Below are 72089 nucleotides of genomic sequence, written 5' to 3' on the forward strand. Positions count from 1 at the left end.
ATTCAAATTTGATTTTCAATTAATTTTAGATTTAAAAGTTCTCAACTTTGAATCCAATTTTAAAATCTTCAATTTCATGCTTTCAATTCAAGTTTTAACCTTTCAATTCAAAATTGATTTTTGAACTTCAAAGTTTACTTCTTAAAAGAATGTTTTTAAATACATTTCAAAATCAGTTGAAAAAATCCAAGTTTCTGAAACATTTTCAAAGAGCATACACATTTTCCAAGTTCAAAATCATAGCACAAGCCTGATTCCATGTGCATTAAGAACTTAGAATAATTACTTAGACCAATTTACGCAAAGCAAAAGGCATGAATTTTATCCTTGGTTTGATTACCTTTGGTAAAGGCGCTAGAAACGGTTGAACCTCGTACCGACGAACGAATCGTGTCTCTTCATTTTCTCATAAATTTCAAAATGGAGGTGAGTAATTTCAAAATATCTCTACAAAAGGTCAAGTGAGACCTTGCGAGAGTTTTTCTCTTTTTTTCCTAAAAAGGAAGAAAAGAAAAAAATTTGCAATGATCACAAAAACCCATAAAATTTTGATACTTTTAAGAAGAATAAAGGCAAATTTAATGTTAAAATATTATTTGAACTTAAGATATGATTAAATTGTAATTCAAGCTTTAATCTAGATTTAGAAGAAATTTCAAATTAGGAATTTATTTTGAATCGGGTTTTAATTTTTAATTAGATTTAATCTAGATTTAATTTGAATCTAATTTTGGAGTTTATTGTGAATAGAATTTTGAGTTTTGATCTAGTTCAAATTTGACTTAATCGTCAATTTGAATTTAAATGTAACACCTTTGACTTTTTAGAGCATTTTTAATGAATAAAATAATATTAATAAGGATTTTTATATGAAAGAAACATAAAAATGAAAATTAGTCTAAGTTGAATTTTAAAAGATATTTTATAAAGAATCAAAGTTGATTTTATTAAAGTTTTCATTCAAAATTGAATTTATAAAAAGTTAGAATTTTAATAAAATAATTGGCAAATTGTGTCGAAATAAAGTCAAATACGATTTTAGATGAATTTAGGTTTAATTTGATGTGTAAGTGATGTAATTTTATTAAGTTAAAATTTGGTTTGTATGGATTTGAAATCCATTCTAAAATAGCATAAAATAATAAATATATATTTTATAGAATGAAAAACTTGAATTAAAAAAGTTTAATAGAATGATAGAGGTCCACATGTGGGGTGTCCCCTTATGTGGGCCCATCTTATGTGGCAGCTCATGTTGGAATTAAATTTAAAAGTTGTAAGTTAGAATCCGTGAAAATTGATATTTCAAAAGTTTTCTAAAAATAAAACAAACAAAGAGAGAAAAATATATATGTAAGTTAAAACTTAACAAATAAGTGATGTGTGTTAGGCTAAGTTGTTTTGAAATTTAGAAAGTTTGGGCTGAAAATTTAGGAATTAGAAAGTTTTGTAAAGCAGAAAAAAACTATATAAAGAGCCAAGAAGGGCTCACGCCGCCCCTCGTTATTGGTATGTTTAGAATTTTTAGCTTTCTCTCTCTGCTCTTCTCTTTTCTCTCTTATTTTCTCTCTTTTTTAACTTTCTTTCTTGCTTCTATCCTTCCATTATTAAGTGTAGGAGGTCTGAACCTCCGTTGAAGTTAGGTTGATCAAGGAGTTGCAGCCACACAATCGAAAGAGTTTTAAAAATAGTTTATTTGAACAAATGTTTTTGAAATCATGTAAGTATTTTGCAAAACTTTATCCTTGTTGTACATATTTAAGTGGTGGAACTAATATGCTTATAAGTAAGTATACATTCAGTTTGTCATGGCTAATAAAAAAATATATATGAGAAAGAACACTTATGTTTGTTTTTACTAGGCAAACCGGTTTTCAAAAGAACATAAATATGATTTTTGTTTCAAAACCAACGGTGACCTTGAATAAATCAAAATTTGGGGTTTGGTTTAAACTGAACCCAAAAAAAGAAAAGAAAATAAAAAAATTGCTTTCATGAATCAGTGAAAAGAAAATATGGAACATGTGTTAGTCATTTCACTCGAATGTCTATTCTCGACTGTGTGAAAGATATGACATATGTTGGTTAAATAGATCAAATCTACCTCATTCAAAGGAGATTTTATGAACGGTTTATAGTGTTGGAAAGCTGAGGAAATTTCATATATTTTAAAAAACAATTAAACTTTGTTCTTGAAATATGCACAGAACAGTGACAATTAGAACAATCAAGTATACATGAGCCTAAATCGATCATATCTCCTTAATCCAAAGGAGTTTTTATTAACGGTTTGCGGTATTGGAAAGCTGGTAAAATTTCTTACATTTTGTAAAAATTTAAACTTTGTTCTTAGACTATGAATAGAGTTGTCACAGTCAAAACAACATAGCAGATATGGGCCTAAGCGGATCTCGAACCAGGTATGAATCGGTTAAGCAATACATGCAGTGAATGTATGATTTGAGTCTATGTTTTTAAATGATAAATAAGCATGCAGATGCAACCTATAATGTTGTGTTTATGCAGGTACTAAGTGCCTAAAGGAACATGACATGAAAAGAGAAACTTTTGCATGTGCATGATTGAATGCACACTGCTATTGAAGTGCATGTGTTATGCATTACGTGTTTATATGATTGTGTAAGAATACATATAGTTAATCATGATCAATGCCTATAAGTGAATGCATAAATGAGTTTGATATGTTATAATTGCATGTGTTGCATGATAGTATCTTTGGCATTGAATTTTGCATTCTTGAACCCAAATTAAAGGTCTAAAATTATATTCATTTTGTATATGCATGGATAAATAATAGACTTAATCATGTAAACATTGATTCTATTGAGCTTATAATGAGAGGGTAAGTAGTACTTTTGACTTCATGGAACTTGTTTTGAGCATGGAAGGTTGCTCCTTCTCAGCCACGAAAATAGGAAAATGCCTCCACATTAGTCGTGGGGTGGTAGGTCGCGAAACACTTGAGTATAAGTTTGATGCATCGGGAAAGAGGTGTTGGGAGCTCTCACCCAGGACAAGTGAAAGGTGTTCGTCTAGACCATAACCATAAATTGTTTGAATGTACCTCCTATGTCATGGTCATGATCTTAATCTAGGTACTGTTTGTGTAATACCCACAGGGTTAAGAAATGATCACCTTAATTGTTTGTGCATTTAGTTAAGCATGGCATGCATCACGTAAAACAATAACCTAAATAAAAACAATTAAAGTCACTTATGCATGAAGGATCTTATGTCCTTGAATGGTCAGTGCATTTACGTTTATCTAATCATGCATAAGATTATAACTATTTATAAATGATATTATTGTGATGCATTGTGATGATATATATATTTGAATGAATAATTGACTGCATCATTACGTGAGTTTGTTGAAATATGATAATGTATACTAGTTTTGGTTTATCTGTGTCGTTATTTCCAATCAGGCTTTCACGAGTCTGACCCATTTTATGGATTTTCATGTGAGGTATGATGTATAGCTGCGGAGCGAATATGGAATGCTCCGACGTTGTTGAGAGCCAATCTTTTTCTTTTTTTATGATAGTTTTGAAAAAATATTTATTGTTATTTTAGATTGAAAATACTCTAATATGATTTTTTAATTATTGAGACTGAATTAAATTTTAATAGTGAATGTTATTCATATTTTAGTTCAGTTATGATGATTGTTCCTACTGTAGCCCACCCAGAATATTTAATCAAAAGAAAAAGGTTGTTTTCGCTAGTTTTAAAAGAAAAAAAATCACAAAAATTTTTTGGTTAAAATTTTGGTGCGTTACAATTGCTCCATTGGGTTCACTATATCGGACCTGAATAGAGTCTTAATCTTGTGACAACTCTGATAGATTTCTTGTTCTCATCAAAGTCATTAGGAGGGCTACCAAAGTCCATAGTAAGTTTACTGTTATTTATTTTTATTTTATTTATTGGGGTGTGTTTAATCTCTAATTTCTATATTTTTGTTTGTTTTCTATATTTTCAAGTGTTGGTGTTGACATATACCATGAACCACATTTTTATTTTTAGAAAAGCAAATCAAGGTATGTTGGATCGTATGACAGAGGAATCAAAAGATGAAAAGTTGCATCGTTGATTCATCTGATCCTTGCTCACAGAAGGAAGAAACGCTTGAATTCTTGTAGAACGAAACCCATAACTTTCAAGAATCTAATCCCAAATCTATATTTTTAGATATTTATTTAAAACTCATTTTCAAAATCTTTCCAAAAATAAGGATCAAGATAACCCTATGGAATCCCATAAATATTTTAAAAAAGCCGATGGGAAAGCCATCGACCCCTAGGGCTTTCAATTGGGCTAAGTGCCAGACCACTTGTTTAATTTCAGAGAGTGAGAAAGGCCATTGTAGTACCTTTAAAACTACAAGCTTTTATCCGATATTGACCTTGTCATGTATGCGTTATGATTAAAATCTTAGAATTATAAGATGATGCACCACATATTTTCTTGTCCCGTCCTTGGTTTCAAAAAATATTTGGATTGCCATGGTGGGGTTTTTAGTCTAATTTGAAGCTCTATGTACTCAATTAGAGATCTCATATCGACTTAAATTTAGCGCCAAAAGGAAAGAAGAGGCAGATTATTTGGAGTTGGTGGATTAATCTTTTGTAGTGCTTGTTTTGGTAGGGACGAAACCCAAGGACTTTTAAGAGTAATGTTGCAATACATTGAAGAATTTAGTTTTTATTGAAAAATCCTTGAAAATTATTGATATATACTTATAAGTCAAAAAAATTTAAAAAATTATTATATTAATATCAGGTTTTTACAATAGCAATTCTTTAAAATATCAAGTTAAAATTTTCACTTTCTTGAAATATATATTTTAGATCCGGATTCAGATATGATTCTGATTTTCACCCAGATATGGATTTGCTATTAGCATTTCAGGTTGAAATTAGGATCTCCATGATAATGCAGAGTGCAAGGAGAGTGGCATAGTGTGATCATCGCGATATTTTTCCTCTCTTGTGGTTTCTCTCTCTTCCTTCTCTTTTCCTTTCCAACCTCTATTTTCCTCCTTTTTGAAGGGAGAAAAGTAAAAGAGAGAAAAGAAGAGGGAAGAGAAAAGAAAAAAAGAGGAACTCTTTTGTGGGGTCTCACTTGACCTTAATTTTGAAGATATTTAAGAAAATAACTCGCCTCCGTTTTGAAATATTTGCGGGAAAACTGGGAGACAGGATTCGCTCATTGGTACGAGGTTCGACCGTTCCTGGCGCCTTTACCAGGGGTAATCGAACCAAGGGTCGAATTCATGCCTTTTGCTTTGCTAAAAGATTATCTAAGAATTTATTCTAAGTCTAAATGCACAAAGAATCATGCTTGTGCAAATGCAAGGATGTATGCTCTTTCAAAAAATGATTTTGGAAATCTCCAAGTGTTTCTGAGATGAATCTGATAATAGAATGAGGAAATGGTTTCTAACTTTAGAACTTTAAGATTTAAGTTTTTGGAATAATCAGAACTTGGGAAAATAAATTTGAACTTCGAAAGGAATGGTTTTGAAGTTGAGATGAAAGGAGAAGAAAGGAAAATTCAAAGTCATAAATGGACTTTGAATTTAGGATTTTGAATCAGGATAGAGATGGAATGTGATTTGAATTTCAGCTTTAAAGTTTGAAATCAGAGTAAGATTTGAGAAATCCAAATAGAATTGATAGATGGATTTGGTTTTTGGATTTTTGGGAATCAAAACTTGGATTTTGAAATCTGGGATGAAATGGAATTGGATTTAAGAATTGGAATTGAGAATTGAAGTTGATTTGAAATCTGGAATTCAAGATGGATTTTGAATCCAAAGTTTGGGCTCTAAATAGAGTTGAGATTCAAAATTGAATTCTGGGTTTAGAATCCTAAATGGGAATTGGATCGGAGTTTTGGAATGGAGTTTGGATTTGAAGTCTGAGATCCGTGGTAGAAATGAATTCTGGATCCTAAATGGAATTTGGATCTGAAGTCTGAGATCCAATATGGAATTGGATTTTGGATCCTAAAATGGAATTTGGATCTGAAGTCTGAGATTCAATATGGAATTGGATTCTGGATCCTAAATGGAATTTGGATCTGAAGTCTGAAATCCAATATGGAATTGGATTCTGGATCCTAAATGAATTTGGATCTGAAATTTGAGATCCAATATAGAATTGGATTCTGGATCCTAAATGAATTTGGATCTGAAATTTGAGATCCAATATGGAATTGGGTTCTGGATCCTAAAATGGATGTGGATCTGAAATCTGAGATCCAAAGTGGAGATTGTACTTGAAAATCTGGATCCAAGTTGGGATTAGGATCTAACTTTGGATTTGGATTCTAAAAGTCCATATAGGATTTTTGAAAATGGATTTGGGTTTTGAAAACCCAAATTGAATTTAAATTTTAAGAGGGGTCAAGTTTTAAGATTCAGAATCAATCTCAAACTGTGATTGAAGATAAGAATATAAACTTGTTGAAAAATGAATCAGAAACTTCAAAGTTAAATTGAACTTTGAATTTTTTGAATCTTTGAATTGAATTGGAATTTTGAATACAAAATGATTTTGAAATTTCAAAGTCAAATTGGACTTTGAAATTGAGATAGAATTGAAATAGAAATTTGAGAAAAGATGTTCAAAAATCACTTGGGTTTTTAAAAGAATTTTTTGAAAATATGATGCAATTCTATCCTAAATGATGAATGAATTTAAAGAATTTGAAATTGGATTTTTTAAAGCTATTTCATGAGGTTGAAGATATAATATATCCCTGACTATGGTCATTGAATATATTATATAATAACCACATTTAAATTCAAGTGAAGAATAAAATACATTTTTGGTGCTTTTATAGAATTTAAAATGAAATTAACTCTCAACATACCCTGACTATGGCCATTGGTATATATATTGAATTAATTTTAAATTAAATTCTGATAAAAGAGGAAAATATTTACAGAAGATATGATGATTTTTTAAAAGGATCCAGTGTAGATCTAGTGTTATTTTGTAAAAGATAAAAATACTAAGTTTTGTTTACATCCCGACTATGGCCGTTGATGTAAATCATCAACTTATCATTAATTTACCTCTTACGAAATGGTGCGCATGCCATTCGTGTTTCACCATTGTGAGACTTTGAGAAATAAAAGCGAAAAGCAAGAAAATAAGCAATTTTAGGATATTTATAATGCTTATTCATTCTATCTAAAACAGGAAATATAAATTCTCATTAAGATCTAACTATTACAACGCATAAAGTTGAATTTACAACTCCCAATGATGATATCTTCCATATATTTCCTACAAAACACTTGGTTAGCATGAAAATAGAAGAAAGTTGCACATATCATATGAATATCAATGGTAGAAATGCTCATATACCAAGATGTTTATGATGGAAAGAAGGAAAATGACCAATATGTCTTCATATATATGTATATATTTGTATATGGTAATAAATATGAGATATGTGAAAACCTTGCAGCTAAAACACCTAAAACTTCCTAAATCTGGAATTGTAGAATTCTTTCCAAAATTTTGCAGGTAGGATCAAAACCACTTCAGCATAGTTTATATCATTGTGAAGAATAATCTCAACTCCATTAGTAAATTAGAAATCATCACTGAAACTAAAAGGAGCAGCTCTAACGATTAAGGTCATGGAGAAATCCTTATGACAGTATATGCGAAGGTGCAAGTTGTGGCAGCAGACAAATACAGTGAAGGGATTTGTATACAGAGGAATATATGAAATGGATATCAACAGGGTGCGGATGGTGCAGGAATAGTGTGCAGGGAGGTGTATAGATGTTATGGGGAAGTTCCAGGATAGTAAATCTGCAGCAGACATAACAGTAAGAGAATCCTAACTGGTGGTTGGGCTGCAAGTATATGTAGGTGAGAGAAGCTTGGTGCCTAGAGACTATGGACACTGAATAATTGTGGTGCATGCAGGCCACTGAATATATGAACTCGGTAAGTCCTTGAGGGCCTTAAGAGAGTGCTCTGCTTGGCAGGACACCTCAAGATAATGGGAATCAGAATTTTATTGCAAGTAGTCATGCCAACTCCTGACAGGATAACCGATATCCACAATGCATGGGCCTGGATGGGAGTTGGACTTATGAACGGACCTCTGAAGAATATGACTGCTGCTTGGAGAGTATGAAGACAACACAGGTAGATACAGATGGACTATAGATATAAACAGTACTGCTGCTTATGAATCAAGAGACACACATGGGTTTTGTGAACTAGTAACTCATAATGTTGTGAAACTTTTAGGAGTATTAATAATGTCAAACAGTGCAATAGAAAAACTAATTTCTAGGACAAGATGCTTGGTTCTTTCAGTTCTCAGAGACTACAAACCAGAACAAGATGAATCTGAATTCAAAATTCACCAGCAGAACAACTCTCACAGGTGCTTCACTCAACTCACAACGACTAAGTTCAAACAAAAAGCTTTCCAAAAACCTTTAACAATCTAGTTAAGAGATTTATTTTTTTTTTTTGAATCTAGGAGATCTAAGTGGTTGACCTACATAAAAAAGTTAAGCCTTGAAGCCTTGAATGTGGTTTTAAACTTTCTGATGGGTGGAAGGTAGTGAAATCGTATTGGGAGGTGATGCTGTTGGAAATGAATGGAGCTGGAATATGTGTACAGGCGCAAAAGTGTGGTGGGGTATATGCTGTGAAGAAGGGTGAACAGAAAAAAGCATGGAGTTATTATCCACGAATTCTATCAAACTGCCTCCATCTTTGGCAAAACTCTGCATCCTGAAAACTCAATCAATGCTACTTTAAATCACATGACCTAAACCAGAAATGCTCATGAACATAATTTTTTTTTTTGAGGACATAAAGAAAAAGAGACAAAAGTTGGAGAGAAGGCTTTATCATATAAGGTCGGCAACCATCGATGGTAAATTAGTTGTAGCAGAATTGGTTTCTGCTATGAAGACAAGATTTTCCTGGGAGATCCCAGATATCGAACTTGTGGATATCCAGCTTTGAAATAACATTGTGTTGAATCTGTCCCCACAGATGTTCCCTTTTAAGTAAAATAGCACAACTCTACACCTGTTGGATGAAATCGAAATCCTGGAAGGAATGCTAATTCCACCATTTAGAATTAAAACATCCTTTTCTTGCAGCTCAATCCAATGTTTATGTACAAACCTCTGGCACCAAGTTCTTGCTGAAATTATGCATAACTCATGATAGTTTAACCACGTAACTGCCTGTTTTGTCTAAAATTGTTGCCAACATTATTGTGTTGAAATGTCAAATTGTTGGATTTCAAGAAACAAGTTGCATTAAAGGCAAAATGACTTGGAGGCCACCATCTGTTGAGGCCAATGTTGTAAGCACATATTTACTCTGTTTAAAGCAAGCTCCATATTATTCAACCAGGGCCCATATTGGTTGTCAAGAGGCCCTTTAGTAAAGATATATCATATGAAGTGCAGAAATGGGTCCAAGTTCTAAACACAATCACTCCAGAAATTGAATTATTTACAGTACAGATAATGTGCTAATACCAGAATAAAAAAAATTGAAACAGGAGAAGATGAAATCAGCAGGTTACCAGTAGATTAAAAATGTAATTAACTATCGAATGAGAACAGGAATTCAAAATTCACATGACAGATAAAACGCAGATTAAACATAAAAGCAAATGGGATTAAAGATTGGATGTAGAAGAAAATAAAATAAAAGGTGTGAATTATAACGGTGACCTGTATGACAACAATGGAGTTATCGAACTCGCAGGATCGTGTGTGGTGATCGGTTAAGGCTTAAAAACAAGATCATAAATAAATAAAAAATGCAGGGCAATCATCCATAATGCAAAGGATTCCATGTCGTCAATGCCATGGGGCATGATACAAACGTGGGTCTGAAGCTAACAAGCTTGCAGATCAACGACAGTATTGACTCAAGTACAAAATCCATAGTGTCAGACAGAAATTAGGAAAATGACCAGAAGGAACGAAAATCGAAATGCATGAAACAATGATAAGAGAGATGTAACCCAGCAGAGGGGGGCAAATTTTTATTGCAAAAACGCGAATCGGGGCTGCTATAGGCAGACCGATGTTGCAATATTGCTACAATATTAAAGAAAAAGAAAGCCCAAAAGAAGAGATTCTAGGAGAAAAAAAATGGAAGGGGCAAATTTACAGAGGAAGCAGAAGGAGGAAAGGAGCTTTACCTGATCTTTGCAGGGATTCTGTATTCGTAGTTCTTCAGAAGGAAGATCGTATGGTCGATGATGGATGCTTCAGCAGAAAAACCAATGCTCGATGATGATGGATTGTAAATCGATTCCCGCCACTCGAAGATTTGCTAGAGCTTCAGACTAGTGGACTCTTTTCACCCAGGAAATGAGAAGAAAGACAAAGGGGAAATGAAGAGGATTACTGGAGCTTCGGGAATTATTGCGTGAGACAAAGTTGTTGTATGGAATGTTCAGAAAGAAAATGGATGGGTGAATGTAGATGGCCGATACCAGAAAAAAATGGATGATCCTCAACAGAGGAGGATTGATGTCTCTTCTTAAAGAGATCATCGAAGCTTTGGAAGAGGAAATGGTTGAAGATTAAGGGTGGAGAGAAGAGGGTTTGTTGAGGATCGGATGATGGAGAAAGGAGGAGAGAGGCGCAGGAAGGAGTCATTGGAATTCTCCACTTTATCATAAAGGAGGTCCACTTTTTAAGAATTTTTTATAAAGTGGTTAAAAGTGAGGTTTTTGGCAAAATGGCTTCAAAAAGCTTAAAAATCATTCGTTTTTCTTGTAGCTTTTCCCATTTTTTTTGGTTTTTTATGTTATTTTTCCATTTTTTTTGCATTTTTAGAATAAAATCCTAAAATTTTACGAGAAACCAAAGATTAAAACTATTTTTTTTTTTTGTTTTTGTAAAATATTTACAAAAGGGAGTTTTCTGAGAACTCAAGGCGACTTTTGAGAAAATTTCTTCAGAAAGTGGATTTATGTCCGGATTTTTAGGAAATATTCGGAGTTTACAACCTCGAATTGAGAAATATAGGGTTGGGGATTCAACAGAGTGTCAGATGAATTGCTTGAGCCATTTAGAGCCATTTTTGGTATTTTTGTAATTTTAATTTGGAAATCGGACAACGGGGCTCAGATTTGGATTTAAAACACTGGGTTTGGATTCAGAATTGAATTTTGAGTATATCAATATGGAATTCATTCCGAAAATCTGAAGAATGACTGAAATTTAGCTTCGAAATCGCTTTGATTTTCTCAGAAAATGGAACCTGGGGCAAAAAGGTCACTTTTGCAAATCTTTGAAAAATTTGGGGTGTTCACACATAGCAAAACTCACACACACACCGAAATGCCCACACCAGCACAGTGATGTAGCCCATTCACTGTCTCAAATGAAGCTTGTCCCTCGTGGCGGCCTGCAATGGGTTTCGGCTACTCTCAAGATTTGTCATAGTTAATTAAGTTCAAAATTGCTTGTATTGCCTAAGAATCATTGCACTGATTGGATCCTTTTGCATATATTTTTGTTATTTGAATTTTAAATTGGATTTCAGTTTTTTTTATTAGGCTTTAGGTTGATTTTGGATTCATAAACTTTTGCCTTTTTCTATAAACAATCATTGTTCAAACAAATTTGGGACAATTAGAGATTTATTTTTTATTCTTTTAACCTTCCAAAATTTTTGTTTTATCTTCAGTCGATTTTTAGTGTTTTGATAGTTTAGTATGCAATAGCATAGATCGTGGTGTAGTTTTTACTATCCCACTCTGGACCCTTGCATCATATTCATTAATCATTTGGAAGAAAATCACTATTTGAGGGAGCTTTAATCCCATAAACCATCCACACAGGCACTTGTGTGTGCATAAGTAAAGCAAAGATATAATCCAACCAAAAGAAGGTCCAAAATCTATAACCAATGATTATCAGGCAGCTCTCCTTCTCCAATATTTGAGTGTTTCATCAACTGAATCTAATATATTTATTATTTATAATTTATTTAACAAGATATATGTTTTGTGAAGATTTTATTTTTTGAGAAGAAAGGCAAATATTCTCATTTTGTAGAAATTAATTCATGACATATACAAATATAATTAAAAACACAGTGATTGAGGCAGCTGAATTCGAGATGAGCTATCAAAAGAGGTCCCAATTCTAGAACCGCTAAACATGAGCATGTTGAACCAACATGTCCGGAAGCAAGACGTTGCTCCTGTTTTTTGCTTTCTTCAACATCATCCATTCTCTACACTCGTTGGTGGTTCTAACCTGTAATAACTTTATGCTTGGGGTTGCCCTCTAAAAAACAATCTCATTCTTGTGTAACCAAATCAGCTGCCATTGAAATCAAAACCCAGCTACTCCACTCGTAGTCCCTTTTGCCCGATCCTTTTGGGAGAGCGAGGAACACATCTCACAGACTGCAAAAACTATCAGTCGTAACCTCTTTCCAGAAGAACTCCTGCAGCTTTCTAAACCATATGCACCCAGCGAAGAGGTGCTCATTAGATTCCACAACACACTCACAAAAATAGCACGGACTAACCAGTTGAAACCCCATCAATTGGATATTGTCATCAGTTTTTGCCATGCTGTGGAGAACGAGTCACCCTTGGAGGAAGGTCCCCCCCTCCCCCGTGATAGCGATCTGGCAGCCAGGTCGCAAAAAGGGTGGCCGGTATCTAGTAACAAGAGGTCATATTTTACTCTCCATCTTTCTCGTATTTTCACCTTATTTTGTCATTATTGTTCCTAATCCTCATTCCTGCCAATGATCACAGCAAATCCTGAAGCTGATGGCTAAACTATGTTGTCTAGCTACATTAATTTGCCATTGTCCCTCAACCGACCAACTGTTGTGAAGTTTTTACATCTCAACATGTTTTTCAAAAAGTGGAAAGGGATGGCTCACAATGAATTTAAAACTTTACAATACAAAGTATTATAATCCGTTAATATTTAGAATCAAAAACATACTTTTTACTTCCTTAAAAGAATATTAATTAAAAAATAAAAAATAAAAACAATATGTATTGTCTGATTGAAGAAAAACTCAACTGTTGGAGAATATATAAACACCATATGATAATCCATGATTGTAGAGGGTGTTCAAGTTCAGCTCATTTATTGATTGAACTGAGCCATGGTTGAGTTCGTGAAAAGCCTGAGCCAAACAAGCAAAGTACAAGCTGGTTCATTTACAATATATATATATATATATATATATATACTTGTTCATAGTTGAAAATAATAGAATTTACAACATAAACCTACTAAGCCAAACCCAAACTCGGCTCATTTACAAAATAAATTATTGTTTCAAACTTATAACGAATAGGATTTGAACTCTAAACTTATTGCGTGCAGGCTAAACACTTCAACCATGCATCGTTTCATTTCCAAGCGCAAGCTTTAAGATTTGAATATGAAGCATTTAGGAAACTTAAGTAGAAAGTAATAATTGAAGAGAGAAAAAAGTAACATTAAAAAGGGTAGATAAAGCCTGCATTTTTGCTCATCCTTGAGCCTCTTCTCCAAAATAAGTCATAAATAAGTTTTACATGAAAAAATAATTACTAAAAGAACAATTCTTCTTATAAAGTAAAAGTGTAATTTCAATATCATGAAAGTTTGACATTTTACATGTGGGTGATTCCTTGGAATGGAGCCAATTGATATACAACGATGGGACTTCTGACTTTATGTTTTGAATCATCCCAAACAAGTGAAGCTGATGCCATAGGATTGGCGCCAAGAGGATCACCATTCACCTCTACCTTAAAGGATAGACGTTTTCCCCGTCTGCTAAATAAGAGAGTTTCTAGTGTGACACTGATCTTAAGCCCACTTGGGACATTGACCATTGCTTTGTAGACTGAAGTTGTTGCACCAACATTGGTCACTGTGCGATAGAACACGGCATGGATCGGGTCGGATCCATTGTTAACTTGGACCTGCATCGATGGGTAGTTGAGACCATCATAGCCTTGGCCGGCAGGTATGGCGGAGCAGTTGTTATATTGACCACCAGTCACGATTCCCAAGGCAGCACCGTCTATGTGATCTTTACAGAGAAATTGGGCGTATGACAATTGGTCCATGTCATACACTAGGCCTGGGTGAACAGCATGTCTTGGATCAAATAGACCCGAAGCGTAGGCAAATTTTGCGTCCTCATTCAGCCTTGGGTCCATCATCTTTGCTGGAAATGAGAAAGAAAAATGGTTAAAGATATGGTATAGGCACCTTTGAATCTTCAGACATAATGGGCAATCTGGGTTAGCAAGGTTAGGCACATCTAGAGTAGTTACGGTCATGGGTTGTATTCAATCCATCTTGTACATCTCACTTGGAAACCATGAGAATGTTAAAGCGGGGGGCCATACATAGATAGCTCCATCAAGTGAGATGTGCAGTTGCGATGGAATATAACATCATATCAAATAGCATGACAACTGCCCTCGTTGCAACTATTTGTAAGCACCTGCAATGGGTTTTTTTTTTTCCCTTATATTGGCAAAAGTAGGCACCTACCATGTTGAGAATTGAGTATTCATTTCAATGGAGAGAGCAGAGACATTTTGCAGATTATTTTTATGAATTGCAATATAGAACTATTGGCATGTTATTTGGCGAATCTCTAATTATATTTTTGTTTGCAAAAGGCAAATCAATGGATTTCCAAATTCACACATTTACAGACCGAAGCAAATTAAAAAAAAAATAGAGAACAACACCACTATTTTGATGCAATCTACCAACTATAGAATTCTTTGAGTGAAGTAAAAGATCAAACTTACGAAACCACAAAGACAGATCTATACATCTACAATCAGATACTAGTGTGTATTTTATTTGTTTTAAGCCATCATTGTCAATGCAAAGCAAATATTATAGAGGAAAAATATCAAATAAAACAAAATAGAAAACAAATTTACCTGTGGTCATGAGAGCAGACTTGATTGCAGCAGGAGACCAACGAGGGTGGAAAGACTTGACGTATGCAACCGCACCACTCACATGAGGACATGACATTGAAGTTCCAGACATTATATTATAGTTAACCATTTGTTCGTCATCCTTCTTCCCAGTCATTGAAGATAATGGTGTATATGCGGCAGAATATCTAGCCCAGGGGCAGTGATATCAGGCTGTAATCAAGGGTATGGTTATTAGATCAAGCAACAATGATTAGCACTATTCGATCATTTAGAGGACAGAAGGGGATGCATGGCATCCATTCATTGGGCAGAGTACCTACTCAGCCAATGACCCGATTTGCTCTCCCTTTTAAGCATGTAAAATACTGCATTACCTTGAGGATTCTTGGTGAGAGTGTATTCGGGCCACGAGATGAGAAAGATGCAATTTGTGGAATGCTCACATTAACTGTATAAGACTTGTATATAACTGCATAAGGCGACCTTCAAGAAAAATAGAGGAAAAAATCAATTTTAATGGATGATGTTTGGAACAATCTTTGTGCAACAAGTATATACGTGATGTAATATAGCAATTCATAGAGCTTTGGAGAATAATTAAGATGGCAAAATCAGGTTTTTGGAAGGTCTGTTGGCTTCAGTCTCCCATTGCAGACAACATTGTCAAGAGTTGGCAGTCTTATTGATGTGGCCAAATATCGTGGGTGGGCTTTAATTAGAGTTCCAGATATGACTACTCCATTGCTTAACTTTATATTGACATCGAATTGCTTCCCAAATACGAATTCAGGTTATATTCAAGGATGGGTTTGTGTCACAAATAACCCTATCCTCCTCTGGAATTAGCTAGATGAACAAGGTTAGGGGCCCAACCGAGAAGGAAGGAGCTGTAGGCTGACAGAGAAGGATCGTCACCTACGATACACGCCACTGCGCAACAACAACAACAACAACAACAACAACAACTACGCAATTGTGCAAAAAGGGAGTGAAGATGATTGTATAGTGGTGGTCAATGCATGGAAGCCTCTCACTTCAAGGTTTCATTGTAACCGTTACCCATGTCAGGAATTTAAGTGAGGAGATCGAGTTTCAATTTACTTACCTAGTGGAATTGATGTAATCATTTATTGTCATTGATTTGTTGGTATCCACTAAAACTGCTGGTAGAGCAAAAGGGAAAGCTGCGTCTTGGCTTTTGTAACTCTAAAAGATGATTCCAGCCCCTCCAATGTCCCTAACACTGGAGTCAAGGTCTCCTTTTACCAAATCACAAAGAACAATCTTCTCTTTCACCTTGTTGGGATCTAGAGTCTGATCACAAAAACTGCAAACAAATTGTTAAGCAATCATGAGTACAAGCTATAATCCTATTGCAGACATTTTATAGGGTGCGAATCTTCAACCCACTTTTGAAAAATATTTTTTGACAAATATAACCGTACGGATCGGATCTCTATGGTCAAAAACCTAAGGATTGCCTCTTGTAGCGAATTCTTTTAAGAAGTACGTGAGATTTTATATATATATATATATATATATATATATATATATATATATATATATATATATATACATATATATATATATACACTACACGCGCAAACGATCCCCAAGAATTTCTAAAAATTATCTTGAACTTTCCCGAGGAACGCAAAGACTATATATACAAGTATGCAGTTGTTCTTACGTTGGATATGGCCCGTAGCCACCTGAACTGCTTCCTGCCTGGGCCCCAGTGATGAGTGGGTAATATTTCTTATTCGGGGAATAAGTATTTAATGATATGCCCTGTCATTTTAAAAAGAAGAACCAAATTAACAAACTTAATATATAAGCTAAAACAAGCGACCTAGCTAGAAAAAAAGATTGTGAAGAAAATTTTTAGTGAAGAGCCAAAGGTATACTGTAATCTGCATGCCATTGCCCAGTGCAAGTTTGGTTCTGAACTGCCGATCAATGGAACTCGCCGCCACCGTAAGGATCCATGGTGACACATTCTCCACCATGCCAGGGTCAGGGCCATCGTTCCCGGCCGACGCCACCGTGATAATTCCCTTACTCATGGCATGAAACGACCCGATCGATATTGCATCCTTGAGGTATCCATTGTTCATGCCGCCTATGGAGATTGAGATCACATCAACACCATCGGCGATGGCATCATCAAAGGCAGCAAGAATGTCGATGTCGGAGCAGCCAGTGTCTTCCCAGCATACCTTGTATGCAGCAAGGCGAGCTGCAGGGACTGCACCCCGCGCAGTGCCATTAGCAAGCCCATACATGCTTGCGTTTGGAACTTGGACACCAGCTGCAGTTGATGCTGTGTGGGTGCCATGACCCTTAGTGTCAACTGTAGATAGTATATCAGAGGGTTGAAGTTGCGTGAAGGGTCCGTCTATTCTATAATAGTTGGCTCCGATGAGTTTGCTGTGTCAATTTAATTATTGAAGGTTGGGAGTGTAAATCTTTGATTGAATCAGAGAGAGAGAGAGAGAGAGAGAGAGAGAGAGCATACTTGTTACACCCACTAAAATGCTCAGATCTTTCACATGTGCCCTTCCATTTAGCAGGAGGAGGTCCAAGATCCTTGTCGTCAAAGCTCTGTGAATGGGGGCTGATACCTATGTTTATATGAGGAAAGATGGCATCATTTTCTTGAAAAGAATCAATTTTATGAAAAAAAGAAGAAGAAGAGCTCCTTCAAAATAAAATAAAATAAAAAGAGCAACAAATGTGACTGGGTCATGTTGGCTAGAAAACCAAGGAACAACTTATTCATATCTAATCAAACCATTGCTTACATTCATAATACCCTTTAATGCTTACCTGTGTCCAAATAGTACTATAGCAGGTGATGAGATATCACTTGCTGCAACAGAGGATAGAGAATAGAAAAAACACAGTTACAGTCCACTGATCCCAATACACCTGCTACAAAAAACATTAGCAGATGCAGAAAACATAGATAAGCAACCACATTAGACTACACTAGAGTCAAACTATGAGTCCATACAACTTCCATTTGACTGCAGATCATCTAGCTGATTGAAAAAACACAGTTACAGCCCACTGAGCCAATCCCTTGTATATATAGGAGTTGTTTGCACACTTTTGTTCTCATTGCTTTTACTAAGCATCTCTTCAATAAAAGCTTTATTTTTTATATTTTGTTCTCTTGTATTAGCCCTTGTAGGCTTCTTGTATTGTCCTTAAAGGACTCGTGGTTGAGCACATAGTGAATCTGCTATTGTATGCCTTTAGTGGCTCTTGTCTTTTCATCTTCCACTTCTTTCATTACATCATAAGAAAGAGAGGTTGTGCCATACCGTTTCCAAGGCCTTTAAAATGCAACCTATAGAAAAGTTGTCCTGAGTAAATATGTTGTAAGCTAACATCAACCATGTAACAATTGATTGCTTTTTGTTTGAAACTCACCAAACATAAAGAGGAATAAGGTTCACACACGTCTAGCTGGCTGAAAGACTCATTAAAAGCCCATCTTTTTAACATGAAATGTTGTCATGAAACTTATCGAACTGCATGTATAACCTTGGAGTAGTAAAACCAATCACTATAGAGATTGAAAATTTGTATAGAAACTCCCTTACAAACAAGCTACAATAGTAACAGGATTGATCAAAATAATATGAATCACAAAGCAAGATAGAAGTTGCATTAGTGCATGCTGAGAACCGATAATGAAGATCCCAGAGCTATGACAAACTGCATCAGCACCTTCATTTTTAGTAATTTAAATATATACGAGGAGCAATTCCATTTTCAGCAATAACCTTGTTGAGCACATGCTTAAATCAGCTGAACTAGTGAGGATTAAAAGAACTGCCACCATCATGAAGACCATAAAGCTGCAAAAAAAGCTACACAAGCAAGAATGTAGATTATGCAACAGAGAATAATAATGTAATTGAGACGACTCTGACTGTTATATGTGAAATTTATACAAAACAACATCAAACAAGTTATCTGATGCCAAATGAAATTAGAATTATATAAAATAAAAGTTCATTTTCTAAATCACATCGTTCTAAATCTTTGAAGAAGCTCAAAAAGGATGAGAGAAGTGTGTCAATCCTCCCAAAATAAAAACAAAATAAAACCCCAATATCTATGTCACACAGACTCGGCTAAGGAGGCACCGCACCCGAGTCGACACGCCCCAACACAGGTGCGACTTCGGACACGGCCCGGACTCGGTCAATGCCAATTCGAACTCGGTCAATGAGTCAAGGCTGAGTTCGTCCATGTTTTGCACTCGATCAACATTGATCGAGTCTATTTTTGTCCATTCTTTAGGACAAAAAATTTATAAAAACTAAAAAAAATTTATCTTTTATATATTTTTATATATACTTCTGTCTTTAGAGAAAAAGACTGTGCAGAGCACAGTCTTTACCCAAACTGTGCAGAGCACAGTCTATACGAGACTGTGTATATATATATATATACTTTTACAAAAGATAAAGCCCCCAACATTAAGAAACGAAAAAGAAAAAAATACTTTTATAAAAAAGTTGCAAGGTTTTCCTTCATTCGATGCAGCCCATTTAGTTTTTTCTTTCCCTCTGCCCTCGTCTCTCTCTAACTAAACCCGTCTTCTAACTCCCAACCTACCCAACCCCTCTCTCTAAAAAATAACAGAAAGAGAGTTCAAAGTTGAAAAAGTCAGGGTTTTTGTTTGTGTTTTTCTTACTGAATGCATTTCCCTTTTTGTTCTCCTCTAATGGTTCAGTTTACTTGATGATGTGAGGATCATTGATTTTTTAATCCCTTTAATTTTGGGGTTTGTGGGTTTGGCTTAGTATTAGAAAAAAATACATCACATGTAGGGATCAAACAAGGTCTTCACCCTCGCCTTGTCTTAAAATTCTGCCATCCATCCCCGCACAACTTTTAATTTTAACAATTGTCCTCACCTCCATCCCCTGTCCAAACAAGCCGAGGTGGGGTGGGACCCCATTTCCCCTTGGTCCACCACCATTCCTAAAGAAGGAGAGAAAGTTTTACTAATAGGGATCCGTGATTGGGTGGGTGGGGAGGCAAGGCGGGGCAGGAGAAAGCGCAAGTCCAACCCCACCTCCACCCCTGCATACATTTTTGTTTTAACCTCCATCCTCGTTTCATGTCCTACATACCCGGTCCAAGGTGGGGCCCCATTTTTCCCCGATTCATTGTCATTCCTAATCACATTATAACCCCACCTTGAGCTTCAGATGGGGTTTGACCAGCCACTTCCAAACTAGTTGAAATATATTTGGCTAATATTAAGCTAAGGCACATAGAAAATGAAACGATTAATCACAAAAACCCAAATGATGGAAAGGAACAAAAATAACAAATTTGTGAGGGTGGGCCTACAAAAAGTGTTTCTTCAAACTACGAGAGAGAGAGAGAGAGAGAGAGAGAGAATGTGGTGGGTAGGCATGGAAGTTGTAAAAGCAGCTTAGAAATCAATGGTCCCCACCTCTCCTCTCAAAAGAAAGCATAAGAGATTTGTTAAATAAAAAAAAAAACACAAAGATAAGTTTCTTACCTTATTTTTTCCTTATGCTCTCTCAATTACCTTTTTTAGCCTAGCCAAACCCACAAACCCCAAATTCGAGAAAATAAAAAAAAATCAATGATCCTCACATCAACAAGAAAAAAATGGACCATCAGAGGAAGACGAAAAGGGAAATGCATTCAACAAGAAAAACATACAAAGAATATAAACCAACCTTTTCAACTTTGAACTCTCTTTCTGTTATTTTTTAGAGAGAGGGGGAAGCTGGGATGAGGTGAAACGGTTTCAGCTAGAGATAGATGGGTCATAGGGAAGAAACTGAATGGACTACATCGAATAAAGAAAAACCCTACAATTTTTTTAGAAAAGTACTTTTTTTACAATGTTGGCACCTTTTTTTCTGTGGGGTCCACTTGGAATGCCAAGTAATGTTGTTGTCGAAATAAACACCCAAGACTAATCTCCATGTAACTTTGAATCCAATGTTCATCAGCCTAATTAGTTTCTCATATACCTTACTTTCATTAGAAGTATATACATATATATATGAAAATTAGAATATGTTTTCCAGCAACTGATTTTAACCAACAATCATCCGATTTACAGATCAAACAGCTTCTATCTTTCTCCTTCCCTACCTTCCCCTTTTCTCTCCCACCACTTCCATCACTATGCCACTAGCCTTCTCCCTAATGACCATCGTCACCCAACAAGGTCCACTAGTTTCCTCCCTATCACCTTCAGCCTCTATTAAAATTGATTTTCTTCCCACCACCAACAACATTCATCTTGGTCAATCTCCTCTCCACCTGCCGCAGTGTCTATCCAGGCCAGTTTCCTCCCCACCACCGGCTAGTCTCTCTCTCTCTCTCTCTCTCTCTCTCTCTCTCTCTCTCTCTCTCTCTCTTTCTCTAGAAAGTGACGACCATCATCCCTCCAATGAGCCTCTTTTTGGCACTTTAAACATTGTCCCTCTAGCGAGCAATGACAACCATTCCTCCATCTACGAACCCCACCTCTAGCGATCTTCTGCTTTCTCCAATCGGGTTCTCCTCTGCATGTATCTCTCTGAAATCCACCAAATCTTCCCTTCCTTAATTACCCATGACCCAACTCCCCATTTTCTGCCATTTCCGTCAGAAAGGCAAAACCGCATATTTCTCTCATCGGTTGCTTCGTCTCTGTTTCAAACCCTAATCTTTTCTGATCGCAGAATCTCTCTGTCCCTGCAAAGATCGGGAAATCTCTCTGTCCCTGCAAAGCAAAAGAGCCCTGGTTGAAACCCTAGCCTCTGCCCCTCTCTGTCTCGACTCAAGTCTCACCTTCGTCCTGCGGTTCGTCCCCCTCTGCCACCATTCCAGCATCGACGACGGAGGGAGATTGGGAGTTTTTGGCATCTAGCCACCGGTGAAGGAGCAACCCCCCTCGACACTCAGGAGCCACCGTCGCCCGACCTCCTCTGCACGACGCCTCTCGCTGTGCTCGAACCACCATCACTCGACCTCCTCTGCAGCTACGCCCCACCGCCCCTCAGACAGCAAGTTCTTTCGAGTTTTGGGGGTTTCATGTCTGCTAAAGAGGGCCTTTGACTGTGGATCCTCGGTCCTTTGGAGATTTGGGGGTTGCATCACTCTCGCTCGCTCGTCGTGCTCCAACCCTAGGTCGACCTCCGACTGCAGCCATCCACCGCACCTCCGGCAGCCAGGTGCTCTCTCTCTCTCACCTTTCTTCCTCATGAATAGCTCGCCGCATGTTTTCTAGGGTATTGCTTTCGATCTCTCTTTGAGAGCAAATCAACGGGCCCTCCATATCATTTCTCAAATTTTGCATTTTCAAATTCCAAAATGATTTCAGTTAAATTTCTTTTTCAAAATTCAATTTCATTTCTCAAATTTCAAACTTTTAACTTTCATTCAAAATCCCAATTCCAAATTCAATTTAAACTGGAATTCTGAGTTTCAACTTTAAATTTTAAAACTAATTCAAAGTTCAAAATGAATCTCAAATTCAATTTTGATTTTCCACTTTCAAAATTCAAAGTAAATTCATTTCAATAATTCAATTTCAATTTTTGAAATTCTCAAAATTCAGAGTAAATTCAGTTTAAAAGTTCAATTCTAATTTCAAATTCAAAATTTGTATTCTAAATTTTAATTTCAAATTTCATTTTCAAAATCAAGAGTTCAAATTCAAGTCTCAAATCAAGTTTTCATTTCAACTTTTAATTTCAAATTCAATTTCAATTTATAAGTTCATTTTTCAAAACTCAATCTTTCAAAATTCCAAACTTCAATTCTAATTTTAAGTTCAAGTTCAATTATGATTTCAAATCTCAAAATCAATTTTTAAGTTTGATTCTTTATTCAAAATCAATTCAAATTTGATTTTCAATTAATTTTAGATTTAAAAGTTCTCAACTTTGAATCCAATTTTAAAATCTTCAATTTCATGCTTTCAATTCAAGTTTTAACCTTTCAATTCAAAATTGATTTTTGAACTTCAAAGTTTACTTCTTAAAAGAGTGTTTTTAAATACATTTCAAAATCACTTGAAAAAATCCAAGTTTCTGAAACATTTTCAAAGAGCATACACATTTTCCAAGTTCAAAATCATAGCACAAGCCTGATTTCATGTGCATTAAGAACTTAGAATAATTACTTAGACCAATTTACGCAAAGCAAAAGGCATGAATTTTATCCTTGGTTTGATTACCTTTGGTAAAGGCGCTAGAAACGGTTGAACCTCGTACCGACGAGCGAATCGTGTCTCTTCATTTTCTCATAAATTTCAAAATGGAGGTGAGTAATTTCAAAATATCTCTACAAAAGGTCAAGTGAGACCTTGCGAGAGTTTTTCTCTTTTTTTCCTAAAAAGGAAGAAAAGAAAAAATTTTGCAACGATCACAAAAACCCATAAAATTTTGATACTTTTAAGAAGAATAAAGGCAAATTTAATGTTAAAATATTATTTGAACTTAAGATATGATTAAATTGTAATTCAAGCTTTAATCTAGATTTAGAAGAAATTTCAAAGTAGGAATTTATTTTGAATCGGGTTTTAATTTTTAATTAGATTTAAACTAGATTTAATTTGAATCTAATTTTGGAGTTTATTGTGAATAGAATTTTGAGTTTTGATCTAGTTCAAATTTGACTTAATCGTCAATTTGAATTTAAATGTAACACCTTTGACTTTTTAGAGCATTTTTAATGAATAAAATAATATTAATAAGGATTTTTATATGAAAGAAACATAAAAATGCAAATTAGTCTAAGTTGAATTTGAAAAGATATTTTATAAAGAATCAAAGTTGATTTTATTAAAGTTTTCATTCAAAATTAAATTTATGAAAAGTTAGAATTTTAATAAAATAATTGGCAAATTGTGTCGAAATAAAGTCAAATATGATTTTAGATGAATTTAGGTTCAATTTGATGTGTAAGTGATGTAATTTTATTAACTTAAAATTTGGTTTGTATGAATTTGAAAACCATTCTAAAATAGCATAAAATAATAAATATATATTTTATAGAATGAAAAACTTGAATTAACAAAGTTTAATAGAATGATAGAGGTCCACATGTGGGGTGTCCCCTTATGTGGGCCCATCTTATGTGGCAGCTCATGTTGGAATTAAATTTAAAAGTTGTAAGTTAGAATCCGTGAAAATTGATATTTCAAAAGTTTTCTAAAAATAAAACAAACAAAGAGAGAAAAATATATATGTATGTTAAAACTTAACAAATAAGTGATGTGTGTTAGGCTAAGTTGTTTTGAAATTTAGAAAGTTTGGGCTGAAAAATTAGGAATTAGAAAGTTTTGTAAAGGAGAGAGAAACTATATAAAGAGCCAAGAGGGGCTCATGCCCCCCCCCCTCCCCGTTATTGGTATGTTTAGAATTTTTGGCCTTCTCTCTCTACTCTTCTCTTCTCTCTCTTATTTTCTCACTTTTTTATCTTTCCTTCTTGCTTCTATCCTTCCACTATTAAGTGTAGGAGGTCTGAACCTCCGTTAAAGTTAGGTTGATCAAGGAGTTGCAGCCACACAATCAAAAGAGTTTTAAAAATAGTTTATTTGAAAAAATGTTTTTGAAATCATGTAAGTATTTTGCAAAACTTTATCCTTGTTGTACATATTGAAGTGGTGGAACTAATATGCTTATAAGTAAGTATACATTCAGTTCGTCACGGCTAATAAAAAATATATATATGAGAAAGAACACTTATGTTTGTTTTTACTAACCAAACCGGTTTTCAAAAGAACATAAATATGATTTTTGTTTAAAATGAACCCATAAAAAGAAAAGAAAATAAAAAATTTGCTTTCATGAATCAGTGAAAAGAAAATATGGAACATGTGTTAGTCATTTCACTCGAATGTCTATTCTCGACTGTGTGAAAGATATGACATATGTTGGTTAAATAGATCATATCTACCTCATTCAAAAAAGATTTTATGAACGGTTTATTGTGTTGGAAAGCTGAGGAAATTTCATATATTTTAGAAAAAAATTAAACTTTGTTCTTCGAATATGCATAGAACAATGACAATTAGAACAATCAAGTATACATGAGCCTAAATCGATCATGTCTCCTTAATCCAAAGGAATTTTTGTTAACGATTTGCGGTATTAGAAATCTGGTAAAATTTCTTACATTTTGTAAAAATTTGAACTTAGTTCTTAGACCATGAATAGAGCTGTCACAGTCAAAACAAAATAGCAGATATGGGCCTAAGCGGATCTCGAACCAGGTATGAATCGGTTAAGCAATACATGCAGTGAATGTATGATTTGAGCCTATGTTTTTAAATGATAAATAAGCATGCAGATGCAACCTATAATGTTGTGTTTATGCAGGTAATAAGTGCCTAAAGGAACATGACATGAATAGAGAAACTTTTGCATGTGCATGATTGAATGCACACTGCCCCCCCCCCCCCCGTTATTGGTATCTTAAGAAATTTTAGCCTTCTCTCTCTACTCTTCTCTTCTCTCTCTTATTTTCTCTCTTTTTTATCTTTCCTTCTTGCTTCTATCCTTCCACTATTAAGTGTAGGAGGTCTGAACCTTCGTTGAAGTTAGGTTGATCAAGGAGTTGCAGCCACACAATCGAAAGAGTTCTAAAAATAGTTTATTGGAAAAATTGTTTTTGAAATCATGTAAGTATTTTGCAAAACTTTATCCTTGTTGTACATATTGAAGTGGTGGAACTAATATGCTTATAAGTATACATTCAGTTCGTCACGGCTAATAAATAATATATATATGAGAAAGAACACTTATGTTTGTTTTTACTAACCAAACCGGTTTTCAAAAGAACAAAAATATGCTTATAAGTAAGTTAACATTTCAATTCAAAATTGATTTCTGAACTTCAAAGTTTACTTCTTAAAAGAATGTTTTTAAAAACATTTCAGAATCACTTGGAAAAATCCAAATTTCTGAAACATTTCCAAAGATCATACACATTTTCCAAGTTCAAAATCGTAGCACAAGCTTGATTCCATGTGCATTAAGAACTTAGAATAATTACTTAGACAAATTTAGGCAAAGCAAAAGGCATGAATTCGATCCTTGGTTTGATTACCTTTGGTAAAGGTGCTAGAAACGGTTGAACCTCGTACCGAGGAGCGAATTGTGTCTCCTCATTTTCTCATAAATTTCAAAATGGAGGTGAGTAATTTCAAAATATCTCTACAAAAGGTCAAGTGAGACCTTGCGAGAGTTTTTCTCTTTTTTTCCTAAAAAGGAAGAAAAGAAAAAAATTTGCAACGATCACAAAAACCCATAAAATTTTGATATTTTTAAGAAGAATAAACACAAATTTAATGTTAAAATATTATTTGAACTTAAGATATGATTAAATTGTAATTCGAGCTTTAATCTAGATTTAGAAGAAATTTCAAATTAGGAATTTATTTTGAATCGGGTTTTAATTTTTAATTAGATTTAATCTAGATTTAATTTGAATCAAATTTTGGAGTTTATTGTGAATAGAATTTTGAGTTTTGACTTAATCGTCAATTTGAATTTAAATGTAACACCTTTGACTTTTTAAAGCATTTTTAATGAATAAAATAATATTAATAAGGATTTTTATATGAAAGAAACATAAAAATGCAAATTAGTCTAAGTTGAATTTGAAAAGATATTTTATAAAGAATCAAAGTTGATTTTATTGAAGTTTTCATTCAAAATTGAATTTATAAAAAGTTAGAATTTTAATAAAATAATTGGCAAATTGTGTCGAAATAAAGTCAAATACGATTTTAGATGAATTTAGGTTTAATTTGATGTGTATGTGATGTAATTTTTTTAAGTTAAAATTTGGTTTGTATGGATTTGAAATCCATTCTAAAATAGCATAAAATAATAAATATATATTTTATAGAATGAAAAACTTGAATTAACTAAGTTTAATAGAATGATAGAGGTCCACATGTGGGGTGTCCCCCTATGTGGGCCCATCTTATGTAGCAGCTCATGTTGGAATTAAATTTAAAAGTTGTAAGTTAGAATCCCTGAAAATTGATATTTCAAAAGTTTCCTAAATATAAAACAAACAAAGAGAAAAATATATATATAAGTTAAAACTTAACAAATAAGTGATGTGTGTTAGGCTAAGTTGTTTTGAAATTTAGAAAGTTTGGGCTGAAAATTTAGGAATTAGAAAGTTTTGTAAAGCAGAGAAAAACTATATAAAGAGCCAAGAAGGGCTCATGCCCCCCCTCGTTATTGGTATGTTTAGAATTTTTAGCCTTCTCTCTCTACTCTTCTCTTTTCTCTCTTATTTTCTCTCTTTTTTATCTTTCCTTCTTGCTTCTATCCTTCCACTATTAAGTGTAGGAGGTCTGAAACTCCGTTGAAGTTAGGTTGATCAAGGAGTTGCAGTTACACAATCGAAAGAGTTTCAAAAATAGTTTATTTGAAAAAATGTTTTTGAAATCAATTAAGTATTTTGCAAAACTTTATCCTTGTTGTACATATTTAAGTGGTGGAACTAATATGCTTATAAGTAAGTATACATTCAGTTTGTCATGGCTAATAAAAAAATATATGTGAGAAAGAACACTTATGTTTGTTTTTACTAAGCAAACCGGTTTTTAAAAGAACATAAATATGATTTTTGTTTCAAAACCAACGGTGACCTTGAATAAATCAAAATTGGGGTTTGGTTTAAACTGAACCCATAAAAAGAAAAGAAAATAAAAAAATTGCTTTCATGAATCAGTGAAAAGAAAATATGGAACATGTGTTAGTCATTTCACCCGAATGTCTATTCTCGACTGTGTGAAAGATATGACATATGTCGGGTAAATAGATCATATCTACCTCATTCAAAGGAGATTTTATGAACGGTTTATAGTGTTGGAAAGCTGAGGAAATTTCATATATTTTAGAAAAAAATTAAACTATGTTCTTCGAATATGCATAGAACAGTGACAATTAGAACAATCAAGTATACATGAGCCTAAATCGATCATATCTCCTTAATCCAAAGGAATTTTTGTTAACGATTTGCGGTATTAGAAATCTGGTAAAATTTCTAACATTTTGTAAAAATTTGAATTTAGTTCTTAGACTATGAATAGAGCTGTCACAGTCAAAACAAAATAGCAGATATGGGCCTAAGCGGATCTCGAACCATGTATGAATCGGTTAAGCAATACATGCAGTGAATGTATGATTTGAGCCTATGTTTTTAAATGATAAATAAGCATGCAGATGCAACCTATAATGTTGTGTTTATGCAAGTAATAAGTGCCTAAAGGAACATGACATGAAAAGAGAAACTTTTGCATGTGCATGATTGAATGCACACTGCTATTGAAGTGCATGTGTTATGCATTATGTGTTTATATGATTGTGTAAGAATACATATAGTTGATCATGATCAATGCCTATAAGTGAATGCATAAATGAGTTTGATATGTTATAATTGCATGTGTCGCATGATAGTATCTTTGACATTGAATTTTGCATTCTTGAACCCAAATAATAGGGCTAAAATTATATTCATTCTGTATATGCATGGATAAATAATAGACTTAATCATGTAAACATTGATTCTATTGAGCTTATAATGAGAGGGTAAGTAGTACTTTCGACTTCATGGAACTTGTTTTGAGCATGGAAGGTTGCTCCTTCTCAGCCATGAAAATAGGAAAATGCCTCCACATTAGTCATGGGGTGGTAGGTCGCGAAACACATGAGTAGAAGTTTGATGCATCAGGAAAGAGGTGTTGGGAGCTCTCACCCAGGACAAGTGAAAGGTGTCCGTCTAGAGCATAACCATAAATTGTTTGAATGTACCTCCTAAGTCATGGTCATGATCTAGGTACTATTTGTATAATACCCACAGGGCTAAGAAATGATCACCGTAATTGTTTGTGCATTTAGTTAAGCATGGCATGCATCACGTAAAACAATAACCTAAATAAAGACAATTAAAGTCACGCATGCATGAAAGATCTTATGTCCTTAAATGGTCAGTGCATTTACGTTTATCTAATCATGCATAAGATTATAACTATTTATAAATGATATTCTTGTGATGCGTTGTGATGATATGTATATTTGAATGAATAATTGACTGCATCATTATGTGAGTTTGTTGAAATATGATAATGTATACTAGTTTTGGTTTACCTGTGTCGTTATTTCCAATCAGGCTTTCACGAGTCTGACCCATTTTATGGATTTTCAAGTGAGGTATGATATATAGCTGCGGAGCGAATATGGAATGCTCCGACGTTGTTGAGAGCCAATCTTTTTCTTTTTTGATGATAGTTTTGAAAAAATATTTATTGTTATTTTAGATTGAAAATACTCTGATATGATTTTTTAATTATTGAGACTGAATTAAATTTTAATAGTGAATGTTATTCGTATTTTAGTTCAGTTATGATGATTGTTCATACTGTAGCCCACCCAGAATATTTAACCCAAAGAAAAAGGTTGTTTTCACTAGTTTTAAAAGAAAAAAATTTCTCAAAGTCATTAGGAGGGCTACCAAAGTCCATAGTAAGTTTACTTTTATTTATTTTTATTTTATTTATTGGGGTGTATTTAATCTCTAATTTCTATATTTTTGTTTTTTTTCCATATTTTCTAGTGTTGGTGTTGACATATACCATCAACCGCATTTTTATTTTTAGAAAAGCAAATCGAGGTATGTTGGATCGTATGACAAAGGAATCAAAAGATGAAAAGTTGCACCCTTGAATCATCTGATCCTTGCTCACAGAAGGAAGAAACACTCAAATTCTTGAAGAACGAAACCCATAACTTTCAAGAATCTAATCCCAAATCTATATTTTTAAATATTTATTTAAAACTCATTTTCAAAATCTTTCCAAAAATAAGGATGTAGATAACCCGATGGAATCCCATAAATATTTGAAAAAGCCGATGGGAAAGCCATCGACCCCTAGGGCTTTCAAATGGGCTAAGTGCCAGACCACTTGTTTAATTTCAGAGAGTGAGAAAAGCCATTGTAGTACCTTTAAAACTGCATGCTTTTATCCGATATTGACCTTGTCATGTATGCGTTATGATTAAAATCATAGAATTATAAGATGATGCACCACATATTTTCTTGTCCCGTCCTTGTAAACACCCCAAATTTTCACCCTCATCCAGTGTTTGTCCATTTCATAGGTCATCACAGATTATTGCATATCATTGCATGTATTCTGCATTTCATTTCATCACATCTCATTGCATTACATACCATTGCATGTCATCCCATCTCATTTTCGAGATCCAGCACTCCTGTTTTCAAAACATTCAATCCAGATTTGAATTTTAAAGCTTTATTTCAAAATCAATTTCAAAACCTGGGTTTTTATTCAATACTCTGTCATTCTCCAACCCCAGGACTTTATATTTCGAAATATTTTCTCAAGGAAACAATCTGGATTCATTTCAAATTCAAATTTTAATCGATTTCAATTCACAGATGAGACCCATTGAGGTAGTGTCGCTTCTGAATTCCTCTATTCATCAAATTTCTCAAAATTTTGAAAGTTTCAGTCCGATCAGGACTTTGTCTCAGAGACCTGATCCGGTCAGGAGTCTGTTTTGAAGTCTGTTTTACTTCCATTTTTAATCTTTTTCGTTTTTTTTCGAAATTTAGGTCATTTTACAGAGTCCAGTTAGTTCAGGATTCTATTTTAGAGTTCGGTCGAGTTGAGAGTCTAACCCTGACTGTGTTTTCTGACTTATTTCATCATTTCTTGATAAAATCTTTTGAAAATTCTTTCATTTGGCTTTTAAAATCTAAAATCTCAGAGTCCTAAAGGTTCAGGACTCTAACCCGGAGTTCCAGTTCGCTTGAGACCCTATTTTCAAAGATCTTGAATTTCAAATGTCAATTTTAACCCTTTCTTAAAGCCATTTTCAGTGTTTATTTCAAAAATGTTCAAAATTCGATGTGGGCCCACTCAGTTGGCACCATATCCAGAGGAATTCTAACTCAGTTAGGACCTTATGCCATTTCAAAAATCCTAATTTTAAGTTTACTTTTGAAAATCTTTTGAAAACTCCTTCAATTTCAAGTTTTAAAATCGTTTTTTTTTTAAAAACTCAAGTAGGGCCCACTAGGGGTGGCGCCATATTGGAGTAAGTCAGGGCTAGACTAGGGTTAGTTGATGTCTTGGTTAGTCTTAGAGGTTTAGAAGAGTCAAAACCATTTTGAAAACTCATTTTGAAAATTAGTTTTTAAAACTAGTGTTTTTAAATGTTTTTAAAGGTGTTTTAAAAACCCAAATGTGAAAGATGCCAAGTGGCATCACATTTGGGGGTTTTCTAGGTTTAGTTAGGTGCTAATTAGGGATTAATTAGAGTCCCACCTAGGTTAGAAAACCACAAAAAATCGTTGCCTTTAGTAGATTTATTAGAAAGAGTCCTAAAAAAATGAAAAACCTCTTAATTAACCCTAATTAAGTGACTTTTTGAAAAACTATAAAAAGGGACCTAAGGGGGGCCAAAAGGGGGGCTCTTTTCTCTCAAATTTTCGTGGCCTCTCTCTCCTCTCCAGAACCTCCACCTTCCTCTATTGAAGCTGCAAGCACCAAGGTAATATTTTTAATATTTTTTAGTTTTATTTAATACTTTTTCATGTTTTAAATCAATTTTCGCCATTGGTGTCATCCCCTTCATGGATTAAACCATTGATTCAACCTCAAGAACCATCAAGAATCAGCAAGAACGATCCAAGAAGGTGATCTAACCCTGTTTTGGGTGATTTACAGTGATTTTAATTCATTAGAATTGATTTTAATATGGTTCTTTATATTATTAACCAATAAAATATATGATTTACCCTTTTTAATGGGTTAAATCTATGTTTTAAAGGTGATATCAAATTCCAGCCATTGATTCCCTGTTTTTAATTTATTTTCATGGTTTATTCATGTTTGTTTTACGTTCTACAGCATAAAAATAATTTTTATTTACTGTTTTATGGTTTATTTTATTTATTTACATTAGTTAATGCATGGTTTTTCAAGTTTCTTAAATTTCTGTGTGTTCTAGGTTTAGAACAGTAAAGATGATGTTATTTAGGATTGAAGCACTCATTGTTTATTTCTGATTTTTTTATATGTGATGCATGCATGAGCTATTGAGTTACTATAGAAAAATCAGAGGTTTTGGATCTCGGGAACCCTGTCAAAAAACTCAGACATCAAATCGAGTTTTTAAAGCTTTAAAATCGTGGTTAAAATCAAGAAGGTAACTTGTTGTTATGATATTTCTCTCATCTTATATCCGATTTTAGATCTGTAAAGTTATATGGATTCACATTGAGTAGATCTGTCTTCTGTGAAATTTTCGGATTTTTTGATCACTTTTTAGTATTTTTCCATTTTTAGAGAATCTGTTTTTTAATTTTAAAACTCGTTAGGGTTTACCAAAACCCTAATCAGACTTGTGTTAGTCATAAATCCCAAACCACAGATCCGATTTTAGATCTGTAAAAAGTGAGTATTGTTATTTTTCTATCTACTATTCACCATTAAAATTTCAGATATTTTTGTTTAGAATTACTATTTATGTCTGTATTTTCAATCTGGAATAGCTGTTTTAATCCCTGTTAAGAGTGATATATTTTAGCTCAGATTGCCGGAAGGGTTTCTCACTAACCGGAGATGATTTTTCTGATCTGTAAATTGGGAAATCTCTGTTTTTCTTTCTAGTTAGTCTCTGTAAAATTTCATAAATTTCTATGGAGATTTGACCCCTGATTCAGGTCTTGGATTGAAACTGGTTGGTGAATTAGGTCAAAAATAGCATATTTTTAGGGTTTAATGCAATTTTCGGATTAATTTAATGTCAAAAAATTATTTTTATAATTCCAATTCGACATTAGGGTTATAACAAGTACAGGTACCAATTTTTATGGATGTTGGAATCCATTTGATGGCTGAATTAAGCAAATTGCAAAACCGGGTTCCTGAAAGATCCAAAAACACTGCAAAAATCACAAAATTTGTGATATTATTGGATTTTCGTGCATAAGCATATATTTTTAGGGTTTAATCATGTTCATAATCATGTTAGGATGCTTTAGGTTTAATTTTATGCTCATTTGATTTCATTTAGTGCATAGAACCTAAGTTTTTACCAAAAATCTATTTCTAAAAACCCTGATTTCAAGGCCATAGTCTTGCTATCGGGGGCAATTTGGTCATTTGACCTAAATTTCGAAATCCCTAGCCCTAATTTCATATTTTTAATCATGTCATAGCATATTTGGTTTGAGTTTATTCCATTAAAATTTCAAAATTTGCATTTTATCAAAATATCTTTTTAAAAACCCTAATTTCAAGGCCATAGTCTTGTTATTAGGGGTATTTTGGTCATTTTGACCCCAATTTCGAAATTCCATATCTTCTCTTTCATATTTATTCTATTTTATTTCATACTTTATCATTTTTATTTAAGGGAATCAAGGAAGAGGCTTATATCTAGCAAAATCCAACAATTTCCTGATATTGTTGGATAAATCTAGAAAAGCCAACATATATTCATTAACCAAGTTTTCTAGTTTTGCAGGCACATTGAAGACTTTATTTTTCATGTATTTAAATTTCAATAGTGATGTAATTTGTAATTAAACTTTGGAATAAGAATTTACATTTCCTGCTTAGCTTAGGTTGCATTGCATATAGTTTATTTTTTTAAATAATGTTAATGTGTGATGGATGATGATTCATGCATATTTTTACAAATTCACCATGGTCTACACGAATGGCACATGCACTAGCTTCTATGAAGTTTATAAACTTAGTGGAATTTGTATTTATGGCCATAGTCAGAATATGAATGATACTTAGATTTATGATCTTCACATTAGCCACATTCAGCCTACACTCTTAGGCTAACTTCAAAATGCACTGCATTTCTCAAAAATACAAAAAGTATTTCTCAATTCCTCAAATTCATATTCATTCATTTCATGCATTTGTCAACTCCAATTCAAAATCCAAGTCAAGGAAATTGAATTCCTCAAAATCTCCTAAGTCTTATAGCAAAATCGATTTTCCCAAAGACATTGAATTTCAAAGGATATTTCAAGTATTTCCCAAGTTCCAAATTCAAATTTTCTAAGTTAGAATTTCAATTTCCAAGTTTGAATTAAGAGAAACCAAGTCTCTCAGAATCGATTTTCACCAAATGTCAAGGATTCCTCAAAATTGATTTTTATTTCTCTCAGAAGTATATTTCAAATCCCATTTCACGATTTCTCATGTGATATCATTTCCAAGATTTACATTTTCTAAATATTTCAATCATTCAAAGCAAACATCATGTTTTCAAATGTGCATTTTCTGGAAATTCATAGCACATGCCTGATTCTTTGTGCATTTAGAAATTAGAATATGATTTAGACAAGTTGAATAGAGTAGAGCATAAGATTGATCCTTGGTTCAATTACCCCTGTTAAAGGTGACAGGAACGGTTGAACCTCGTACCGACAGGCGAGTCCCATTCTACGGAATTTTCCCGCATTTTAAAACGGAGGCGAGTTATTTTCAAAAATCTTTTTCAAAGGTCAGTTTGACTCGCAAAAGTAAAAATTTTGCGATGATAACAGGTTTGGCGACCGTGATGGGACCTGTCTTTGCCTGATCAATTTAATGCTCTACTTAGTTCAAATTGTCAAAATCGATTTCCATGGAATGTCAGCTTTGCTTTATGATATCATGTGAACCTAGGAGCCTAGACTTGAACCCAGCTGACATGGAATGCATATAGACTAGGTATGGTTTGGTAGGACCATATTGAGGAGAATTATTCATGCTCACATAGACTTAGGTCTAATACAACCCTCCTCAATCTAGGCTTGATTGAAAACAATGTTTGCTCCTTCAAAATTTTCAAAATCTCTATCTCTTTAGGTTTTAGAGCCTTCTGATTTGATTGCATGTGCTCATGTTTTCAAAAACCACCCCACCTATATTGTCCCGGTCTTCACGTTGCTGGGCTCTCTTCCAGAACCATAGTTCGGGACAGAGCCTCACAACTGGGCCACCTATTTGGGTGAAAACCCCCCTGCCACGTACCAAGGGCCATAGTCCAACGTATATCGGCAGGTGCTCAAGGATGTTGGAAAACTTGAACCTAGAACCGGAGAATTTGATTTTATGCCACGTACATCGAGTCTTGGCTTGAGTATATAGGCATAACTGGATTGAATACAGTTGATCTGAACCTTAGAGTTAGGATTAAGGTCCTACAGCCATTTCAAAATTTGTGCATCTAGAGTCAGCTTTTAGGGAATGCTGTATGTGCATACTTGTTTATGCAGAATTTGATTGAATATGTTATTTCCTTTTTATTTTTCATATTTTCTAAAAATACTGGACGATTTTTCAAAATTCCCCAGTCCATGTCCATGTACTGTCCATGTTTTAAATCCTGGACGATTTTCAAAATACTTCATTTTATAAAGTACTTCATTATATTTCATTAAACCCTGGACGATTTTCATAAAGTTCCTCCATTTCATTTAAAACTCCAGGTGATTTCCCATCTTTCCTGTCTTCTGGATCTCGAATTTCCTGCTTTATCCTGCCTGCATTTTCCTCAAAATTCCTGTATTTTCCTAGTCTTATTCCAATTTCCATGTCTTCCAGTCCGATGGCATCCAGTCAGCTTGATTCAGTCTTCCTTGAGGGTCACATCTCCTACGAGGTGCGACAAAGTCTTCCCGAACATCGAGTCCTCAGCACCGGATCTTTCTTTCCCCGGTGGTATTATTCATGGTTCAAGAACTTCTCTCGTATGTTTCCGGACCATCTGGACGAGTGTGGATTGGAACTGGCGTCCGCAGTGGGAAAGCAGACAGTCAACGGCAACTTGATCCATGCACTAGCAGAGCGGTGGAATCCGAGCACTTCTACCTTCTGGTTCCCGTGGGGCGAGATGACAGTACTGATGGATGAATTTTCAGAGATTATGGGATTGCCCGAGCCAGCCGGTCAGCCAGGAGATCCATTGGAGAAACAGTTCGTGATTAATGTTAAGGGTCTGGACCCTAAGGATGCATTAGCTCGCATGACAGGACGCAAGTCTTGGCCATTGATTGAAGAAGATGGAAATGAATATGTGGATCTGCTCGAAATCTACAAACAGCATGGGGCATTTGTGGAAGTCAATTCGTTGTCTAGGACAGCTCAAGAGAGAATTCAGCACGCGATGGTTCTGTGCACGGTGGGATTAGCTTTCTTTCCCGACGGACGGAATTACATGGATATCAGAATAGTTCAGCTTATGAGGAGATGGGGAAGTCGACAGACCAGCCGCCTCTCGATAGCCATGGCCGCACTCGCTTTTCTATACCGAGGGTTGACTCGTTTCGCACTCGGAGAATCGATTCTAGTCGAATGGTGCACCTATGCCTTGCAATCTTGGTTCCTCCGGCATGTGCCAGTCCGAGCCAGTTCATTCAGATACAATGGAGAGAAGCTTCTTCCAGTTGCGCGATACCGGTTCTTGATCGACAACCTTCAGGAGGAAGAGGTCGTATGGGACTACTTTGATCGCCAGGAATCACCTCCCAGATATACTTATGCATACGGCAAGCGATTCAGGCTACTTGGCCCATTTTTTTGCGCATATTATCATCCAGAGCGGTCTGTCAGGCAGTTCTCTCAGAGGCAGAAGCGCGTAGAGATTCGTCCACTAGTCGGGGTTCTGCCAGAATTCGACCTCGCATCAGATCAGTGGTCCGGAGCATACCATTCTGCCAGACATGGCTGGGATTCTTTTGTCAGTCTTACTATTTTTCCTGGTCCTCGTGTATCTTCTGATTATCTGGAGTGGTGGAAAATTGTCTGTCCCCCTCCCCTCTGTCAAGTGTATTATTGATAAAATCATGTTTTTCCTCTCTATAAAAATTCCTTTATTTTACATTGGTTTGACGACCTCGCCTAGGTAACAAGGCATATTTTCAGTTGTTTATCTTGCAAAGAATAGCAACGCAACTGTCGTAATCCCAGCGACGACTCAATCCCTAGTAATGGGATTTTATTTCAATTGTCTACCAAAATTCTCAATAAATATTTTCCTCCAAACCAAATTTCCTTCAGAAGCCTAACCATCAGTTCTGCCCTGCAGAGAGCACCAACAACATCCAAGAGAACATTTGCAATACCCGATGGTCAATACAAGATCCAGAAAGAAAACCACATCAGTTGAAGGTGTCGCATATTCAGTAGCTTCAGAAGAAGAGATGGACTCACCTCGATCAATCCAGAGTCAGGGTCAGCAGGCAGATGATGGCATCGATCCCCAAATGTACGTCATGTTCAAAAAGATGATGACCAAGATGCTGGCAGCACAAGCTGAAGCCAGTGCTGAACAGACTCAGACTAAACAGAAAGATAAGGGTCATGCCGTCAAGAATGTGAAGATCAGTAAAAGGCAGAATCGTCATGAGGAGATGTCTGATGAGTCAGAATCAGCAGATGATACTGACAAAGAGTATGAAAACAAGCAAGAATTCAAAAGGTCGACTTAGGGGCAGGGGTCGGCCTACAAATCCAAGAATCAGTCTGTTGACGACCCTACGCAGTCACAATCAAAGATGTGATGAAAATAGTTAAGGATCTTCAAACTCGTGACAAGGGCAAAAGAGTCTTTACAAGTGAAGACTTCTATGATGGACTGGATGGGGATGATGATCTTGATAATCTCCCCAAGAAATTTATCAAGTTTGATGGTTCGGGTGACCCAAAAGCACATCTCGCCCTATTCTTCGCAGAATGTTCCAGGTTCAAGAGGAACAATCGTGCCTTATTTCTCTGCTTCCCTCGCAGCTTGGAGGGTATTGCGGCAAAGTGGTATTCAGAGCATATCAACCCGATAGAGCCGAAAGAGTTCGATAAAGTGGTCAATTTATTTATTGAGCGCTTTCTATTCAATGCTGAAGCACTCCCGACTCTCAATCATCTTTGCGGCCTCAAGCAGAAAGAAAACGAGAAGGCCCGAGATTTTATCCGCCGATAGAGGTCAACTTGCAATAAGATGAGAGACCCGATATCAGAAGGGCATGCATTGTCACTAATCTTGAATAATTTTTCACAACCCTTGAAAGGTCTCATTTCCACGGCACCGTCAAAAACCTTCATCGAACTGACAGAACGAGCCGAGTGGCTCAAGCTAAGCATGGAAAATGGAGTTTATGAAGGCTTCATCTTTACACAAGGTAACAATCAGAGTGAGCAGAAGAAGAAGGCTCACTTCACTCTTTCTGCCAATGATAGCAAAAGCAACAAGAAAAATTATGATCACTATTCAGAGGGATCCAAGGGCCAAAAAGGAAAGTTCTCCAACAATGATAGGCTTCTTCAATCTAGTCCTCAGCATAAAGAGAAAGATCAAGAAAAGCCAAAGCGCAAGGATTGGAGTACGGATCGAAAGTTCACCCCTCTAGACCAAACACTAGAGAGTGTTCTGGAATACATGCTTGCAAAAGATATGATCCGTTTACCTAAAGCAGCTGATCCCGCAACAATCATGGGTAGATTCAAAGAAAGATTTTGCAAATTTCATCGGGCAGTAGGGCATGACACTGAGAATTGTTTCGTCCTGAAAAATATCATTCAAGATTGCATCGACAAGAATATCCTTATTGAAGATGAGGAAAATACCAGTCGACCATCCTGAGCAAGTTTTCTAAAAATTGACAATGTCGAGACTATGTCACTTTCATCATTTTGTCATTTTGAAGCAACAATGTAGTCTCAGTTCTTCTATCAATTTGTTATTTCCTTCTTCAATGCATTAATAAATTTGTCAATCTTCCTTATGACCTGGCGTCATCTTTTATATTCTTCATTTGCAAATGTTTAAATGTCTTCTTATAAGGGGTAACCTTTTTCAAAGTGCCTCTCTGATCAACCAAGAAGCTCATTGTCAGTTTTACCTCGTTATCCTCAGAGAATTCTCATCAAATATCAATTACTTATCCTTTCTTATTCCCCCATTACACTGAGGCATTACTTTGGAAATTGTCTTCAAAACATCCTATATGCAGGCAGGATCAAACAAATCTCTTATTTTGCACGCATGTGCACCCATTTATATCATTTTACATACATTTGCATTCATTTGCATTTGCAGGCATTCATTCGCATTCATCTGCATTTGCATCAAGCTTCCTCGCTCAGGAGAAGGGGTTAATCCTGAAAACAGGCTTTGAAAAGCTAACTATGATGGTCCATTCAAATCATGAACCAAGAATTTTTATTTTCCAAATTCAAAACCCATAAGTTGAACCCTTCCTTCTTAAATTGTGATCCTTAGGTTAAATCCCTATGGAATTGATAGTTCGTAGGTCGAACCCCTGCAGAGTCAATGTGATTTGTAGGTTGAACGCCTGTCAAACCAATACGGCTCATAGGTTGAACCCCTTTCGAACCAATCTCGTTCTCAAAAATTTCGATCTGTAGGTTGAAGTCCTCCTGATCCAATATTCTTTACAGTCCTTAGGTCGAACTCCTTTTGGATTGGTATTTTTTAGATATATGATTTGTAGGTTGAAGTCCTCCTGATCCACGTTCTTAGGCTGAATCCCTATTGAACCCATGTTGTTCCCAGTGAACCAATGTCGTTCTCAATTGAACCAATGTCGTTCTTAGGCTGAATCCCTATTGAACCCATGTTGTTCCCAGTGAACCAATGTCGTTCTCAATTGAACCAATGTCGTTCTTAGGCTGAATACCTATCGAACTCATGTTGTTCCCAGTGAACCAATGTCGTTCTCAATTGAACCAATGTCGTTCTTAGGCTGAATTCCTACAGAACCCATGTCGTTCCCAGTGAACCAATGTCGTTCTCAATTGAACCAATGTCGTTCTCAATTGAACCAATGTCGTTCTTAGGCTGAATACCTATCGAACTCATGTTGTTCCCAGTGAACTAATGTCATTCTCAATTGAACCAATGTCATTCTTAGGATGAATCCCTACAGAACCCATGTCGCTTCCAGTAGACCAAATCACAATTTTGATCTCCAGGTCATCCAATATCCTATTTCCAATTTCTGAGTCTCTCCTTTGGGGAAAGGAGAGGAGAATCTAGCCACGGATGTGTCATTTAGATCTCAAGTGATTTCTTTCACCAAGGATTTCAGGAATATTTTACCAATTTGTCATGAAAAATAGTTGTCGATCTCAAAATCTTTACTGCATAAAATTGTACTTCAGAATACCTCCATTATTATTTCCGAAAGGGCAATGCTTTCGCGAAAAAGGATTCAAAGTTCAAAATCTTTCTATTGGCCAACCAAAAGGATGAAGAATAAATCCTCGATATGGCCAGCAAAGAGAATTCAATGTTGTTGCAAAGCCATGAGTGATTGATATTGATCGCAGTCAATGGCATATTTTTAAAGACCATTCTTGGAAAATAAGCAGTCAAAATATCCTGGGTGATACAGAAAAATCCACTCAATCTCCATATCTCCTCAATCACCTAAGCTGCAATTAAATATCTGCAAAAGGGATCTCTCAACTGTCGTCAAGATGAAGGCGAATTAGACGAGTCGACCCCCGGGGCTAAAGAAGATTTGGATCATCTCCAAGATGACGGAGTTTGTGACGGATCCTTCCAGGGAAATTCAGATCACCGTCGAGATGAAGGCGAGTGTGATGAGCCTACCGACAAACCCTAAAAGATATTTAATTTCTGCTATCATCAAGAGATTCCCAACCAATGAGCTAATAACCGTCAATATAATCCCTGAGAGAGAAGAAGGATCGGAACATCTCTGAGATGAAGAAGTTTGTGACGTACCCTTCCAAAAAAAATAAAGAGAGAAAAGCCAGGACATCTCCAAAATGAAGGATGATGTAATTCCCAAAAAATCCAAGAGAGCTCCAATTCTGTCAAAAAAGAGTGCAGAAAGATCATCATGAGAAAAGAATCCCAGGATATCAGATTGCCGAATCTATCAAGAATCTTCTTTAATTTTGTGAAACTCTTTTATCAATATCCTTTCGCTAATAGCTCTCGCAATATCAAGAATACATTCTTTTCCGTCCATATCAATGAAATTGATAGCCTCCTTGAAGGAAAGTCAATTGCAAGTAATTTGAATTCGAATCTTGATTCTACGAAGTTAAGCCCAGTCGGAGGTAATACTTCAGGTAGAAAAGAGGGAATATTTTTCATATACATATGTGCTTATCATTCTTGAATTAACTACAATTTTTTTTTTATCTTATTGGCAATCTTTTTAAATTATCCTGACATGAAGTGAGAACTTGATGTTTATTTTGATGTATCCAGGCGTTGTTGTTATCCCTTTTAGGATCGGATGATGGGAGTTGTCCAAGATCCTTCCCTTCTTGTTTTGATCTGAGTGCCTGGGCTCTTAGATTCGCACACTTCCCTGTGCTCCCCAATGTCCCACCATAGACAGTTCCCCTTCAGGTTAAGGGTTAAACCTGAATTTTCCGCAAAAGGTCATCTGTCTTAAAAGCCATTCAGTCTTAGCAATGAGACGTCCAAGATCAATCCCTTTTCAAGCTTTGGGGAACCCCCTTTCTTCCTTTTGCAAACCCCTCTCGGATTTATTGTGCAGAATTTGAAGGTCCCATCATGGTTTCTTCATTCGAGGACTCCGTATATCGTCCCCTTTCAGGTTAAGGGTTAAGCCTGAGCCTCGTTTTTCCACGAGGTATCGTCCCCTTTCAGGTTAAGGGTTAAGCCTGAGCCTCGTTTTTCCACGAGGTATCGTCCCCTTTCAGGTTAAGGGTTAAGCCTGAGCCTCGTTTTTCCATGAGGTATTGTGCCCAATCAGGTTAAGGGTACAAACATGAGCCTCCTTTGATGAGGTATTTCATTTTCTGCCCGATCAGGTTAAGGGTACAAACCTGAGCCCCCGTCGAAGAGGTATTTCATTTTCCACCCAATCAGGTTAAGGGTATAAACCTGAGCCTCCTTTGATGAGGTATTTCATTTTCAACCCGATCAGGTTAAGGGTATAAACCTGAGCCTCATTTGATGAGGTATTTCATTTTCAACCCGATCAGGTTAAGGGTATAAACCTGAGCCTCCTTTGATGAGGTATTTCATTTTCTGCCCGATCAGGTTAAGGGTACAAACCTGAGCCTCCTTTGATGAGGTATTTCATTTTCTGCCCGATCAGGATAAGGGTATAAACCTGAGCCTCCTTTGATGAGGTATTTCATTTTCTGCCCAATCAGGTTAAGGGTACAAACCTGAGCCTCATTTGATGAGGTATTTCATTTTCTGCCCGATCAGGATAAGGGTATAAACCTGAGCCTCCTTTGATGAGGTATTCCATTTTCTGCCCGATCAAGATAAGGGTATAAACCTGAGCCTCCTTTGATGAGGTATTCCATTTTCTGCCCGATCAGGCTAAGGGTATAAACCTGAGCCTCCTTTGATGAGGTATTTCCTTTTCTGCCCGATCAGGTTAAGGGTATAAACCTGAGCCTCCTTTGATGAGGTATTTCATTTTCTGCCCGATCAGGTTAAGGGTACAAACCTGAGCCTCCTTTGATGAGGTATTCCATTTTCATTTCCCGGTCAGGTTAAGGGTCAAACCTGAGCTTTGTTTCTACACGAGGTATTTTCTGTCCCATCCAGGTTAAGGGCAAAACCTGAATCTCACTTCTTTTTGAAATAAAATTTTCTCCTTATTCTTTATTTCATATCTACCATCATCATTTGAATAAATTCTTTCATACCCAGTCAGACTCATCTAACTAAGGCATTTTTTTTTGTGGTTCAAATTTGGTATGTTTTCTTTGCCACTAAGCTCGGCTCACAACCGGCTTAGTAGCAAAGAGGGGCATCTGTAAACACCCCAAATTTTCACCCTCATCCAGTGTTTGTCCATTTCATAGGTCATCACAGATTATTGCATATCATTGCATGTATTCTGCATTTCATTTCATCACATCTCATTGCATTACATAGCATTGCATGTCATCCCATCTCATTTTCGAGATCCAGCACTCCTGTTTTCAAAACATTCAATCCAGATTTGAATTTTAAAGCTTTATTTCAAAATCAATTTCAAAACCTGGGTTTTTATTCAATACTCTGTCATTCTCCAACCCCAGGACTTTATATTTCGAAATATTTTCTCAAGGAAACAATCTGGATTCATTTCAAATTCAAATTTTAATCGATTTCAATTCACAGATGAGACCCATTGAGGTGGTGTCGCTTCTGAATTCCTCTATTCATCAAATTTCTCAAAATTTTGAAAGTTTCAGTCCGATCAGGACTCTGTCTCAGAGACCTGATCTGGTCAGGAGTCTGTTTTGAAGTCTGTTTTACTTCCATTTTTAATCTTTTTTGTTTTTTTTCGAAATTTAGGTCATTTTACAGAGTCCAGTTAGTTCAGGATTCTATTTTAGAGTTCGGTCGAGTTGAGAGTCTAACCCTGACTGTGTTTTCTGACTTATTTCATCATTTCTTGATAAAATCTTTTGAAAATTCTTTCATTTGGCTTTTAAAATCTAAAATCTCAGAGTCCTAAGGGTTCAGGACTCTAACCCGAAGTTCCAGTTCGCTTGAGACCCTATTTTCAAAGATCTTGAATTTCAAATGTCAATTTTAACACTTTTTTAAAGCCATTTTCAGTGTTTATTTCAAAAATGTTCAAAATTCGATGTGGGCCCACTCAGTTGGCACCATATCCAGAGGAATTCTAACTCAGTTAGGACCTTATGCCATTTCAAAAATCCTAATTTTAAGTTTACTTTTGAAAATCTTTTGAAAACTCCTTCAATTTCAAGTTTTAAAATCGTTTTTTTTTTTTAAACTCAAGTAGGGCCCACTCGGGGTGGCGCCATATTCGAGTAAGTCAGGGCTAGACTAGGGTTAGTTGATGTCTTGGTTAGTGTTAGAGGTTTAGAAGAGTCAAAACCATTTTGAAAACTCATTTTGAAAATTAGTTTTTAAAACTAGTGTTTTTAAATGTTTTTAAAGGTGTTTTAAAAACCCAAATGTGAAAGATGCCAAGTGGCATCACATTTGGGGGTTTTCTAGGTTTAGTTAGGGGCTAATTAGGGATTAATTAGAGTCCCACCTAGGTTAGAAAACCACAAAAAATCGTTGCCTTTAGTGGATTTATTAGAAAGAGTCCTAAAAAATGAAAAACCTCTTAATTAACCCTAATTAAGTGACTTTTTGAAAAACTATAAAAAGGGACCTAAGGGGGGCCAAAAGGGGGGCTCTTTTCTCTCAAATTTTTGTGGCCTCTCTCTCCTCTACAGCACCTCCACCTTCCTCTATTGCAGCTGCAAGCACCAAGGTAATATTTTTAATATTTTTTAGTTTTATTTAATACTTTTTCATGTTTTAAATCAATTTTAGCCATTGGTGTCATCCCCTTCATGGATTAAACCATGGATTCAACCTCAAGAACCATCAAGAATCAGCAAGAACGATCCAAGAAGGTGATCTAACCCTGTTTTGGGTGATTTACAGTGATTTTAATCCATTAGAATTGATTTTAATATGGTTCTTTATATTATTAACCAATAAAATATATGATTTACCCTTTTTAATGGGTTAAATCTATGTTTTAAAGGTGATATCAAATTCCAGCCATTGATTCCCTGTTTTTAATTTTATTCATGTTTGTTTTATGTTCTACAGCATAAAAATAATTTTTATTTACTGTTTTATGGTTTATTTTATTTATTTACATTAGTTAATGCATGGTTTTTCAAGTTTCTTAAATTTCTGTGTGTTCTAGGTTTATAACAGTAAAGATGATGTTATTTCGGATTGAAGCACTCATTGTTTATTTCTGATGTTTTTATATGTGATGCATGTATGAGTTATTGAGTTACTGTAGAAAAATCAGAGGTTTTGGATCTCGGGAACCCTGTCAAAAAACTCAGACATCAAATCGAGTTTTTAAAGCTTTAAAATCGTGGTTAAAATCAAGAAGGTAACTTGTTGTTATGATATTTCTCTCATCTTATATCCGATTTTAGATCTGTAAAGTTATATGGATTCACATTGAGTAGATCTGTCTTCTGTGAAATTTTCGGATTTTTTGATCACTTTTAGTATTTTTCCCTTTTTAGAGAATCTGTTTTTTAATTTTAAAACTCGTTAGGGTTTACCAAAACCCTAATCAGACTTGTGTTAGTCATAAATCCCAAACCACAGATCTGATTTTAGATCTGTAAAAAGTGAGTATTATTATTTTTCTATCTACTATTCACCATTAAAATTTCAGATATGTTTGTTTAAAATTGCTATTTATGTCTGTATTTTCAATCTGGAATAGCTGTTTTAATCCCTGTTAAGAGTGATATATTTTAGCTCAGATTGCCGGAAGGGTTTCTCACTAACCGGAGATGATTTTTCCGATCTGTAAATTGGGAAATCTTTGTTTTCCTCTCTAGTTAGTCTCTGTAAAATTTCATAAATTTCTATGGAGATTTGACCCCTGATTCAGGTCTTGGATTGAAACTGGTTGGTGAATTAGGTCAAAAATAGCATATTTTTAGGGTTTAATGCAATTTTCGGATTAATTTAATGTCAAAAAATTATTTTTATAATTTCAATTCGACATTAGGGTTATAACAAGTACAGGTACCAATTTTTATGGATGTTGGAATCCATTTGATGGCTGAATTAAGCAAATTGCAAAACCGGGTTCCTGAAAGATCCAAAAACACTGCAAAAATCACAAAATTTGTGATATTATTGGATTTTCGTGCATAAGCATATATTTTTAGGGTTTAATCATGTTCATAATCATGTTAGGATGCTTTAGGTTTAATTTTATGCTCATTTGATTTCATTTAGTGCATAGAACCTAAGTTTTTACCAAAAATCTATTTCTAAAAACCCTGATTTCAAGGCCATAGTCTTGCTATCGGGGGCAATTTGGTCATTTGACCTAAATTTCGAAATCCCTAGCCCTAATTTCATATTTTTAATCATGTCATAGCATATTTGGTTTGAGTTTATTCCATTAAAATTTCAAAATTTGCATTTTATCAAAATATCTTTTTAAAAACCCTAATTTCAAGGCCATAGTCTTGTTATTAGGGGTATTTTGGTCATTTTGACCCCAATTTCGAAATTCCATATCTTCTCTTTCATATTTATTCTATTTTATTTCATACTTTATCATTTTTATTTAAGGGAATCAAGGAAGAGGCTTATATCTAGCAAAATCCAACAATTTCCTGATATTGTTGGATAAATCTAGAAAAGCCAACATATATTCATTAACCAAGTTTTCTAGTTTTGCAGGCACATTGAAGACTTTATTTTTCATGTATTTAAATTTCAATAGTGATGTAATTTGTAATTAAACTTTGGAATAAGAATTTACATTTCCTGCTTAGCTTAGGTTGCATTGCATATAGTTTATTTTTTTAAATAATGTTAATGTGTGATGGATGATGATTCATGCATATTTTTACAAATTCACCATGGTCTACACGAATGGCACATGCACTAGCTTCTATGAAGTTTATAAACTTGGTGGAATTTGTATTTATGGCCATAGTCAGAATATGAATGATACTTAGATTTATGATCTTCACATTAGCCACATTCAGCCTACACTCTTAGGCTAACTTCAAAATGCACTGCATTTCTCAAAAATACAAAAAGTATTTCTCAATTCCTCAAATTCATATTCATTCATTTCATGCATTTGTCAACTCCAATTCAAAATCCAAGTCAAGGAAATTGAATTCCTCAAAATCTCCTAAGTCTTATAGCAAAATCGATTTTCCCAAAGACATTGAATTTCAAAGGATATTTCAAGTATTTCCCAAGTTCCAAATTCAAATTTTCTAAGTTAGAATTTCAATTTCCAAGTTTGAATTAAGAGAAACCAAGTCTCTCAGAATCGATTTTCACCAAATGTCAAGGATTCCTCAAAATCGATTTTTATTTCTCTCAGAAGTATATTTCAAATCCCATTTCACGATTTCTCATGTGATATCATTTCCAAGATTTACATTTTCTAAATATTTCAATCATTCAAAGCAAACATCATGTTTTCAAATGTGCATTTTCTGGAAATTCATAGCACATGCCTGATTCTTTGTGCATTTAGAAATTAGAATATGATTTAGACAAGTTGAATAGAGTAGAGCATAAGATTGATCCTTGGTTCAATTACCCCTATTAAAGGTGGCAGGAACGGTTGAACCTCGTACCGACAGGCGAGTCCCATTCTACGGAATTTTCCCGCATTTTAAAACGGAGGCGAGTTATTTTCAAAAATCTTTTTCAAAGGTCAGTTTGACTCGCAAAAGTAAAAATTTTGCGATGATAACAGGTTTGGCGACCGTGATGGGACCTGTCTTTGCCTGATCAATTTAATGCTCTACTTAGTTCAAATTGTCAAAATCGATTTCCATGGAATGTCAGCTTTGCTTTATGATATCATGTGAACCTAGGAGCCTAGACTTGAACCCAGCTGACATGGAATGCATATAGACTAGGTATGGTTTGGTAGGACCATATTGAGGAGAATTATTCATGCTCACATAGACTTAGGTCTAATACAACCCTCCTCAATCTAGGCTTGATTGAAAACAATGTTTGCTCCTTCAAAATTTTCAAAATCTCTATGTCTTTAGGTTTTAGAGCCTTCTGATTTGATTGCATGTGCTCATGTTTTCAAAAACCACCCCACCTATATTGTCCCGGTCTTCACGTTGCTGGGCTCTCTTCCAGAACCATAGTTCGGGACAGAGCCTCACAACTGGGCCACCTATTTGGGTGAAAACCCCCCTGCCACGTACCAAGGGCCATAGTCCAACGTATATCGGCAGGTGCTCAAGGATGTTGGAAAACTTGAACCTAGAACCGGAGAATTTGATTTTATGCCACGTACATCGAGTCTTGGCTTGAGTATATAGGCATAACTGGATTGAATACAGTTGATCTGAACCTTAGAGTTAGGATTAAGGTCCTACAGCCATTTCAAAATTTGTGCATCTAGAGTCAGCTTTTAGGGAATGCTGTATGTGCATACTTGTTTATGCAGAATTTGATTGAATATGTTATTTCCTTTTTATTTTTCATATTTTCTAAAAATACTGGACGATTTTTCAAAATTCCCCAGTCCATGTCCATGTACTGTCCATGTTTTAAATCCTGGACGATTTTCAAAATACTTCATTTTATAAAGTACTTCATTATATTTCATTAAACCCTGGACGATTTTCATAAAGTTCCTCCATTTCATTTAAAACTCCAGGTGATTTCCCATCTTTCCTGTCTTCTGGATCTCGAATTTCCTGCTTTATCCTGCCTGCATTTTCCTCAAAATTCCTGTATTTTCCTAGTCTTATTCCAATTTCCATGTCTTCCAGTCCGATGGCATCCAGTCAGCTTGATTCAGTCTTCCTTGAGGGTCACATCTCCTACGAGGTGCGACAAAGTCTTCCCGAACATCGAGTCCTCAGCACCGGATCTTTCTTTCCCCGGTGGTATTATTCATGGTTCAAGAACTTCTCTCGTATGTTTCCGGACCATCTGGACGAGTGTGGATTGGAACTGGCGTCCGCAGTGGGAAAGCAGACAGTCAACGGCAACTTGATCCATGCACTAGCAGAGCGGTGGAATCCGAGCACTTCTACCTTCTGGTTCCCGTGGGGCGAGATGACAGTACTGATGGATGAATTTTCAGAGATTATGGGATTGCCCGAGCCAGCCGGTCAGCCAGGAGATCCATTGGAGAAACAGTTCCTGATTAATGTTAAGGGTCTGGACCCTAAGGATGCATTAGCTCGCATGACAGGACGCAAGTCTTGGCCATTGATTGAAGAAGATGGAAATGAATATGTGGATCTGCTCGAAATCTACAAACAGCATGGGGCATTTGTGGAAGTCAATTCATTGTCTAGGACAGCTCAAGAGAGAATTCAGCACGCGATGGTTCTGTGCACGGTGGGATTAGCTTTCTTTCCCGACGGACGGAATTACATGGATATCAGAATAGTTCAGCTTATGAGGAGATGGGGAAGTCGACAGACCAGCCGCCGCTCGATAGCCATGGCCACACTCGCTTTTCTATACCGAGGGTTGACTCGTTTCGCACTCGGAGAATCGATTCTAGTCGAAGGGTGCACCTATGCCTTGCAATCTTGGTTCCTCCGGCATGTGCCAGTCCGAGCCAGTTCATTCAGATACAATGGAGAGAAGCTTCTTCCAGTTGCGCGATACCGGTTCTTGATCGACAACCTTCAGGAGGAAGAGGTCGTATGGGACTACTTTGATCGCCAGGAATCACCTCCCAGATATACTTATGCATACGGCAAGCGATTCAGGCTACTTGGCCCATTTTTTTGCGCATATTATCATCCAGAGCGGTGTGTCAGGCAGTTCTCTCAGAGGCAGAAGCGCGTAGAGATTCGTCCACTAGTCGGGGTTCTGCCAGAATTCGACCTCGCATCAGATCAGTGGTCCGGAGCATACCATTCTGCCAGACATGGCTGGGATTCTTTTGTCAGTCTTACTATTTTTCCTGGTCCTCGTGTATCTTCTGATTATCTGGAGTGGTGGAAAATTGTCTGTCCCCCTCCCCTCTGTCAAGTGTATTATTGATAAAATCATGTTTTTCCTCTCTATAAAAATTCCTTTATTTTACATTGGTTTGACGACCTCGCCTAGGTAACAAGGCATATTTTCAGTTGTTTATCTTGCAAAGAATAGCAACGCAACTGTCGTAATCCCAGCGACGACTCAATCCCTAGTAATGGGATTTTATTTCAATTGTCTACCAAAATTCTCAATAAATATTTTCCTCCAAACCAAATTTCCTTCAGAAGCCTAACCATCAGTTCTGCCCTGCAGAGAGCACCAACAACATCCAAGAGAACATTTGCAATACCCGATGGTCAATACAAGATCCAGAAAGAAAACCACATCAGTTGAAGGTGTCGCATATTCAGTAGCTTCAGAAGAAGAGATGGACTCACCTCGATCAATCCAGAGTCAGGGTCAGCAGGCAGATGATGGCATCGATCCCCAAATGTACGTCATGTTCAAAAAGATGATGACCAAGATGCTGGCAGCACAAGCTGAAGCCAGTGCTGAACAGACTCAGACTAAACAGAAAGATAAGGGTCATGCCGTCAAGAATGTGAAGATCAGTAAAAGGCAGAATCGTCATGAGGAGATGTCTGATGAGTCAGAATCAGCAGATGATACTGACAAAGAGTATGAAAACAAGCAAGAATTCAAAAGGTCGACTCAGGGGCAGGGGTCGGCCTACAAATCCAAGAATCAGTCTGTTGACGACCCTACGCAGTCACAATCAAAGATGTGATGAAAATAGTTAAGGATCTTCAAACTCGTGACAAGGGCAAAAGAGTCTTTACAAGTGAAGACTTCTATGATGGACTGAATGGGGATGATGATCTTGATAATCTCCCCAAGAAATTTATCAAGTTTGATGGTTCGGGTGACCCAAAAGCACATCTCGCCCTATTCTTCGCAGAATGTTCCAGGTTCAAGAGGAACAATCGTGCCTTATTTCTCTGCTTCCCTCGCAGCTTGGAGGGTATTGCGGCAAAGTGGTATTCAGAGCATATCAACCCGATAGAGCCGAAAGAGTTCGATAAAGTGGTCAATTTATTTATTGAGCGCTTTCTATTCAATGCTGAAGCACTCCCGACTCTCAGTCATCTTTGCGGCCTCAAGCAGAAAGAAAACGAGAAGGCCCGAGATTTTATCCGCCGATAGAGGTCAACTTGCAATAAGATGAGAGACCCGATATCAGAAGGGCATGCATTGTCACTAATCTTGAATAATTTTTCACAACCCTTGAAAGGTCTCATTTCCACGGCACCGTCAAAAACCTTCATCAAACTGACAGAACGAGCCGAGTGGCTCAAGCTAAGCATGGAAAATGGAGTTTATGAAGGCTTCATCTTTACACAAGGTAACAATCAGAGTGAGCAGAAGAAGAAGGCTCACTTCACTCTTTCTGCCAATGATAGCAAAAGCAACAAGAAAAATTATGATCACTATTCAGAGGGATCCAAGGGCCAAAAAGGAAAGTTCTCCAACAATGATAGACTTCTTCAATCTAGTCCTCAGCATAAAGAGAAAGATCAAGAAAAGCCAAAGCGCAAGGATTGGAGTACGGATCGAAAGTTCACCCCTCTAGACCAAACACTAGAGAGTGTTCTGGAATACATGCTTGCAAAAGATATGATCCGTTTACCTAAAGCAGCTGATCCCGCAACAATCATGGGTAGATTCAAAGAAAGATTTTGCAAATTTCATCGGGCAGTAGGGCATGACACTGAGAATTGTTTCGTCCTGAAAAATATCATTCAAGATTGCATCGACAAGAATATCCTTATTGAAGATGAGGAAAATACCAGTCGACCATCCTGAGCAAGTTTTCTAAAAATTGACAATGTCGAGACTATGTCACTTTCATCATTTTGTCATTTTGAAGCAACAATGTAGTCTCAGTTCTTCTATCAATTTGTTATTTCCTTCTTCAATGCATTAATAAATTTGTCAATCTTCCTTATGACCTGGCGTCATCTTTTATATTCTTCATTTGCAAATGTTTAAATGTCTTCTTATAAGGGGTAACCTTTTTCAAAGTGCCTCTCTGATCAACCAAGAAGCTCATTGTCAGTTTTACCTCGTTATCCTCAGAGAATTCTCATCAAATATCAATTACTTATCCTTTCTTATTCCCCCATTACACTGAGGCATTACTTTGGAAATTGTCTTCAAAACATCCTATATGCAGGCAGGATCAAACAAATCTCTTATTTTGCACGCATGTGCACCCATTTATATCATTTTACATACATTTGCATTCATTTGCATTTGCAGGCATTCATTCGCATTCATCTGCATTTGCATCAAGCTTCCTCGCTCAGGAGAAGGGGTTAATCCTGAAAACAGGCTTTGAAAAGCTAACTATGATGGTCCATTCAAATCATGAACCAAGAATTTTTATTTTCCAAATTCAAAACCCATAAGTTGAACCCTTCCTTCTTAAATTGTGATCCTTAGGTTAAATCCCTATGGAATTGATAGTTCGTAGGTCGAACCCCTGCAGAGTCAATGTGATTTGTAGGTTGAACGCCTGTCAAACCAATACGGCTCATAGGTTGAACCCCTTTCGAACCAATCTCGTTCTCAAAAATTTCGATCTGTAGGTTGAAGTCCTCCTGATCCAATATTCTTTACAGTCCTTAGGTCGAACTCCTTTTGGATTGGTATTTTTTAGATATATGATTTGTAGGTTGAAGTCCTCCTGATCCACGTTCTTAGGCTGAATCCCTATTGAACCCATGTTGTTCCCAGTGAACCAATGTCGTTCTCAATTGAACCAATGTCGTTCTTAGGCTGAATCCCTATTGAACCCATGTTGTTCCCAGTGAACCAATGTCGTTCTCAATTGAACCAATGTCGTTCTTAGGCTGAATACCTATCGAACTCATGTTGTTCCCAGTGAACCAATGTCGTTCTCAATTGAACCAATGTCGTTCTTAGGCTGAATTCCTACAGAACCCATGTCGTTCCCAGTGAACCAATGTCGTTCTCAATTGAACCAATGTCGTTCTCAATTGAACCAATGTCGTTCTTAGGCTGAATACCTATCGAACTCATGTTGTTCCCAGTGAACTAATGTCATTCTCAATTGAACCAATGTCATTCTTAGGATGAATCCCTACAGAACCCATGTCGCTTCCAGTAGACCAAATCACAATTTTGATCTCCAGGTCATCCAATATCCTATTTCCAATTTCTGAGTCTCTCCTTTGGGGAAAGGAGAGGAGAATCTAGCCACGGATGTGTCATTTAGATCTCAAGTGATTTCTTTCACCAAGGATTTCAGGAATATTTTACCAATTTGTCATGAAAAATAGTTGTCGATCTCAAAATCTTTACTGCATAAAATTGTACTTCAGAATACCTCCATTATTATTTCCGAAAGGGCAATGCTTTCGCGAAAAAGGATTCAAAGTTCAAAATCTTTCTATTGGCCAACCAAAAGGATGAAGAATAAATCCTCGATATGGCCAGCAAAGAGAATTCAATGTTGTTGCAAAGCCATGAGTGATTGATATTGATCGCAGTCAATGGCATATTTTTAAAGACCATTCTTGGAAAATAAGCAGTCAAAATATCCTGGGTGATACAGAAAAATCCACTCAATCTCCATATCTCCTCAATCACCTAAGCTGCAATTAAATATCTGCAAAAGGGATCTCTCAACTGTCGTCAAGATGAAGGCGAATTAGACGAGTCGACCCCCGGGGCTAAAGAAGATTTGGATCATCTCCAAGATGACGGAGTTTGTGACGGATCCTTCCAGGGAAAGTTCAGATCACCGTCGAGATGAAGGCGAGTGTGATGAGCCTACCGACAAACCCTAAAAGATATTTAATTTCTGCTATCATCAAGAGATTCCCAACCAATGAGCTAATAACCGTCAATATAATCCCTGAGAGAGAAGAAGGATCGGAACATCTCTGAGATGAAGGAGTTTGTGACGTACCCTTCCAAAAAAAATAAAGAGAGAAAAGCCAGGACATCTCCAAAATGAAGGATGATGTAATTCCCAAAAAATCCAAGAGAGCTCCAATTCTGTCAAAAAAGAGTGCAGAAAGATCATCATGAGAAAAGAATCCCAGGATATCAGACTGCCGAATCTATCAAGAATCTTCTTTAATTTTGTGAAACTCTTTTATCAATATCCTTTCGCTAATAGCTCTCGCAATATCAAGAATACATTCTTTTCCGTCCATATCAATGAAATTGATAGCCTCCTTGAAGGAAAGTCAATTGCAAGTAATTTGAATTCGAATCTTGATTCTACGGAGTTAAGCCCAGTCGGAGGTAATACTTCAGGTAAAAAAGAGGGAATATTTTTCATATACATATGTGCTTATCATTCTTGAATTAACTACAAATTTTTTTTTTATCTTATTGGCAATCTTTTTAAATTATCCTGACATGAAGTGAGAACTTGATGTTTATTTTGATGTATCCAGGCGTTGTTGTTATCCCTTTTAGGATCGGATGATGGGAGTTGTCCAAGATCCTTCCCTTCTTGTTTTGATCTGAGTGCCTGGGCTCTCAGATTCGCACACTTCCCTGTGCTCCCCACTGTCCCACCATAGACAGTTCCCCTTCAGGTTAAGGGTTAAACCTGAATTTTCCGCAAAAGGTCATCTGTCTTAAAAGCCATTCAGTCTTAGCAATGAGACGTCCAAGATCAATCCCTTTTCAAGCTTTGGGGAACCCCCTTTCTTCCTTTTGCAAACCCCTCTCGGATTTATTGTGCAGAATTTGAAGGTCCCATCATGGTTTCTTCATTCGAGGACTCCGTATATCGTCCCCTTTCAGGTTAAGGGTTAAGCCTGAGCCTCGTTTTTCCACGAGGTATCGTCCCCTTTCAGGTTAAGGGTTAAGCCTGAGCCTCGTTTTTCCACGAGGTATCGTCCCCTTTCAGGTTAAGGGTTAAGCCTGAGCCTCGTTTTTCCACGAGGTATCGTGCCCAATCAGGTTAAGGGTACAAACATGAGCCTCCTTTGATGAGGTATTTCATTTTCTGCCCGATCAGGTTAAGGGTACAAACCTGAGCCCCCGTCGAAGAGGTATTTCATTTTCCACCCAATCAGGTTAAGGGTATAAACCTGAGCCTCCTTTGATGAGGTATTTCATTTTCAACCCGATCAGGTTAAGGGTATAAACCTGAGCCTCATTTGATGAGGTATTTCATTTTCAACCCGATCAGGTTAAGGGTATAAACCTGAGCCTCCTTTGATGAGGTATTTCATTTTCTGCCCGATCAGGTTAAGGGTACAAACCTGAGCCTCCTTTGATGAGGTATTTCATTTTCTGCCCGATCAGGATAAGGGTATAAACCTGAGCCTCCTTTGATGAGGTATTTCATTTTCTGCCCAATCAGGTTAAGGGTACAAACCTGAGCCTCATTTGATGAGGTATTTCATTTTCTGCCCGATCAGGATAAGGGTATAAACCTGAGCCTCCTTTGATGAGGTATTCCATTTTCTGCCCGATCAAGATAAGGGTATAAACCTGAGCCTCCTTTGATGAGGTATTCCATTTTCTGCCCGATCAGGCTAAGGGTATAAACCTGAGCCTCCTTTGATGAGGTATTTCCTTTTCTGCCCGATCAGGTTAAGGGTATAAACCTGAGCCTTCTTTGATGAGGTATTTCATTTTCTGCCCAATCAGGTTAAGGGTACAAACCTGAGCCTCCTTTGATGAGGTATTCCATTTTCATTTCCCGGTCAGGTTAAGGGTCAAACCTGAGCTTTGTTTCTACACGAGGTATTTTCTGTCCCATCCAGGTTAAGGGCAAAACCTGAATCTCACTTCTTTTTGAAATAAAATTTTCTCCTTATTCTTTATTTCATATCTACCATCATCATTTGAATAAATTCTTTCATACCCAGTCAGACTCATCTAACTAAGGCATTTTTTTTTGTGGTTCAAATTTGGTATGTTTTCTTTGCCACTAAGCTCGGCTCACAACCGGCTTAGTAGCAAAGAGGGGCATCTGTAAACACCCCAAATTTTCACCCTCATCCAGTGTTTGTCCATTTCATAGGTCATCACAGATTATTGCATATCATTGCATGTATTCTGCATTTCATTTCATCACATCTCATTGCATTACATAGCATTGCATGTCATCCCGTCTCATTTTCGAGATCCAGCACTCCTGTTTTCAAAACATTCAATCCAGATTTGAATTTTAAAGCTTTATTTCAAAATCAATTTCAAAACCTGGGTTTTTATTCAATACTCTGTCATTCTCCAACCCCAGGACTTTATATTTCGAAATATTTTCTCAAGGAAACAATCTGGATTCATTTCAAATTCAAATTTTAATCGATTTCAATTCACAGATGAGACCCATTGAGGTGGTGTCGCTTCTGAATTCCTCTATTCATCAAATTTCTCAAAATTTTGAAAGTTTCAGTCCGATCAGGACTCTGTCTCAGAGACCTGATCTGGTCAGGAGTCTGTTTTGAAGTCTGTTTTACTTCCATTTTTAATCTTTTTTGTTTTTTTTCGAAATTTAGGTCATTTTACAGAGTCCAGTTAGTTCAGGATTCTATTTTAGAGTTCGGTCGAGTTGAGAGTCTAACCCTGACTGTGTTTTCTGACTTATTTCATCATTTCTTGATAAAATCTTTTGAAAATTCTTTCATTTGGCTTTTAAAATCTAAAATCTCAGAGTCCTAAGGGTTCAGGACTCTAACCCGGAGTTCCAGTTCGCTTGAGACCCTATTTTCAAAGATCTTGAATTTCAAATGTCAATTTTAACACTTTTTTAAAGCCATTTTCAGTGTTTATTTCAAAAATGTTCAAAATTCGATGTGGGCCCACTCAGTTGGCACCATATCCAGAGGAATTCTAACTCAGTTAGGACCTTATGCCATTTCAAAAATCCTAATTTTAAGTTTACTTTTGAAAATCTTTTGAAAACTCCTTCAATTTCAAGTTTTAAAATCGTTTTTTTTTTAAAACTCAAGTAGGGCCCACTCGGGGTGGCGCCATATTCGAGTAAGTCAGGGCTAGACTAGGGTTAGTTGATGTCTTGGTTAGTGTTAGAGGTTTAGAAGAGTCAAAACCATTTTGAAAACTCATTTTGAAAATTAGTTTTTAAAACTAGTGTTTTTAAATGTTTTTAAAGGTGTTTTAAAAACCCAAATGTGAAAGATGCCAAGTGGCATCACATTTGGGGGTTTTCTAGGTTTAGTTAGGGGCTAATTAGGGATTAATTAGAGTCCCACCTAGGTTAGAAAACCACAAAAAATCGTTGCCTTTAGTGGATTTATTAGAAAGAGTCCTAAAAAAATGAAAAACCTCTTAATTAACCCTAATTAAGTGACTTTTTGAAAAACTATAAAAAGGGACCTAAGGGGGGCCAAAAGGGGGGCTCTTTTCTCTCAAATTTTCGTGGCCTCTCTCTCCTCTACAGCACCTCCACCTTCCTCTATTGCAGCTGCAAGCACCAAGGTAATATTTTTAATATTTTTTAGTTTTATTTAATACTTTTTCATGTTTTAAATCAATTTTAGACATTGGTGTCATCCCCTTCATGGATTAAACCATGGATTCAACCTCAAGAACCATCAAGAATGATCCAAGAAGGTGATCTAACCCTGTTTTGGGTGATTTACAGTGATTTTAATCCATTAGAATTGATTTTAATATGGTTCTTTATATTATTAACCAATAAAATATATGATTTACCCTTTTTAATGGGTTAAATCTATGTTTTAAAGGTGATATCAAATTCCAGCCATTGATTCCCTGTTTTTAATTTTATTCATGTTTGTTTTACGTTCTACAGCATAAAAATAATTTTTATTTACTGTTTTATGGTTTATTTTATTTATTTACATTAGTTAATGCATGGTTTTTCAAGTTTCTTAAATTTCTGTGTGTTCTAGGTTTATAACAGTAAAGATGATGTTATTTCGGATTGAAGCACTCATTGTTTATTTCTGATTTTTTTATATGTGATGCATGTATGAGTTATTGAGTTACTGTAGAAAAATCAGAGGTTTTGGATCTCGGGAACCCTGTCAAAAAACTCAGACATCAAATCGAGTTTTTAAAGCTTTAAAATCGTGGTTAAAATCAAGAAGGTAACTTGTTGTTATGATATTTCTCTCATCTTATATCCGATTTTAGATCTGTAAAGTTATATGGATTCACATTGAGTAGATCTGTCTTCTGTGAAATTTTCGGATTTTTTGATCACTTTTAGTATTTTTCCCTTTTTAGAGAATCTGTTTTTTAATTTTAAAACTCGTTAGGGTTTACCAAAACCCTAATCAGACTTGTGTTAGTCATAAATCCCAAACCACAGATCCGATTTTAGATCTGTAAAAAGTGAGTATTATTATTTTTATATCTACTGTTCACCTTTAAAATTTCAGATATTTTTGTTTAGAATTGCTGTTTATGTCTGTATTTTCAATCTGGAATAGCTGTTTTAATCCCTGTTAAGAGTGATATATTTTAGCTCAGATTGCCGGAAGGGTTTCTCACTAACCGGAGATGATTTTTCCGATCTGTAAATTGGGAAATCTCTGTTTTCCTTTCTAGTTAGTCTCTGTAAAATTTCATAAATTTCTATGGAGATTTGACCCCTGATTCAGGTCTTGGATTGAAACTGGTTGGTGAATTAGGTCAAAAATAGCATATTTTTAGGGTTTAATGCAATTTTCGGATTAATTTAATGTCAAAAAATTATTTTTATAATTCCAATTCGACATTAGGGTTATAACAAGTACAGGTACCAATTTTTATGGATGTTGGAATCCATTTGATGGCTGAATTAAGCAAATTGCAAAACCGGGTTCCTGAAAGATCCAAAAACACTGCAAAAATCACAAAATTTGTGATATTATTGGATTTTCGTGCATAAGCATATATTTTTAGGGTTTAATCATGTTCATAATCATGTTAGGATGCTTTAGGTTTAATTTTATGCTCATTTGATTTCATTTAGTGCATAGAACCTAAGTTTTTACCAAAAATCTATTTCTAAAAACCCTGATTTCAAGGCCATAGTCTTGCTATCGGGGGCAATTTGGTCATTTGACCTAAATTTCGAAATCCCTAGCCCTAATTTCATATTTTTAATCATGTCATAGCATATTTGGTTTGAGTTTATTCCATTAAAATTTCAAAATTTGCATTTTATCAAAATATCTTTCTAAAAACCCTAATTTCAAGGCCATAGTCTTGTTATTAGGGGTATTTTGGTCATTTTGACCCCAATTTCGAAATTCCATATCTTCTCTTTCATATTTATTCTATTTTATTTCATACTTTATCATTTTTATTTAAGGGAATCAAGGAAGAGGCTTATATCTAGCAAAATCCAACAATTTCCTGATATTGTTGGATAAATCTAGAAAAGCCAACATATATTCATTAACCAAGTTTTCTAGTTTTGCAGGCACATTGAAGACTTTATTTTTCATGTATTTAAATTTCAATAGTGATGTAATTTGTAATTAAACTTTGGAATAAGAATTTACATTTCCTGCTTAGCTTAGGTTGCATTGCATATAGTTTATTTTTTTAAATAATGTTAATGTGTGATGGATGATGATTCATGCATATTTTTACAAATTCACCATGGTCTACACGAATGGCACATGCACTAGCTTCTATGAAGTTTATAAACTTGGTGGAATTTGTATTTATGGCCATAGTCAGAATATGAATGATACTTAGATTTATGATCTTCACATTAGCCACATTCAGCCTACACTCTTAGGCTAACTTCAAAATGCACTGCATTTCTCAAAAATACAAAAAGTATTTCTCAATTCCTCAAATTCATATTCATTCATTTCATGCATTTGTCAACTCCAATTCAAAATCCAAGTCAAGGAAATTGAATTCCTCAAAATCTCCTAAGTCTTATAGCAAAATCGATTTTCCCAAAGACATTGAATTTCAAAGGATATTTCAAGTATTTCCCAAGTTCCAAATTCAAATTTTCTAAGTTAGAATTTCAATTTCCAAGTTTGAATTAAGAGAAACCAAGTCTCTCAGAATCGATTTTCACCAAATGTCAAGGATTCCTCAAAATCGATTTTTATTTCTCTCAGAAGTATATTTCAAATCCCATTTCACGATTTCTCATGTGATATCATTTCCAAGATTTACATTTTCTAAATATTTCAATCATTCAAAGCAAACATCATGTTTTCAAATGTGCATTTTCTGGAAATTCATAGCACATGCCTGATTCTTTGTGCATTTAGAAATTAGAATATGATTTAGACAAGTTGAATAGAGTAGAGCATAAGATTGATCCTTGGTTCAATTACCCCTGTTAAAGGTGGCAGGAACGGTTGAACCTCGTACCGACAGGCGAGTCCCATTCTACGGAATTTTCCCGCATTTTAAAACGGAGGCGAGTTATTTTCAAAAATCTTTTTCAAAGGTCAGTTTGACTCGCAAAAGTAAAAATTTTGCGATGATAACAGGTTTGGCGACCGTGATGGGACCTGTCTTTGCCTGATCAATTTAATGCTCTACTTAGTTCAAATTGTCAAAATCGATTTCCATGGAATGTCAGCTTTGCTTTATGATATCATGTGAACCTAGGAGCCTAGACTTGAACCCAGCTGACATGGAATGCATATAGACTAGGTATGGTTTGGTAGGACCATATTGAGGAGAATTATTCATGCTCACATAGACTTAGGTCTAATACAACCCTCCTCAATCTAGGTTTGATTGAAAACAATGTTTGCTCCTTCAAAATTTTCAAAATCTCTATCTCTTTAGGTTTTAGAGCCTTCTGATTTGATTGCATGTGCTCATGTTTTCAAAAACCACCCCACCTATATTGTCCCGGTCTTCACGTTGCTGGGCTCTCTTCCAGAACCATAGTTCGGGACAGAGCCTCACAACTGGGCCACCTATTTGGGTGAAAACCCCCCTGCCACGTACCAAGGGCCATAGTCCAACGTATATCGGCAGGTGCTCAAGGATGTTGGAAAACTTGAACCTAGAACCGGAGAATTTGATTTTATGCCACGTACATCGAGTCTTGGCTTGAGTATATAGGCATAACTGGATTGAATACAGTTGATCTGAACCTTAGAGTTAGGATTAAGGTCCTACAGCCATTTCAAAATTTGTGCATCTAGAGTCAGCTTTTAGGGAATGCTGTATGTGCATACTTGTTTATGCAGAATTTGATTGAATATGTTATTTCCTTTTTATTTTTCATATTTTCTAAAAATACTGGACGATTTTTCAAAATTTCCCAGTCCATGTCCATGTACTGTCCATGTTTTAAATCCTGGACGATTTTCAAAATACTTCATTTTATAAAGTACTTCATTATATTTCATTAAACCCTGGACGATTTTCATAATGTTCCTCCATTTCATTCAAAACTCCAGGTGATTTCCCATCTTTCCTGTCTTCTGGATCTCGAATTTCCTGCTTTATCCTGCCTGCATTTTCCTCAAAATTCCTGTATTTTCCTAGTCTTATTCCAATTTCCATGTCTTCCAGTCCGATGGCATCCAGTCAGCTTGATTCAGTCTTCCCTGAGGGTCACATCTCCTACGAGGTGCGACAAAGTCTTCCCGAACATCGAGTCCTCAGCACCGGATCTTTCTTTCCCCGGTGGTATTATTCGTGGTTCAAGAACTTCTCTCGTATGTTTCCGGACCATCTGGACGAGTGTGGATTGGAACTGGCGTCCGCAGTGGGAAAGCAGACAGTCAACGGCAACTTGATCCATGCACTAGCAGAGCGGTGGAATCCGAGCACTTCTACCTTCTGGTTCCCGTGGGGCGAGATGACAGTACTGATGGATGAATTTTCAGAGATTATGGGATTGCCCGAGCCAGCCGGTCAGCCAGGAGATCCATTGGAGAAACAGTTCCTGATTAATGTTAAGGGTCTGGACCCTAAGGATGCATTAGCTCGCATGACAGGACGCAAGTCTTGGCCATTGATTGAAGAAGATGGAAATGAATATGTGGATCTGCTCGAAATCTACAAACAGCATGGGGCATTTGTGGAAGTCAATTCGTTGTCTAGGACAGCTCAAGAGAGAATTCAGCACGCGATGGTTCTGTGCACGGTGGGATTAGCTTTCTTTCCCGACGGACGGAATTACATGGATATCAGAATAGTTCAGATTATGAGGAGATGGGGAAGTCGACAGACCAGCCGCCTCTCGATAGCCATGGCCGCACTCGCTTTTCTATACCGAGGGTTGACTCGTTTCGCACTCGGAGAATCGATTCTAGTCGAAGGGTGCACCTATGCCTTGCAATCTTGGTTCCTCCGGCATGTGCCAGTCCGAGCCAGTTCATTCAGATACAATGGAGAGAAGCTTCTTCCAGTTGCGCGATACCGGTTCTTGATCGACAACCTTCAAGAGGAAGAGGTCGTATGGGACTACTTTGATCGCCAGGAATCACCTCCCAGATATACTTATGCATACGGCAAGCGATTCAGGCTACTTGGCCCATTTTTTTGCGCATATTATCATCCAGAGCGGTCTGTCAGGCAGTTCTCTCAGAGGCAGAAGCGCGTAGAGATTCGTCCACTAGTCGGGGTTCTGCCAGAATTCGACCTCGCATCAGATCAGTGGTCCGGAGCATACCATTCTGCCAGACATGGCTGGGATTCTTTTGTCAGTCTTACTATTTTTCCTGGTCCTCGTGTATCTTCTGATTATCTGGAGTGGTGGAAAATTGTCTGTCCCCCTCCCCTCTGTCAAGTGTATTATTGATAAAATCATGTTTTTCCTCTCTATAAAAATTCCTTTATTTTACATTGGTTTGACGACCTCGCCTAGGTAACAAGGCATATTTTCAGTTGTTTATCTTGCAAAGAATAGCAACGCAACTGTCGTAATCCCAGCGACGACTCAATCCCTAGTAATGGGATTTTATTTCAATTTTCTACCAAAATTCTCAATAAATATTTTCCTCCAAACCAAATTTCCTTCAGAAGCCTAACCATCAGTTCTGCCCTGCAGAGAGCACCAACAACATCCAAGAGAACATTTGCAATACCCGATGGTCAATACAAGATCCAGAAAGAAAACCACATCAGTTGAAGGTGTCGCATATTCAGTAGCTTCAGAAGAAGAGATTGACTCACCTCGATCAATCCAGAGTCAGGGTCAGCAGGCAGATGATGGCATCGATCCCCAAATGTACGTCATGTTCAAAAAGATGATGACCAAGATGCTGGCAGCACAAGCTGAAGCCAGTGCTGAACAGACTCAGACTAAACAGAAAGATAAGGGTCATGCCGTCAAGAATGTGAAGATCAGTAAAAGGCAGAATCGTCATGAGGAGATGTCTGATGAGTCAGAATCAGCAGATGATACTGACAAAGAGTATGAAAACAAGCAAGAATTCAAAAGGTCGACTCAGGGGCAGGGGTCGGCCTACAAATCCAAGAATCAGTCTGTTGACGACCCTACGCAGTCACAATCAAAGATGTGATGAAAATAGTTAAGGATCTTCAAACTCGTGACAAGGGCAAAAGAGTCTTTACAAGTTAAGACTTCTATGATGAACTGGATGGGGATGATGATCTTGATAATCTCCCCAAGAAATTTATCAAGTTTGATGGTTCGGGTGACCCAAAAGCACATCTCGCCCTATTCTTCGCAGAATGTTCCAGGTTCAAGAGGAACAATCGTGCCTTATTTCTCTGCTTCCCTCGCAGCTTGGAGGGTATTGCGGCAAAGTGGTATTCAGAGCATATCAACCCGATAGAGCCGAAAGAGTTCGATAAAGTGGTCAATTTATTTATTGAGCGCTTTCTATTCAATGCTGAAGCACTCCCGACTCTCAATCATCTTTGCGGCCTCAAGCAGAAAGAAAACGAGAAGGCCCGAGATTTTATCCGCCGATAGAGGTCAACTTGCAATAAGATGAGAGACCCGATATCAGAAGGGCATGCATTGTCACTAATCTTGAATAATTTTTCACAACCCTTGAAAGGTCTCATTTCCACGGCACCGTCAAAAACCTTCATCGAACTGACAGAACGAGCCGAGTGGCTCAAGCTAAGCATGGAAAATGGAGTTTATGAAGGCTTCATCTTTACACAAGGTAACAATCAGAGTGAGCAGAAGAAGAAGGCTCACTTCACTCTTTCTGCCAATGATAGCAAAAGCAACAAGAAAAATTATGATCACTATTCAGAGGGATCCAAGGGCCAAAAAGGAAAGTTCTCCAACAATGATAGGCTTCTTCAATCTAGTCCTCAGCATAAAGAGAAAGATCAAGAAAAGCCAAAGCGCAAGGATTGGAGTACGGATCGAAAGTTCACCCCTCTAGACCAAACACTAGAGAGTGTTCTGGAATACATGCTTGCAAAAGATATGATCCGTTTACCTAAAGCAGCTGATCCCGCAACAATCATGGGTAGATTCAAAGAAAGATTTTGCAAATTTCATCGGGCAGTAGGGCATGACACTGAGAATTGTTTCGTCCTGAAAAATATCATTCAAGATTGCATCGACAAGAATATCCTTATTGAAGATGAGGAAAATACCAGTCGACCATCCTGAGCAAGTTTTCTAAAAATTGACAATGTCGAGACTATGTCACTTTCATCATTTTGTCATTTTGAAGCAACAATGTAGTCTCAGTTCTTCTATCAATTTGTTATTTCCTTCTTCAATGCATTAATAAATTTGTCAATCTTCCTTATGACCTGGCGTCCTCTTTTATATTCTTCATTTGCAAATGTTTAAATGTCTTCTTATAAGGGGTAACCTTTTTCAAAGTGCCTCTCTGATCAACCAAGAAGCTCATTGTCAGTTTTACCTCGTTATCCTCAGAGAATTCTCATCAAATATCAATTACTTATCCTTTCTTATTCCCCCATTACACTGAGGCATTACTTTGGAAATTGTCTTCAAAACATCCTGTATGCAGGCAGGATCAAACAAATCTCTTATTTTGCACGCATGTGCACCCATTTATATCATTTTACATACATTTGCATTCATTTGCATTTGCAGGCATTCATTCGCATTCATCTGCATTTGCATCAAGCTTCCTCGCTCAGGAGAAGGGGTTAATCCTGAAAACAGGCTTTGAAAAGCTAACTATGATGGTCCATTCAAATCATGAACCAAGAATTTTTATTTTCCAAATTCAAAACCCATAAGTTGAACCCTTCCTTCTTAAATTGTGATCCTTAGGTTAAATCCCTATGGAATTGATAGTTCGTAGGTCGAACCCCTGCAGAGTCAATGTGATTTGTAGGTTGAACGCCTGTCAAACCAATACGGCTCATAGGTTGAACCCCTTTCGAACCAATCTCGTTCTCAAAAATTTCAATCTGTAGGTTGAAGTCCTCCTGATCCAATATTCTTTACAGTCCTTAGGTCGAACTCCTTTTGGATTGGTATTTTTTAGATATATGATTTGTAGGTTGAAGTCCTCCTGATCCACGTTCTTAGGCTGAATCCCTATTGAACCCATGTTGTTCCCAGTGAACCAATGTCGTTCTCAATTGAACCAATGTCGTTCTTAGGCTGAATCCCTATTGAACCCATGTTGTTCCCAGTGAACCAATGTCGTTCTCAATTGAACCAATGTCGTTCTTAGGCTGAATACCTATCGAACTCATGTTGTTCCCAGTGAACCAATGTCGTTCTCAATTGAACCAATGTCGTTCTTAGGCTGAATTCCTACAGAACCCATGTCGTTCCCAGTGAACCAATGTCGTTCTCAATTGAACCAATGTCGTTCTCAATTGAACCAATGTCGTTCTTAGGCTGAATACCTATCGAACTCATGTTGTTCCCAGTGAACTAATGTCATTCTCAATTGAACCAATGTCATTCTTAGGATGAATCCCTACAGAACCCATGTCGCTTCCAGTAGACCAAATCACAATTTTGATCTCCAGGTCATCCAATATCCTATTTCCAATTTCTGAGTCTCTCCTTTGGGGAAAGGAGAGGAGAATCTAGCCACGGATGTGTCATTTAGATCTCAAGTGATTTCTTTCACCAAGGATTTCAGGAATATTTTACCAATTTGTCATGAAAAATAGTTGTCGATCTCAAAATCTTTACTGCATAAAATTGTACTTCAGAATACCTCCATTATTATTTCCGAAAGGGCAATGCTTTCGCGAAAAAGGATTCAAAGTTCAAAATCTTTCTATTGGCCAACCAAAAGGATGAAGAATAAATCCTCGATATGGCCAGCAAAGAGAATTCAATGTTGTTGCAAAGCCATGAGTGATTGATATTGATCGCAGTCAATGGCATATTTTTAAAGACCATTCTTGGAAAATAAGCAGTCAAAATATCCTGGGTGATACAGAAAAATCCACTCAATCTCCATATCTCCTCAATCACCTAAGCTGCAATTAAATATCTGCAAAAGGGATCTCTCAACTGTCGTCAAGATGAAGGCGAATTAGACGAGTCGACCCCCGGGGCTAAAGAAGATTTGGATCATCTCCAAGATGACGGAGTTTGTGACGGATCCTTCCAGGGAAAGTTCAGATCACCGTCGAGATGAAGGCGAGTGTGATGAGCCTACCGACAAACCCTAAAAGATATTTAATTTCTGCTATCATCAAGAGATTCCCAACCAATGAGCTAATAACCGTCAATATAATCCCTGAGAGAGAAGAAGGATCGGAACATCTCTGAGATGAAGGAGTTTGTGGCGTACCCTTCCAAAAAAAATAAAGAGAGAAAAGCCAGGACATCTCCAAAATGAAGGATGATGTAATTCCCAAAAAATCCAAGAGAGCTCCAATTCTGTCAAAAAAGAGTGCAGAAAGATCATCATGAGAAAAGAATCCCAGGATATCAGACTGCCGAATCTATCAAGAATCTTATTTAATTTTGTGAAACTCTTTTATCAATATCCTTTCGCTAATAGCTCTTGCAATATCAAGAATACATTCTTTTCCGTCCATATCAATGAAATTGATAGCCTCCTTGAAGGAAAGTCAATTGCAAGTAATTTGAATTCGAATCTTTATTCTACGGAGTTAAGCCCAGTCGGAGGTAATACTTCAGGTAGAAAAGAGGGAATATTTTTCATATACATATGTGCTTATCATTCTTGAATTAACTACAATTTTTTTTTTATCTTATTGGCAATCTTTTTAAATTATCCTGACATGAAGTGAGAACTTGATGTTTATTTTGATGTATCCAGGCGTTGTTGTTATCCCTTTTAGGATCGGATAATGGGAGTTGTCCAAGATCCTTCCCTTCTTGTTTTGATCTGAGTGCCTGGGCTCTCAGATTCGCACACTTCCCTGTGCTCCCCACTGTCCCACCATAGACAGTTCCCGTTCAGGTTAAGGGTTAAACCTGAATTTTCCGCAAAAGGTCATCTGTCTTAAAAGCCATTCAGTCTTAGCAATGAGACGTCCAAGATCAATCCCTTTTCAAGCTTTGGGGAACCCCCTTTCTTCCTTTTGCAAACCCCTCTCGGATTTATTGTGCAGAATTTGAAGGTCCCATCATGGTTTCTTCATTCGAGGACTCCGTATATCGTCCCCTTTCAGGTTAAGGGTTAAGCCTGAGCCTCATTTTTCCACGAGGTATCGTCCCCTTTCAGGTTAAGGGTTAAGCCTGAGCCTCGTTTTTCCACGAGGTATCGTCCCCTTTCAGGTTAAGGGTTAAGCCTGAGCCTCGTTTTTCCACGAGGTATCGTGCCCAATCAGGTTAAGGGTACAAACATGAGCCTCCTTTGATGAGGTATTTCATTTTCTGCCCGATCAGGTTAAGGGTACAAACCTGAGCCCCCGTCGAAGAGGTATTTCATTTTCCACCCAATCAGGTTAAGGGTATAAACCTGAGCCTCCTTTGATGAGGTATTTCATTTTCAACCCGATCAGGTTAAGGGTATAAACCTGAGCCTCATTTGATGAGGTATTTCATTTTCAACCCGATCAGGTTAAGGGTATAAACCTGAGCCTCCTTTGATGAGGTATTTCATTTTTTGCCCGATCAGGTTAAGGGTACAAACCTGAGCCTCCTTTGATGAGGTATTTCATTTTCTGCCCGATCAGGATAAGGGTATAAACCTGAGCCTCCTTTGATGAGGTATTTCATTTTCTGCCCGATCAGGTTAAGGGTACAAACCTGAGCCTCATTTGATGAGGTATTTCATTTTCTGCCCGATCAGGATAAGGGTATAAACCTGAGCCTCCTTTGATGAGGTATTCCATTTTCTGCCCGATCAAGATAAGGGTATAAACCTGAGCCTCCTTTGATGAGGTATTCCATTTTCTGCCCGATCAGGCTAAGGGTATAAACTTGAGCCTCCTTTGATGAGGTATTTCCTTTTCTGCCCGATCAGGTTAAGGGTATAAACCTGAGCCTTCTTTGATGAGGTATTTCATTTTCTGCCCGATCAGGTTAAGGGTACAAACCTGAGCCTCCTTTGATGAGGTATTCCATTTTCATTTCCCGGTCAGGTTAAGGGTCAAACCTTAGCTTCGTTTCTACACGAGGTATTTTCTGTCCCATCCAGGTTAAGGGCAAAACCTGAATCTCACTTCTTTTTTAAATAAAATTTTCTCCTTATTCTTTATTTCATATCTACCATCATCATTTGAATAAATTCTTTCATACCCAGTCAGACTCATCTAACTGAGGCATTTTTTTTTGTGGTTCAAATTTGGTATGTTTTCTTTGCCACTAAGCTCGGCTCACAACCGGCTTAGTAGCAAAGAGGGGCATCTGTAAACACCCCAAATTTTCACCCTCATCCAGTGTTTGTCCATTTCATAGGTCATCACAGATTATTGCATATCATTGCATGTATTCTGCATTTCATTTCATCACATCTCATTGCATTACATAGCATTGCATGTCATCCCATCTCATTTTCGAGATCCAGCACTCCTGTTTTCAAAACATTCAATCCAGATTTGAATTTTAAAGCTTTATTTCAAAATCAATTTCAAAACCTGGGTTTTTATTCAATACTCTGTCATTCTCCAACCCCAGGACTTTATATTTCGAAATATTTTCTCAAGGAAACAATCTGGATTCATTTCAAATTCAAATTTTAATCGATTTCAATTCACAGATGAGACCCATTGAGGTGGTGTCGCTTCTGAATTCCTCTATTCATCAAATTTCTCAAAATTTTGAAAGTTTCAGTCCGATCAGGACTCTGTCTCAGAGACCTGATCTGGTCAGGAGTCTGTTTTGAAGTCTGTTTTACTTCCATTTTTAATCTTTTTTGTTTTTTTTCGAAATTTAGGTTATTTTACAGAGTCCAGTTAGTTCAGGATTCTATTTTAGAGTTCGGTCGAGTTGAGAGTCTAACCCTGACTGTGTTTTCTGACTTATTTCATCATTTCTTGATAAAATCTTTTGAAAATTCTTTCATTTGGCTTTTAAAATCTAAAATCTCAGAGTCCTAAGGGTTCAGGACTCTAACCCGGAGTTCCAGTTCGCTTGAGACCCTATTTTCAAAGATCTTGAATTTCAAATGTCAATTTTAACCCTTTTTTAAAGCCATTTTCAGTGTTTATTTAAAAAATGTTCAAATTTCGATGTGGGCCCACTCAGTTGGCACCATATCCAGAGGAATTCTAACTCAGTTAGGACCTTATGCCATTTCAAAAATCCTAATTTTAAGTTTACTTTTGAAAATCTTTTGAAAACTCCTTCAATTTCAAGTTTTAAAATCGTTTTTTTTTTTGAAAAACTCAAGTAGGGCCCACTCGGGGTGGCGCCATATTCGAGTAAGTCAGGGCTAGACTAGGGTTAGTTGATGTCTTGGTTAGTGTTAGAGGTTTAGAAGAGTCAAAACCATTTTGAAAACTCATTTTGAAAATTAGTTTTTAAAACTAGTGTTTTTAAATGTTTTTAAAGGTGTTTTAAAAACCCAAATGTGAAAGATGCCAAGTGGCATCACATTTGGGGGTTTTCTAGGTTTAGTTAGGGGCTAATTAGGGATTACTTAGAGTCTCACCTAGGTTAGAAAACCACAAAAAATCGTTGCCTTTAGTGGATTTATTAGAAAGAGTCCTAAAAAAATGAAAAACCTCTTAATTAACCCTAATTAAGTGACTTTTTGAAAAACTATAAAAAGGGACCTAAGGGGGGCCAAAAGGGGGGCTCTTTTCTCTCAAATTTTCGTGGCCTCTCTCTCCTCTACAGCACCTCCACCTTCCTCTATTGCAGCTGCAAGCACCAAGGTAATATTTTTAATATTTTTTAGTTTTATTTAATACTTTTTCATGTTTTAAATCAATTTTAGCCATTGATGTCATCCCCTTCATGGATTAAACCATGGATTCAACCTCAAGAACCATCAAGAATCAGCAAGAACGATCCAAGAAGGTGATCTAACCCTGTTTTGGGTGATTTACAGTGATTTTAATCCATTAGAATTGATTTTAATATGGTTCTTTATATTATTAACCAATAAAATATATGATTTACCCTTTTTAATGGGTTAAATCTATGTTTTAAAGGTGATATCAAATTCCAGCCATTGATTCCCTGTTTTTAATTTATTTTCATGGTTTATTCATGTTTGTTTTACGTTCTACAACATAAAAATAATTTTTATTTACTGTTTTATGGTTTATTTTATTTATTTACATTAGTTAATGCATGGTTTTTCAAGTTTCTTAAATTTCTGTGTGTTCTAGGTTTAGAACAGTAAAGATGATGTTATTTCGGATTGAAGCACTCATTGTTTATTTCTGATTTTTTTATATGTGATGCATGTATGAGTTATTGAGTTACTGTAGAAAAATCAGAGGTTTTGGATCTCGGGAACCCTGTCAAAAAAATCAGACATCAAATCGAGTTTTTAAAGCTTTAAAATCGTGGTTAAAATCAAGAAGGTAACTTGTTGTTATGATATTTCTCTCATCTTATATCTGATTTTAGATCTGTAAAGTTATATGGATTCACATTGAGTAGATCTGTCTTCTGTGAAATTTTCGGATTTTTTGATCACTTTTTAGTATTTTTCGCTTTTTAGAGAATCTGTTTTTTAATTTTAAAACTCGTTAGGGTTTACCAAAACCCTAATCAGACTTGTGTTAGTCATAAATCCCAAACCACAGATCCGATTTTAGATCTGTAAAAAGTGAGTATTGTTATTTTTCTATCTACTGTTCACCATTAAAATTTCAAATATTTTTATTTAGAATTGCTATTTATGTCTGTATTTTCAATCTGGAATAGCTGTTTTAATCCCTGTTAAGAGTGATATATTTTAGCTCAGATTGCCGGAAGGGTTTCTCACTAACCGGAGATGATTTTTCTGATCTTTAAATTGGGAAATCTCTGTTTTACTTTCTAGTTAGTCTCTGTAAAATTTCATAAATTTCTATGGAGATTTGACCCCTGATTCAGGTCTTGGATTGAAACTGGTTGGTGAATTAGGTCAAAAATAGCATATTTTTAGGGTTTAATGCAATTTTCGGATTAATTTAATGTCAAAAAATTATTTTTATAATTCCAATTCGACATTAGGGTTATAACAAGTACAGGTACCAATTTTTATGGATGTTGGAATCCATTTGATGGCTGAATTAAGCAAATTGCAAAACCGGGTTCCTGAAAGATCCAAAAACACTGCAAAAATCACAAAATTTGTGATATTATTGAATTTTCGTGCATAAGCATATATTTTTAGGGTTTAATCATGTTCATAATCATGTTAGGATGCTTTAGGTTTAATTTTATGCTCATTTGATTTCATTTAGTGCATAGAACCTAAGTTTTTACCAAAAATCTATTTCTAAAAACCCTGATTTCAAGGCCATAGTCTTGCTATCGGGGGCAATTTGGTCATTTGACCTAAATTTCGAAATCCCTAGCCCTAATTTCATATTTTTAATCATGTCATAGCATATTTGGTTTGAGTTTATTCCATTAAAATTTCAAAATTTGCATTTTATCAAAATATCTTTCTAAAAACCCTAATTTCAAGGCCATAGTCTTGTTATTAGGGGTATTTTGGTCATTTTGACCCCAATTTCGAAATTCCATATCTTCTCTTTCATATTTATTCTATTTTATTTCATACTTTATCATTTTTATTTAAGGGAATCAAGGAAGAGGCTTATATCTAGCAAAATCCAATAATTTCCTGATATTGTTGGATAAATCTAGAAAAGCCAACATATATTCATTAACCAAGTTTTCTAGTTTTGCAGGCACATTGAAGACTTTATTTTTCATGTATTTAAATTTCAATAGTGATGTAATTTGTAATTAAACTTTGGAATAAGAATTTACATTTCCTGCTTAGCTTAGGTTGCATTGCATATAGTTTATTTTTTTAAATAATGTTAATGTGTGATGGATGATGATTCATGCATATTTTTACAAATTCACCATGGTCTACACGAATGGCACATGCACTAGCTTCTATGAAGTTTATAAACTTGGTGGAATTTGTATTTATGGCCATAGTCAGAATATGAATGATACTTAGATTTATGATCTTCACATTAGCCACATTCAGCCTACACTCTTAGGCTAACTTCAAAATGCACTGCATTTCTCAAAAATACAAAAAGTAT

At 36.2% G+C, this 72089-nt stretch overlaps 1 pseudogene; it reads right to left on the reverse strand.

Moving 5' to 3' along the window:
• Positions 1-13683: 13683 nt before the first annotated feature.
• On the reverse strand, positions 13684-22003 carry LOC149842965 (subtilisin-like protease SBT4.14; annotated as a pseudogene).
• Positions 22004-72089: the final 50086 nt, after the last annotated feature.

This window comes from Nuphar pumila, chromosome 3 (genome assembly GCF_984573655.1).
Source record: "Nuphar pumila chromosome 3, dmNupPumi1.hap1.1, whole genome shotgun sequence".
Lineage (NCBI taxonomy): Eukaryota > Viridiplantae > Streptophyta > Magnoliopsida > Nymphaeales > Nymphaeaceae > Nuphar > Nuphar pumila.